Source organism: Dermochelys coriacea, chromosome 6 (genome assembly GCF_009764565.3).
Source record: "Dermochelys coriacea isolate rDerCor1 chromosome 6, rDerCor1.pri.v4, whole genome shotgun sequence".
NCBI classification, from domain to species: domain Eukaryota; kingdom Metazoa; phylum Chordata; order Testudines; family Dermochelyidae; genus Dermochelys; species Dermochelys coriacea.
In genome coordinates this window covers 93,975,376-94,047,464 of record NC_050073.1, presented here as the reverse complement: position 1 = coordinate 94,047,464, position 72,089 = coordinate 93,975,376, and the positions used below count along the sequence as shown (strand labels likewise).

Below are 72,089 nucleotides of genomic sequence, written 5' to 3'. Positions count from 1 at the left end.
ATATCTCATCTATAATACATGACTGGGAGCTAATCTTTTTAGGTTTATCAGCACACCATTCACTACATTTTCAGATACATTCATTGTACCTGATCCATTTCAAAATGAAATTTTCTTTTTAAGAAAAAGATATTGCACAACTCAGCATTTCATAAAATATTTCACGTACATTTCACATACATTAAAATATGAAAAGGATTAGACAGTTTAACTGTGTTTGATAAAATGTCTAAAAGTTTTGGGACAAGATTTTCAAGATTGGGGCTATAAAATAAGGCACCCGCAGTAAGACATTTAAAGCACTGTAGGAAATTTAGCCAAACATTTTCCATGTATTTAGTTTTCAATTTAATATACATAGTCTAATTGTTTTGCAAACCCTTACTCCATGCTGTCCTTAAAGCCTTATACCGTACTTCATTTGGAACTTAATTATTTTTACTCATTATTAGCTTTCCAGCACCAAAAAGAACAATACCACTTTACAGTTAAAAATAGAGAAACATGGTTTGTGCCCAGAAGATCTTACAATCCAATGATAATGAAAGATGTGATTGAATCCCTCCATTGCCTTTCCAAATCTCAAACCGTAACTCCTAGCTTCAAGTACCCTAACCCTAGGAACTGTAACCCTAACTACAAGTATCCTACTGAGAGAATCCAAACCGTACCTTCAAGTACCCTAACCATAGGAAGGTTACCCTCAGCTCCAAGTACCATACCCATAGGAACACTAGATCCAGAAACCTAGGCACAGAAATCCTAAAAGCCCTGCCTATAGGAACCCTAAACCTAGCTCCAAGTACCCTACCTATAGAAACCCTAACACAAGGGTGGGGAGTCCTATCCATAGAAACCCTAACCCTAGATTGGAGAGCCCTTCCCATAGGAACCCTAACCATAACTCCAAGTACCCTTCCTATAGCAACCTAACACTAGGATGGAGAGCCCTTCCCATAGGAACCCTAACCCTAACTCCATACTGTGACATACTGTACCTTAAAATAGTTGTATTACTCATCTGTATCATACAACAGTTGTATATGATTAGGATATTTTGTACAAAGGGTGCCTTGTAAGATACCATATAAGAGTGACAGTGGCATCATAAGACCCGCCCCCCCACCTAGCCTGAAGGCAACAAGAATGCTAGGAAGACGAAGACTTTTACCAGACCTGAAGAGATTGGTCCCAGTCTGAGAAGGAAATTCACCCTGTCTATTAATAACTATGAGTTGTCTGTAACATTTATTAGGGTGAAAAAAAACCTGCTTGATTGAAATCTTGCTTAGTCTGATAAAGTTTAGAATTTAGACTGTGATTTTACTTTTATTTTTTTGTAACCATCTTTGTTCTATATGCATACCACTTATAATCACTTAAAAATCTATCTTTTTTCAGTTAATAAACTTATCTTAATGTTTTATTCTTATCAATGAGTTTGTCTAAAGCATGTGGGGAATCTGCTCAGATTACAAAGACTGGTGCATTTCCACTATCATTTGACAAAGTGGCGAACTAATTAATAAGCTTGCATTGTTCTGGAGAAGGTCTTGAGCAGTGTAAGACAGTACGTTTCTGGGGTGCAAGACTTTGGGGAGATTTGCTGGTGTTTCCCACTGTATAGCTCATGGGTGGTTTGGAGAGTATTCATGCAATTTAGCTGAGTGTGTCTCTGCATACTGGTGGTTGAGTGATAACAGCGCCTGGAAGGATTTGTTGATTGTCACTAGCAAAGCATTGTGAGACACAGCCCAGGCTGGAGATTTAAGAGGACACAGTAGTCCCACAGTTCCAAGTTGTACATCAGGTATCCCATCACACACTACTCATACCTAGGTCAGAGCAGTTGCAGAATCTTCTTTTTATGGGCTCTGATTTGGAAAGAGATACAATGAGCAAGATTTGTTTCAACATTATCATTTGTTCTGGAAACTATATTATTTTATTTTGGTTTTTGTACTGTTGTTTTCCATTTAGTTTTGTTGTACTTCATTCTGCCTTGTCAAAATTCATTATTCTTTATAATTTTTTCTGCCCTAACAAGAGGACTTGACTTTTTCATGTGTCTATGAAAACATTTTGTGGCCTGGATAGAAAATTACTGTCCATTCCTAGTGGAATTCCCCCCCCCATAGTTCAAACAAGGACAGTTCTTGTGGCCACTGTGTCCTCTTCTTGACAGCTAATGATAAAAGACAGTCTTGAACCTTAATTCCCTCTCCAGACTCTGGAGAGGTGATGGTCTGGGTTAGAGGGTTGACACTGAACACAAGGTAAGTGGCACTGACTGGCAACAGCAGAAATATGTCGTCATGACTCCCGTTAATCTAGCTAAAACACAAAATATAAAGAATGGGGCATCTTTCTAAAATAATTACAACACTACACTCATTTGGAAAGACAATTTAACCAATGTGACAAAGTTTCTCCTCTACCTTGGTGGGTCTTGCGCTTATTGGCGGATTTGCTTGTCTTGGAGCTTCACAACAGCCCTCAACTTGGCTGTTTTTCTGAACCCACAGTCCAGATCGACTCCTCCTGTGTCTGACCAGGAGTTGGGAGGTTTGGGGGGAACCCGGGCCCGCCCTCTACTCCGGGTTCCAGCCCAGGGCCCTGTGGAATGCAGCTGTCTAGAGTGCCTCCTGGAACAGCTGTGCAACAGCTACAACTCCCTGGGCTACTTCCCCATATCCTCCTCCCAACACCTTCTTTATTCTCATCATAGGACCTTCCTCCTGGTGTCTGATAATGCTTGTACTCCTCAGTCCTCCAACCGTCTGTATTCTCACTCTCAGCTCCGAGTGCCTCTTTCTCCCAGCTCCTCATACGCTCACCACAAACTGAAGTGAGCTCCTTTTTAAACCCAGGTGCCCTGATTAGCTTGCCTTAATTGATTCTAACAGCTTCTTGATTGCCTGCAGGTGTTCTAATCAGCCTGTCTGTCTTAATTGTCTCCAGAAGGTTACTGATTTTTCTGGAACCTTCCCTGTTACCTTACCCAGGGAAAAGGGACCTACTTAGCCTGGGACTAATGTATCTGCCTTCTATTACTTTCCTATAGCCATCTGGCCTGACCCTGTCACACCAACTATCCTGAACTGAGAGGTTTGCTGCTCAGCTCTTCACATTTGTACATCCCTCTGAATTGAGGGGAAAGCCTTTAGAGTCATTTGAGATCACATTGTGATTGTAGTCCTACCACCAGTTCCATCAGTATAGAAACTATACTATACATAAAAGTGTAAGTTACAACTCAGAGTTTGGATTCAATTAAACACCCAGAAATTTGGATATTTATATAAATTATCCAAAGGGGTGTGGAGTGGCTGGGATATGGGAAACCCAGGTACAAATATTAGCTTTGCCTGATAGAGACCAGAGTTTTCATCCCAGATCACTCCAAATCAGGTTCTCTCTCTCTCTTTTTCAACCAAAACCTTCCCAATGATAGTTATGTGGGAACTAATATGTCTCCACAAATTGTTTCAGCTTCAATGAAAGAGTCTTTTGTGAAAATGTTCCAAACTGGTCTATAGTTCAGGGCTTATATACAGCTATGATAAGTGCTACAGAAAGCCTTAAGATAGATGTGTTGGATGAGATTATACACAATTCTAATGCAATTATAATTCTACTTCTAATTCTAATACAATTCTACTTCTACTAAAGTCAATAGTAAAATTCCCATTTATTTCAATAGGAGGAATAGTTAAGTTTTGTAAATCTCACTTTTTAAATATTATTAGGGGCATAGGGTCAGAATTATAAAGATATTTAGGTGCCTAAACATGCAGATACGCACCTAGTGGGATTTTCAAAAGCGCTTACATGAGCTAGGCACCTAACTCTTATTGCCTTTAAATCTGTCTACTGATTTAGAAATTAGTTGCTTCAGTAGTTTATCATTCAGTTTGACCCAGTACATGTTAACTAACCAATATTATTTACTCCAGGATTTCAGTTAGTTAAACTGTTTCTGAAGCCAAAACAAGAGCTTAAAATCAGTCTTTATGCAAATTCATTGTTACTTCTTTTAACTAAAAACAATGAAGAACTATTTGTTATTCCATAGTTGTGACTGCATTGAAAAGTTGAGGACATACTAGGAATTTTTTTCTTATCTCCAGATATTTTATTTTATTTAACAGAACAATGCAAGACAAATTATTTTGAAATTCCAATGAAGCTGCTGGGACTGGTTACTCTCTATGAATACAAAATGTAATTGGAGAACTGTAGATAGGAAATAAAATTTAAAAATTTTACCAAATCCCTATTGTACTAAAATCCATTGGTTAAGAGAGTATGCAAAAGAAGTCAATTTAAAGGACAGATTCTGGCTCAAGATTAATCAAGTGAGAAATATTTCATTTCCAGAATAGCCTTTTGGGATCCAGCCTTTTTTGATTCACTTTAACTACTGTGAATCAAAGGGAAAGGTGCATTACAAAACATTATCTGATCTGTGAATTATAGTGGGTGAAAAGTATGATTTTTTTAATGGGAATCAAGAAAGGAGACAAAGGTTGGAATGTTCTAAGAATGGATATCTGAATGGTGCCGAAGTGGTGAGAATGGAATGGTATGTTGGCACAAAGAAAAAATGGTGCAAAACCTACATAGTTAATACAAACAGCTTGATATGGGCAATGTCATAAACTGTGACTATTGAGTCCCTTGTCCTTTGTTAGACGATTTCTGAACAGAAGACAGGATCTGTACAATATGCTAGTTGCAATATGCTAGCTGTACTGTAACTCTTCCACTAAAGAACAGTATTAGATGTAGTAGAGGTATATAGTCTAGCTCTCATGATATTTTAAAATGAATTTAGTACTCACAAATAATGCCAATCTGACAACCCAGTGACTTAGAAGCCTCTGTTTATTCACAGAGCAGGTACAATATGGGCAGCATACTGCTGGCCTTCCACATTCAATGATGAAAGTACTCCCCTTGGGTTCTGGACAACATATACAAATCAGGGGTTGTGTGGGTCTGGGGCGGGGGAGGCAAGTGAAGGGAGAGACATGCAAGAGAGAGGATATGGTAGAAAAATGTATCTAACTGGCTCCAATAAACAGATTATACTAAAATAAATCTCTATAAATCTTGGAAAAATTGATGCTAAGTTAGATTCTCAGCTAGTGTAAAACAGACTGGCCACATGAAGAAGCTGCCATACTGCTGAGCTGTTGATACCGATTGAACGGTTGATGCAAATATGCACCTCAAAGATCACTCTCAACACTGTCAAACCATAGTCTGACACGCCATATTGATACTCCGCCCTAAGACATTTTTAATGTGCCTGTCTCAGCAATATATTACTCTAGGTGCAACCACTGTATCTAATGATAGCTATTATAAACAGTAATGAATTGAACCACAGAGAAGTACAAAACAGCACAACAATCTTCAGTAGTAGATCATTTATCATACTGACCTCAGCAGCATTGCAGGTGGTCTTATTTCCACAAGAACACACTGCTCTTAAGGAGTGTTTCTGTTTCATTAGCCTTATGCAGGCTTCCTCTCCTGTTAGATATTCAAGCAGATTATATTTCCTTTCATCTCTCTTTCACAAAACAGAATTATTACCATATGGGCCAAACTAGGGGGAAAATCTTCCCATTACCCATTCTTATTTGTGTTTTCTTTCATTTTCTTAAGATAAGTACCTGGCAATGGGTCCTGTTCTGTGCTCATCTCACTTTCTTTTATGGTGGGAGAGAGGACTAGAGAAACAAATGGTAGAGCAATCAGTAGTACTTAGTGCTTTTCTCTACCACAGAACACCATCTAAGAGCCTGGGGCTACTACAAGACATTCTTAGCATTCCCCTCTAACTTTCCAGGAACACAAGGAATGGCAGAACATGTCTAATGTTCCTTGGGTCCCTACACAGAACCCAATTTGCATGGCCACTGGCAGATTTGGGTACAATCTACCCAATGCACTAGCCTCATTGTTTAAAAAAAAATCTATGTGCTCCTGGAGAGAAGAAAAACAGCTTTCTAGAATAGGGCTGAAAGAGGTCAGATAAGACCAGAACAAAGGAGCAAACATTGTTTCATAGGGCAGGGGGATTCAGTCTAATTTGAATTTAAACAAAGAAAAGAAAGCTGTGAGCTGAGCTTTTCCCCCAACAGTTTACAACCACTTTCCTGCTTTCTAGCAGCAACTAGGTTAAGTAATGAATATTCTCTTGGCCTTGGCCTTTCTATTCTATTCCTGTCAACAATCTCTCACCCACAGCATACTGCTAGATCAAAAGAAAAGTTTCCTCTATGTTTCCCACTATCTCCTTTTATGTGGTCAGGACACCTGGTGGCCAGTTGCTAAAAAAAAACATATTCAGCCTTCAATTGTTACTCTTTACATTTTCACCTGTCCTGCTTGCAAATATTGGGAATGTCCATTTAATCATCTATCTGTAGCAGAGTAGGGAAACCGACCTTATACTGTGGGTTTAGGGCCAGATCCACAAGGGTACTTAGGTGTTGCAATGCTGAGGATCTCAGTAACTAACTTTTAGATGCCTTGAAAATTACAGGAATGCCACCATGATCCACAAAGCCTGAATTAGGTGCCTAGACTCCCTATACAATGAATGGGGTGTTGTCTAAACTAGCAAATGGGAGATGCAGATTACAGCTGTGTGTGCTAAGCCCCACCCCTCTCATGGAGATAGGACCTAAGTATGGGTTGCAAGGAAATGCTTTCCTCTGCTTTGTGATTTGTGAATGGGAACCCATTGCCTAGAGTTGGACAGCTTAGGCACCTAAAGTATTTCTTGTGGGAAGGAATTAGGCACATGCCTCACTCCACACAAAACCAGAGGAGGGGTAGAAAGAGAAGATGCCCACTGATAACTTTCAGCAGTTAGAGCACTTGCCTGGGATTTGGGAAACCCACATTTAAACTCTCCCTACCAGAAAGGGAGAAGAGATTGGAACAGGGAGATTGGAATTATTAATAGTGTGGTCTAATCACTGAGTACATGTGATGTTTGGGTCCCCTCAGTCTCTGCCTGTTCAAGTCCTCCCCCACCTCTGACCAGACTTTAAAAGGGACCCGATCCAGTAGGCAGCCTTTGAGCATGTCCACTGGATTGGGTCCTGCACGTGACTTAAGTGGCCAAATACCTATCTTTCCCAGGCAGTGCACATATTCAGAAGCAGAAACATAGGCCCTGCCAGAACTTTTACCTTGAAAATTTAGGCACCAAGTTGGTTTAGGCACCTACAATGTTTGGCAGGAGTTTTGTGCATCGCACTGGAACCTAAAACTGGGATTTAGGCACCTATACCTGAGATTCAGGTGCCTAAATCTAGGGTTAGGTGCTTAAGTACAGTTGTGGCTCTGGGACTTACCAATTTATCTACCATCATTTCACTGTCTCATAATACCATTGAACTAATCACTCTCACTGTAATTGCAATGTCACAGGATTAATGTATTTCATTAATGAGGCTGTTAGATGTTGGCACCGGTTACTTACATACACTGTTAAAGTGATGTTACCATATTTTTTATCTCATTATTTTTGTTTCCCAACTGCAGAATAAGTGTGACAATTAGGCCTACCCCAAATTTATCCAAATTTTGAGCTCAACTGTAGACAATATGTGCATGTTCATAAGGTGTTACAATAAATGACAACAAACGTTGATGGGGAAAGATGTGAAGGGAAGACAGAATAATAGAATTAGTCCAAATAGCAATGCAAGTTGATATGATTCAGACTGTTGAAATTATGCTTGTTAATGGAAGTTAATGAGCCAAAATTGATATGCTGGATATTAGGCCTAATTGGTGGACCAAATAATGAGGGGATGGGCTATTCCCTTTCTGGGTCATTTAAAGAAAGATTTTTATGAGGAAAGTAGGGAACAAAAAGAAGAACAGAAGGAAAGAACAGAGAGAGGCTACTAGAGTGACAGTCACCATCATGGCTGCCATCCCCACCATCTCCTGGGACCTCCAGCTTTTCTTATCCTGATCCTGAGAGGTGTCCTGATCAGACAAGGCTAAAGAAAGGGAGCGAGATAACATGCCACCCCTAACGGCTCCAGCTGAATCCCAAACACCATTTGGAATGAAATGGGATCAGACATTAACAACAGTAACGGCAGCAACATCTCCAGCTCATCTCAATAACTGCTTTACTTTTCCCCAAAAGCACAGTTATTGTCATCTTTGCTACCATCTAAGAAACTGTCAAACAACAGGGATTTTTTTCTTCTAAAACCTCTCTACAGTTAAAGGAAAAGGGAACAAAGGATGTTATTAAAATAAAAGCCTTATTTAATACGTTACATTTCAAATGCTTTAACTGTTTTCTCTTCTTTTCTGTATCTTTAATAAAAGGATTTGTAATGGTGTGTTTTTCATGGTACTAAGAAGGCTGAGATCTCTGTATGCCAAGCCTCAAACCTTGTTTAACACTGTTTAATGTTGGATAGTGACTATATTAGCTCATATATTCCATATAACTTAATACAACACCCCTACACTTTGTCACCCATCCACATCTTCCTGAAAACCTTCCTGCATCCTGATCACATGGCTGCATTTGTATACAGGTCTAGCTTTACCCGTGGCAAAAACAGAAAACTGCAACAGTGACATTACTCTCCCCACTTTCCTCTGTGAGAACTTCTTGCTCCTGATCTGTTACTGCCAGAGTGCTGTCCTGGGAACACTACTTTCTTTCAAAGCTGCTGTGGAAGCAATCTGACTTCCTATCTGACCCAAGGCAAACCACCAGTGTTCTCATTGTCTGGACCAGATCTTGGCCTCCATTTCACCTGCTTTGAGCCAGTGCAAACCTGGCAGAAAGTTAGCTTAACTGGCTGGTACAGGAGTCCTCCAACAGAGAAATCCCCGGTTGGTGCAGAGCCAATCTATCTGGATCTACAGCGTGGCTGCAGCGCTGGTGTATTTGGGAGGGAGACATATTGTTGGGATATATATATATATATATATATAAATATATATATATATTGGGATATATACATCCATGTAATATGTTCTAGGCTATTAAGCCCTACTGTGAATAAAGTATGCTTGACATAAGTTACAGGTATTGCATGTTGGCAACTGAAGCCAAAAAAACCTACTTAAGGTTTCAAGTGGTCAAGGACTATTGTACAAAACAAATCTGTTATGTCCATGGAAAATATATGAAGAATCACCATTTAAAAAAACAACGGCTGGGAAATGGTATGCCTTGGATCATGGCAGCTTGCCTGGAACAGAGTTGTGAGTAAAAGGCCCAAACAACAAAAACAAAAAGACTGATAATGTCACATAACATCACAAAGTGAATTATAAATGAAGGCTTCACACATTTGCAATCTGAAGTCATTTATTAATCCAAAACCCTGTTTGAATATGGTGTGGTATTTGTGGCTCCCTGCACCTTGTAATTAAAATAAACCTCAACTGATCATCGGGACGTCTAACTACGAACTCTGGTGTAGTATGCTTGGGGTATAAATGTGGAGTAGGTAAGGTTTAATTTGTAATCTTAAAGTATTATATACCGACACTGTGTCCGGTATATGCCTGCTCCGCCATCCCATAGGGAGGATCCTGCTGTGGGTTGAACAATATGGCATGACTGGAATACTACTGCAGCTCCTTGGAGACTGTTGCAGGTGACTCAACTAAAGGCAGCACTGAGTCTGCTCTAAGTGCAGACCACTGTGGATGGCTTTAATGCGCTGGCATTTCTCTTAAAGTTACCCGCCCCCTATATATATATGAAAGGAAATAAAGTCACAATTGTTTAAAAAACTTTCTTTATTATTTGTTGCACAAAACACTGAGAGACATCAGAAGCTAGATGGGGGTGGGGGGTTAGGTGGGTGGAGGAGGAAGGAAGGACAAGTCCAGAAACCAAATAGAAATTTAGGATATGCTTTCTGCCGCTTGTGTAATCCTTTGGGGTTGACTGTGTGGGTCCCGTAGCCTCTCCCCGCCCTCCCCCCCGTGTTCTTGGGCATCTGGGTGAGGAGGCTATGGAACTTGGGGAGGAAGGGGGGCGATTATTCAGGGGCTGCAGCGGCAGTCTGTGGTCTTGCTGCCTTTCCCACATTAGATCCACCATACAGTAGAGCATGTCAGTTTGCTCCCCCAAGAGCTTGACCATAGCATCCTGCCTGCTCTGATCGCGCACGTCCCTCCTTTCTTTGTATTCATGTAACGCTTTACGCGACTCTGCAATTGTTTGCTTCCACGCATTTAACTGGGCCCTATCAGTGCAGGAAGACTGCATGAGCTTGGCAAACATGTCGTCCCGGTTCTTTTTTTCCGCCTTCTAATCTGGACCAGCCTCTGGGACAGAATAGATAGGGGCTGTGCTGAAACATTTGCACCTGCTGCAGGAGGAGAAAAAGGGAGGGTAGTATTTTAAAAGTTACATTTTAGAGAACAAAGGGGACACTGTTTCTCATTGAAACAGGTAATTCATAGTACACAGCACATGTTCTTTCTGTACATGGTCTCATTTTGCCTCTTATACTGAAGTGACTGCCACTTTGGTGTGAGTAAGCCGTCACATGTGGCCAGGCAACAGAATTCAGCTTGCAGGCAGCCTGCGGGCTCTCTGGGATGATTGCTTCACACAACATCCTCCCCCCCGCCATGCACACATACACCCACCGCAGGGCTCCGATGAGGCTCTGAGCAGGGATGAGCCCTTTAAACTAAACGCGAACAGCCCAGTGTGGCTCTGATGAGGCTCAGAGCAGGGATGAGCCCTTTAAACTGAATGCGAACAGCCCAGCACGGCTGGGTTTCCCCCCACCGCATGGCTCCGATCAAGCTCTCACTCATCAGAAGTGCCTTCTCCAGGGTCATGGTCCGGGAGCCGGCTTTGGGAGTAGGGGGAGGCTATTGGCTCCAGCATTAAGAATAGTTCTCGGCTGGTGGGAAAACAGATTCCCCACTTGCCGCCTGTGCACTGTCCTCCTCCTCCTCCTCTTCATCCTCCAAAAATTCATCCTCCTCGCTCCATGCTACTCCCCCATGGCAGATGTCCACAGACAGTGGGGGGTAGTGGTGGCGTCAACCCCCCCCCAGTTGCATGCAGCTCATGGTAGAAGTGGCATGTATGGGGCAGTGACTCAGAGCATCCATTCGCCTCCCTGGCTTTTTGGTACACTTGCCTGAGCTCCTTGATTTTTGTATGACACTGTTCTGTGTCCGTGGAGTAGCCTCTTTCCGTCATGGCCCTGGAGACTTTAGCATACGTATTTGTGTTCCTTTTTTTGGAACGTAGTTCTGCATAAAACATTCGACTCCCCAGCATGCAATGAGATCCAGTACCTCCCATTCGGACCATGCTGGAGCATCTGTGAATCTGGGACTGCGTGGTCTCTTGAGATCGTGAACTCTGCATGGTCACCTGTGATGGTGGACTGTGCTGATGGTGACCAAACAGGAAATTCAAAAGTTCCCGGGGCTTTTACTTCCTACCTGGCTAGTGCATCGGAGTTCAGAACATTGTCCAGAGCAGTCACAAGGGAGCATTCTGGGATAGTTCCTGCAGGCCAATATCGTTGAATTGCATCCACAGTACCTGTAACCTGGAACTGCAATCTCGATTTTAGTGCTAGTCCATTTGCAGAGGTGGAGTACAGAAATCAGGGTAAAGAGCCCTTTAAATAAAAAAAACTGGTTTGGTTGTGTGGACAGAACCAGTTTTATTTCGAGGTAACTCGGCTAATTCCAAAATAACTGCATACTGTAGACCAGGACTCAGAAACTACTGGGAGGGGATTGAGAGGAGGGTAGAGAGAAAAGGAATAGAGGTGTAGCAAGATATGTCCTCACAAGGTAGAATGGAGAAAGTTTGTATAAAGTTTTCAAAGCCAGGAGGGTTCCAAACTTCACAAAAAGAAGTAAATTACACTTCTGCATTGCAATTATACCAGTTATATGCGTGATAGGATTTTATTTTTTACCAAACAGTATTTTTATAATGCCAACCTAGCTATAGCTACATAGGTGTGAAGACTGCAAGCAGAGGGGTGTAACATCAACACAGATGTGCAGTAATAAATTAGTCATGTTTGAAACCACCTATGGATAAATGAAATTACTGACCAGCAGTGGTTGCCTGACCTGTATCCATCAAAATGTCAAATCAGATATTGGTAGACAGCAGGTAAGCACTCTAGAAAGAATGGGGCACATATTAATCTCTGACACTGCTCCATGCTGTTTCAGGTAATTGCGACATAGAATGACTTACAGATCTATAAATGTAACCAGGAAAAAGGAGCCATAGATTAAAAAAAGCACCCTCTCTTTGTTTTTAGAGCTAATATTCTATTTGCTGCCAAATGAACCATCCTGATCTTGTATTGAATGAGTTTGGGCTAGTTCAATACATTTTTATAAAAGACTTCTTACTATGAGATGTTACTAAATATCCCTTATGAAAAAGTCCTATAGAATTTAATTGACAACAGTTAGGTTTTGCATAGAATTTTTTGTCCGCCTATAGAATTAAAGAGGGAATTATATCCCTTCTATAAAATTATAAAGGAGTGTTCGGAAATCTACTGAAATTATCTTATTCTGTAAATACATTCTATAGGATTTTTCAGTAATTTCTATAGTACACTATTACATTTTAGAGTATTATATTGGTTTAATCCCTATAATATTATGAAGGATTTTTCCTATATGATTATTATTAATAGGAAATATTAATATCTCTGTGCAAGCAGATGTAACTCTCCCCCTACTCTGAAAGGAATATTCACACACCTTATACAGTCCAATTTAACCACTTTCTAGAGTTTCTTTTTTTTTTTTTTGGTAACTCAGATATCAACCACCAGACATGACATTTAGCTTCAGCTTTCTCCCCAAGTATAACAATAATAATACCAGGTTTTAGAGTAGCAGCCGTGTTAGTCTGTATTCTCAAAAAGAAAAGGAGTACTTGTGGCACCTTAGAGACTAACAAATTTATTAGAGCATCGGATGCATCCGATGAAGTGAGCTGTAGCTCACGAAAGCTTATGCTCTAATAAATTTGTTAGTCTCTAATGTGCCACAAGTACTCCTTTTCTTTTTGCGAATAATAATACCAGTTGTTATATAGCTCTTTTCATCAGTAGATCTCAAAGTGCTTTTTTTACAAAAGAGGTTAATATTACTATTCCCAGTTTACAGTTAGGGAAACTAAAACACAGAGAGGTGAAGTGACTTGCCCAAATTAACTCAACAGGTTAATAGCAGAAGTGGGCATAGAACCTAGGGGTTCTGAAGCCCAACACAGTACTCTATCTACTAGACCACACTGTCTTCCTGTTGGAATGGTTTTTCCTGAAAGATCTCTTCATTCCACATCCTTGTTCCATTTCTCCTTTGAAATAACATAACATTCACAAGGTTCTTTCCCTAGTTTTAACATCTGGATTCTTAAACCAGCTGTATTTCATTATTAGTGCTGAAGTTCTAGTTTCCAAGTTACCAATTTAGAATCAGTGAGTCAATGCTCATGGAAATCGTCAAGAATCTTTCTATCTACTTCAGTGGGCACTGTAGCAGTGCCCCAGGCCCTTATCCTCTTAGGTCCAATTCTGAGAACACCCATCTACATGAATAACTATGTGAGAAGGACAAAGGATTATTCACATATTTAAAAGTTATTAATTGGTTAAGGGTTTGCAGAAACAGGGACTTAAATTGGAGAACACATGGTATTTTGGAACATGGAGTTTATAGAGGTGAGAGAATAACATTCATACCTTTGTATGAATATCTGCATATCTTTATTTATGAGACAAGGTGGCTGAAGTTATATCTTTTATTGGACCAACTTCTGCTGGTGAGAGAGACAAGTATGAAATGCATAAAATTTTAATAGATTGCTATAGAAATAATTGAAAAATCCTATAGAATGTATTTACAGAATAAAATCCTTTCAACAGATTTTTGAACCATCCTATATAATTTTATAGCAGGGATATAATTCCTTCCTTAATTCTATAGGATGGCTAAAACATTATATATAAAGCCTTACTGTGACCAATTAAATTCTTTAGGACTTTTCCAGAAGGATAGTATGAAGCCTATTTAAAAAAAAACAACCCTGGACTAGTCCAAATTAAATTCTAGTTCAATAGAAATTTGGAATAGTTCATTTGGCAGCAAGCTTGGAAGTTTGTCTCTCTCACCAACAGAAGTTGTTCCAATAAAAGATATTACCTCTTCCACATTGACTTTCTAATATCCTGGGACCAACATAGCTATAACACCGCATATATCTTTATTTATGACATGTCCATCTTCTTTATCTTAGAAGGTCTTCAAATTTAGCTCCCTTTAAAGTGGATTGTAAAAGCTTTCCACTTCTGAAAGCTTTCTGCATGGCACATTGGTTTGATTTTATGTTTTATTGTGTTTTATGTAACAGAGCCAAGAACATGGCTGATGAATAGGCACCTAAGAAATAAAATTAATATTAGTTCAACCAAGTCTTTTATGATTAATTCTTGTTTAAAAATACATCCTCCATAAAAATAAATCTTTACTAAATGTAGCTGAATAAAGGTATCATATACTAGACAAACTATTTTACTAATGTTACTTTACAACATTTTTTAAACATAGTTCATTCTGTGTCAGCAATTTTCAGATACAAATAGCCATGGATATAATTTAGATCATTTAAAAGCTGATCAAATAGTAAATATAAAAAAGTTACTTGCAAATATTTTTGTGAGTACAATTTGCTGTAATTTGGAGTGGAGAATTATTTCATTTTTTTACCTGATATTCTTGAATAAGTTTGTGAATCCCGAAAGTTTCATGAATTTTAGCATGACTCATGCTTCATCTGAAAGTTTGTATCTGATGTTCATTAGTCACTATTGATTATTCTCCTTTGCTTAAAAAGTTTAGTCATCTATTCAGAGAGCAGAAGCAATACCATCAGACTTAGATGATTTACTATATGCTGTGAATAACAAATAGCAAACAATGCACAGATGAAGCAGGCAGTTTACAGAATAAGCCATAGTGAAAAGTATTCTTTCATATTACTGGGTGAATCCCTATGAATGTCAAAAATTTTAGAAAAAAAGTCAAAACCAGTCCACGAAAGATTCACTAATCAGAGATTCACTAACTAAATTAATAATGGATAGTATACATAATAAACAGTTCCAGCACTTCTAGTTGTTTTTGACTCCAAGTACCTGATCTGTAGGTATAGTTAGGTATATAGATATCATAGTTCAAGGCTACCTGTGCCTCTGACTGGACACTCACAGAAGTTACTAAGTTTACCAGTTCCAAAGAGACAGAGCGCATGTCAGCCTGTAAGGATAGTTGAAGACCCATGCTTCATTTCAACCTAACAGCACTGAGAATGTATTATAATAAAACAAGAATAAGTTTATTAACAAGGAACATAGGTTTAAGAGATTTCTAGCAAGAGTGAAAGAGCTATAAAGGTTACAAACAAAACAAAGAAAGCATATTTTCTATGACTAAAACTTAACTTCAGCAAGTTACAATCTTTGTCTAAGCAGGTTTCTCACCTATAGTCAGTTCCCAGAGATTTCATCCCCATCTTAGATTCAAGAAGTCTAGCCTTTTGTGGCCCTCAGATGATGGGTGCCAAATGGCTTTCTGTTTCTGCTTATATTTCCCAAAGTCTATTGTCTGTTTCAAGAGCCAGGAAGGTTTCCTGAGGGTACAGACTCCATCCCCAGTCATGATTGTTAAAAGATCATCTACTCCCTTTGCAAGTTTGGTTGCTTGTTTACCTTTTATGGAAATATACATCCATTGTTTCTGGTCTCGCCTTGCTTAATTTACACTGGAGACAAAGTCAAGCAGACAAAACAACATTCTGTTGTCTAGGACAGGATGGGCTTATGCACTGCTTGTCAAACATTTCTTAAGAACATTTTTCCAGAATAGATCTATAATTCTTTATATAGTTCCCACACATAGATTACACAATAACTATATAGATGCACGTTCTAGCGAGGGTTCGGTGTATTGATGACCAGCATGTTATCAGTTTGCATATGATACCTTACATGACACCTTTTAAGTACAGATTATGACAACAGTTTATTGGAGTGTATCAGTCCTGAAGCGAATTATAGTATAGTGTGCCCCCCGCAAGTGGGCATTGAGGGGCTCCCTGGGTCATAATTACATGGGAGAAAGACCACAGAAATCCTAGCACCTCTTGATGGTTTATTTGGATAAGCTTTTATTACTCTTCCCAAAGACACTGGATAGTGCTATCTCCTCCTTGCTCAGGGCTGATAAATTATTCTAGAGCAGCCTTAAACTACCTATCACACATTAAAAACAAACTTATCATCTGGCATTCTTTTAATGAAATGAGCCTGTCAAAGTTACATTTTGTCTCCAGCAAGGTTATACATCTAACAAGTCTCTGCTGCATTCACTTCTGTTGAGAATAAATACTTTTCATAGATCAATATTTCTGCCCATTTGCCTTGTTGAACAGATACCAGTGCATGTGTAAAATCGACCCAGCAGATGTGACTTTCCAGCTACCAAACCATTACATGAGCTGAGAAACGTCTAATTGGGCCAACCATCCATATAGCTCCAAGGCGTTCCATTAAATTCTGAACTTCAGCTTGCTCACAAGGGATTTATGATACCCCAGGCTGCAGAGTGGTAATATGTGTTGTGGTTTTTCCAATTTATGCTGATACTGTGAAAGATGGGGATACTTTAGCTCCCCCCCCCCTTGTCCATTATGGTGTTTTCAGAGTAGCAGCTGTGTTAGTCTGTATCCGCAAAAAAGAACAGGAGTACTTGTGGCACCTTAGAGACTTACACATTTATTAGAGCATAAGCTTTCATGGGCTACAGCCCACTTCATTGTATGCATAGAAGGGAACATATAGTAAGAAGATATATATATACACACACACGTTATGGTGTATTAATCTAGCTGAGAATCTAGCTGAGAATGACTGAGTTATGCCCTGCTCATTAAATTCTATTGGTAGTTCCCAGCCATCCTGCAGAGAGACCCCTAATGCACGCTAAACCTTTGCTGCTGTTTGGCACCTTTGTATCCTTGTATGGCCTGCTTCCTTATGTAAATGTTGTTGTCAGCTTTCCTGATGGAGTCAGAGATGCTATTTAATTTCCCTGTGTAAGGGAGAGAGGATTCCTTTAGTGTTCCCAGCCTGCCTGTGAAGATTGTGTTACTATCTAGTGTGAACTACAAATGTGCCAGATTGCTGAGCAGAACCTGAGGCAATCAAGAGATTGCAGTAGATAGAGTTATGTGTCTCTTATAGACCTCATTGCTTGCAGAAAGCTTCCTTCTTTCAGGAAAAAAAAAACCCAAAACCTGATAATTCTTCAGGGAAATCCTCAGAGTTCTAGGAAAAGTTTATGGTGAGATATAGCACAAATAGAGACCTACTGTTTTAAAATTCCTCCTGTCCAGTAGGGAGATTTTGTATTCTGCAGGATTAATTCTATCGAGTTACTGTATAAATCAGACTCTTTTCTTCCACATGTGGAATTTCACACTTCAGAACAATACCTAGTTGTGGGACATATTCTGAGAGCTGTATTCATATTGAGAATGTCTTACTCCATTAGTTTCAGAGTAGCAGCAGTATTAGTCTGTATCTGCAAAAAGAACGGGAGTACTTGTGGCACCCTAGAGACTAACAAATTTATTAGAGCATAAGCTTTCATGGGCTACAGCCTACTTCATCGGATGCATGGAACAGAATATATAGTAAGAAGATATGTATATATATATACATATAGAGAAGTTGAAAGTTGCCATACAAGCTGTAAGAGGCTAATTAATTAAGATGAGCTATTATTAGCTGGAGAAAGAAACTTTTGTAGTGATAATCAAGGTGGTCAGTGGGAGCTGTGATCGGCCAAACCTGTGGACGCAGCAGGTAAACAAAACGGCCCGGCCCGCCAGGGACCTTACCCTGGCGGGTCGGAGGCCACAGGTTGCTGATACTTGTTATAGGTTATTGTGACATTTCATGAACTTCCAGTCACTTCTTACAGTCATGTTTAAAATTAGGGTAAATTTGTATGCTGAATTATCACAACATATAAGATAGATGCAACAACGGTATTTCTATATTGATCCAGTTTTTCAAAGTGTGTATGTTTATGGAGGGAGATGCTGATGTCTAATGCAAAAAGGGCTTTCACAAAAATGCACATGCACTCACTGTACCTAAAACACCTACATTTGTATATGCAAACTGGTATTTGGGAATATAAAATTGATAGCTGCCCCTGCCAGTGGACCCTTAGTCTTTGTTTAACTAAGACTTGAAGGTATTAGCTAATACATGATAACTAATGTGTTAATAGCCTAGTGTACACAAGACCGTATGTCTTTAATATGCTAAAGTAGAGTTAAAGCTTGGGGCCCCCAGGACACACTGGTTTGTTTACACCAAACAGTTAACTCATTAGCTAACACTTTCCAAATCCTAATCAAGACATGGCTTTACACAAACAATTACGTATTTTACACATACACCCACAGAAAGTTTTGCAGCCAGACTAGATGCAAGCATATTTCTACATTATGGATGACATTTGATTGATTCAGCTGAGCAACTCCATGATATATCTTACTGAAAAAACAAGGCTATGGCACAATGTGCACTGCTTTTGATAGTTCCTTCTTGAGTAAATTCTCATGATAGAATCTATCTGGCTAAAATCTATTTTCAGAAACTATTCAACAGAACTCTTTTGTTCAACAAAAGAACCTCCTTTATGATGATCCAAATTTGCCTAACAACAGGTGTTTCAATTTACAGTGTCAATACATAACTTAATGCACATGATTCCTTTTCAATGTTTTTCTTTACTCACATTTCTCGTTTGGCTATTCATTTTCTTATTGTTCAGACGAATTCTTCATCTTCTCCCACATCCAAGTCATAGGTTTACTAAGATTAATTGCTTCAGTCTTCTCCATGATTTCAGAAATGTTCAGTTCAGTCACAATAAAGTATATCTTTTCCAACAAAACAAGACTAGCCTCTACAGCCTCTCTTTGAATCTAAACCTTAATTATCTCCTTGCTTCTACTCCTCAAAGGGAGATTACATTCTTACGTTATAGTCATTCCTACTTAAAACACTGTATGGAGATTGACAATCAGTATGCTATAGAGTAAGGGCATGTCTACACTAGAAACATTACAGTGGCGCAGCTGCAGATTTAGTGCTATACTGTAGACATCTACCTCAGTGATGAAAGGGGTTTTTCCATTACTGTAATAAATCCACTTCTCTGAGAGGCAGTAACTAGGTTGATGGAAGAATTCTTCCATTGACCTAGCAGTGTCTATAGTGGGTTTTAGATTGGCTTAATTACATCACAGAGAGCATGAAATTTTTCACAGCTCTGAACAATATAGTTAAGCCAACCTAACTTTCTAGTGTAGACCAGCCCAATGTGAGGTGAAGTCTAATCACTGATATGCTGGTTAATCACCTAGGCCTTGTAATTTTGTGGAGTCCTGTTCTAGCAATACGTCACCAAAACACTGCTACCTCAGACAACTCTCCTTGTTCTCCAGTCATTTCAGCATCCAGTTCAAAATTGCTCTTATTTTCAAAGAGTTATCCAGACAACCTCATGGACCTTTACTTTTTCTACTACTTTTCCAGCTTCTTCTGCTCACCTAATGTTAGCATCTTCTCTGTCTCTTCCCACAGTTTCACCACTACTACTATGACAGCCTTCTGCTTTGCCACCTGAAGCAGTCATTCTGTTTCTCTCCATTTCAGTGATTCTCTCATTATTTAAGATGACATACTAATATGTTTTAAGTTTCCATATACAAAGTTACCATCCACATAATGCTTTCAATCATCTAATGATAATGATTATGTTAGTGTAAGGAAAACAAAATTAAGAAACCAAGAACAAAAATAAAGCCTCCATGAGAGAGCATAGTGTGTGGCTCTCTTCCATTAAATTCTGCTGCAATGTTGAGAACAAAGATGGCTTCTGCACTCTGTGCACAGGAAGAGATTTTAGAAATTTAAAGAGACAGCACGTAGAAAGCACAAGACATCACAATTACATTCACCAAAATATTCACAGTAAAAACAATGGTCATTTTATAGGAGTGTAATATAGTGGTCTAGATGCATTTATCTATACATAGTTAGTTATAGTGGCAAGTTTGGAGTCTTCTATGCTAAAGAAGAAAAGAAACAGGATATGTGTTTTGATAGATTTCACCCCACTTATATTGGAGGCTGAGAAATTAAAAAGGAATGAACAGAAATAAGACTCCCAGTATACTGAATATATTAGAAAGAGCAGCACTGATACTATCTTTTCTGTCAGACAAATTACGGTCTACTCCTGCAGACCATTTAGTTCTTCTTTTCTTTTTTTTTGTTATTGGGGAGGGTAAAAGTGCAGTCGACTCTTAGCCTTCAATCTTTCTGAATAACTTGCTTTTCACTCTTGGCTGCTCAACATCAGTGCAGTACAATTATGAAAATGTAAACATCACAAGAAAACACAGCACACAGGCTGTCACAACGTGTTAAACTTGAGTGCCCGATTCCCTGAGCAACCACAGAGAGAGAGAGAGAGAGAGATTTCATCAGGAATTCCAGCTGTGTCAATTTAGTGTGTGGAGTGAGCAAGGATCAGAGGGGTGGGAGATGTGGATCCATCAAGTTCAGATGCGACCCTGGCCAACCTTCCACTTTCAGTCAGGAGATAGAATCAAATCATAAATTGGCCTGTCAAGCTCATAATCAAATGCCCTCACCTAAGAGGTAACCCAGAACATACTTCAATTGGTCCCTATAGTTTGTTAAAATTTAATCCTAAGACTTCTTCCTCTCCCCACAGTGGAAATGGTATAATTTACTTTTCTAAAAGGCTATCAAGCAAAGGAGGAGCAAGTCATCTGGAGCATGGAACAGTTAATTATTTTGTTTTCAGACCATTAGCAAATTTGAGGCAAGGCACACTGCCAGATTGCTGTAGCATCAGACTATGTTCATTCCTACTCCTTCATTGGTACATTTATCTGCTTATCCTTCCTTCCTTTTAGCACCAGGAAAGACCACCTTCCTAACTAATAGAGCCTTTTAAAACCTGGGAGGGGGATTATGGGCTGCTGTCTAGTCAAAGGGACTGGGATTTAGTACACAGGAATATGCTGAGCCCTTCACAGTACAAACAGAAATACACTGTCCCCACACAAAAGGCTTAATGCTAGATCCACAAATGGGACATTGGACTTATCTATAGGAACACTTAGTTCACAGCAAGCTGAGATGTAAATCTACCCTGCACTAGCCTGCTACACACAAAGTATCTGTGAGGACTGTGCTATCGTCCATTCAAAGATCAGCAGTGTGCTTTGATTTACCCTGCATTGAAAGAGGAGTAGAGTAAAGCACATTAGGGAACTTCTAGTGCATGGCAGCAGGTTCCACATAGGAAGTTAGTGCGCAGTAGGCTAGTCCAAGATTTACACCCTAGCTGGCCATAAAATAAGTGTAGACAAGCCCTTAGCTCAGTGTTGCAATGCCCAATTTTGGGGCAGTCTGCTGCTTAGTGGAATCCATAGCCCTGAGTTAGGTGCCCCAGGCTTCTTATACAATGCATGGGGAAAGTTAGGGATTCACAAAAGCCAGCAAGTTGAATGGGAAGCTGCCTAGAAATAGAAATAGAAAATGCCAAGGAGAGGGACCTAAGCCCTGACCTTCAAAGAGACATAGTTGCTTCACTCCATTCCAGAGGGAAGTGCCTATCCCCACTCAGGATTCACAGCTAGAACCTTCTCCTGGAGTTAGCAACCTACACCTTCTTTCTAGTAGACATATGAGAAGGAGCAGTCTCTTCCCCTTATAATTTATAGTGCAATGGGTAGCCCACTCACCCCTGCTGGGGCTGACCCAGGTTCAACTCCCCACTCTGCCTGAGAGAAGCATGGACTTGAATCCAGGTTTCCTATGTGAGAGCCCCAACTGCTGTGCTGTGGGATATTCTAAAGGATGGATTTTTTTTCAATCACTCCTGTTGAAAGTGTTTCACTTTGCTTGAAATATTTAAATATTCTTGGTCCAGAAAGAGTGTCAGAATGACTTTATCGACTATTGGTTGATGCATTCCCCTAAGATGTAGTCATGTTTAAGTCTCTTATTTAATGAATATTTAAGTATTTAATATTACACCAGAGTAATTTCATTGACTTCAGGGGAGGCCATAAGTGACTAGCAGGCTAACAAAAGAATGCGGTCTATTGGCAGCACTTTCTTCACTTTGCCTTTTCTTTTGTTTGCAAACTGTCTTCATATAGTTCACAATTTCCCTGAATGTATCCATTATTCAAAATTATGGGACAAACATTTTGTGCAAATAAATTCCTGAAAATCAATATCTGATCACAGAAATTAAAAAGGGTCCTAATCTAATCTAATCTAATCAATGGTTCACTGCAAATAGTTTGCCAAGTCCTGGTTATTTCAGCATAGACCATATTTACACTGGCAACCTATAGGTTAAAGGATCCATATTCCCTTATGAATTCTATGAGCCATCCAGCCACCAAAACAAAAATAAATCTTTTATAAACATGCCATTAAAATATGTAGTCATATGGTAAGCATCTTAGTGAAGCAAGCTGAAATTTTATGTAGTGTCTACTGTTACAATTGCTCTTACAATATATATCTTGACCTATACTGTAAAGAAACTTTATTTTAACTATAACAATTAAAATTCAGCCATAATTTTTGAATAAAGGGTTACTAACTTCCTTAGTTTAATAATTCTCAGAATATCCCACTGTTACTTGAAGATATTTAAGAGGTGACAAAATGTCACATCAAAGCTTCTCAAAATAACAAGTAATCATGTTTAAGAAAGCCACCTTTCCCCATAAATTAACAGGGTTGGGTTTATTGAATTTTGCATTACCTTCTGAAACTGAAGTTTGCATCTGTTCCAAGACTGCAAAAGCAAATGGCACAAGTAAGGGTGAAAATGTAATGCAATAAAATGTGAAAAGGGGTGGGGGGGGAGGGAAGGAAAAGAAAAAAACACATTTCTCAACAAGTAAGCACATTATTATAAGAAAATAATGAGCTGTCAATGAATAGAAATGAACTGATCCAATAATTCTGCTTAGATTCCAACCTACTGACCTGGTATTTAGTTATTTTGTAGAGAATGTGCCACTATGGTGGTTCATGAAAATGCCTGGTAACTCACCAGCAAAGTTACAAGCATTTATTTTGTTTGGTTGCAGTTTGTTTATTTTCCCCTATTAAAATCCTATCAAGACAAGCAGATGGAAAGGAACTGAAAAAATCTTCAGTTATTTTCCAGCCAGTTACCACTGTTCAGAGAGATGCACAAACAATTTGGGTGCATTGGCTAGAGAAGTTGAGTGTGAAATATGCTTTCATGGAAAAATGAGAAGTTACAAGTATGTATTAATTATCATTATATGTTGAGTACTAGTTTGGTGCATTTGTTGCAGCAGAGAGAGTGATAATTAAATAGAGAACAAAACTAACCTTTAATCTCTGCATTTCCTGATTGTTTGCCAAATGTAACTTCTACCGGATATGGTGTACTAACACTACCCATGTTTTGAATTGCTACTTTCATGTTATTCTTCTAAAACCTCTCTTTCAGGATGGATCTTGTCCAATACAGACATACACGGGTGATGAATAGAGGAGCCCTGTAGGGTGTTCCAAATAAGACAAACACAAACAGTTGCTACTTTACCATTTTACTTGGCTCATTGGACTTATATTCTTCTGAAGTTCAGATACATTACACACATACAACCAGAACTAACTGCATTTGTAAGTGGTCTCTCGTGGATTTAGAAAGCTACAGGTTTTAAAGAAAAGAAACTCATGCAGAGGTCTTCTCAGAATGGCTGCCAGTTCTATACTCTTCACTGTCCCAGAATTTACTATTTGAAAGAAACAGCATGAATACATCTACACTTGAGTTTTTAGATTTGTTTTAACGTGTGCTAATTAACCACATTAACTATGATGATTATAAATGCTGGTGGGCACCACACAAATATTTGTTTCTAGTTATGTTTAACTGTGCTGCAATGACACTAGGGACAGCATCCTGTCTACATCAGACTTTACAATCATGTTAGTTAACATATACTAAATAACACATGTTAAAACATAACTGGAAAATGATACCGTATTTGACAACCTGTGATCACTGTAAGTTTTAAAACGAAGAAGTGAACACTAATGCTTGCAAGAGGGAATGTTTCAGATATCATGGTGATAGACACAACATACATCCAAAGTAAAAAAAGATAAAATATAAACCTCCATTTCCACACTTATTCAGTCACAGGGGAAGAAGTTAACATCTGTAGCGACAACAGATAAATCAGCCAGGTCAGCGCAACACATTTTGTAAATGTAAATCAGCTATAATCTGATTACCTCTACAATCAATTAACTGACTACATGGAAAATGAAGTTCACATATTTTATACTGGGTAAGATAGCTGGTGATATATAGGGATTTAAAAGTGATTTGTCATTAAATCTTGTGATGTATCATTGAGTAACATAAATGGAATTTTGTACAAAATTTTCATTTCACACATTTTACATAAAACAAGCTAACAATTTAATCTTCCAGTGTTCTTATTACTATGAAAGTAAATGCAAATTTGACTGGTTTACACAGTCTTGCACACTGAGGATGAAATACAGCTGTAGTATAAGATGGTGCGGATGGACTGAAATAAACAGAACTCTGTCAGGCTTAGTTTTTCCTTCAGAAAGCCACAGTTAACATTGTTGTGAGAATCACATGAAGCCTTAAACTGTGATTTAGAACACATTCTACATCCTTTTTTAATAAAACAACATTTTGGGTTTTTAATTTATGGAACAGGGGAAAAGAGAAGTGGTGAGGTCATCTTTTATGCTATATTTAAGTCCAAATAAATGTCAGTTTAAGTGGTTCATAGTTGCATAGTTGTAGAGGACCAGACACAAGGCATGTGCCCTTTATGTGTGGAACTCTTTGATGCTATCCTCACTATATTTTAACTGTTAACATTTGTTTAAACTTTTTTTTTTGCACCAGAAGAGGGCAAAAACACCCGCAGGGCATAAAAGCTGCACAAAACCCACAGTCAGTCTAAAAAAATCTCTCCTGACTCCCAAAAGGGCAGTTCCTAAGCCAAAAACTAATAATACATTTAACATACTTAATGCAGAATACTGTAGTCATCCCAATTTTTGCTTAAATAATGTACCTGTTCAATTCCACTGCATCTCTTGGAAATCTATTATACTTGCCACTCTGTGAAATAGTGCCTGCTTAAATTCTTATGTATATGCCTTCTAAACTTAAGCTTTTATCTCCTAGTTCTTCTCTGTCCAACAAGCTCAAATAAATCATCCAGTTAAAATTTTATAATAATCGTCAGCTAATTTAAATATTTCAATCATGCCATCTCTTAATCATGTAGGGCTTTGCACCTGGCTAAATTATATAGTTAATGGTCAAAACCCCAATACCAACTAGCACAAAAACTGTCATCACCGGAAAGCTATATTTCATGAGAGGTGCCAAACCCTCACTGATGATCTGTTCTGATATATAGCTTACTCCAACTGTGAATAGATCAAAACCCAGACCGTTTATTTTCAGTAGGTTAGATAGTGACTTGGACTATATAATTTCACAAGGGATTGGAGTGGAGGGGGGGATAGCTCAGTGGTTTGAGCATTGGCCTGCTTAAGCCCAGGGTTGTGAGTTCAATCCTTGAGGGGGCCATCTGGGATCTGGGGCAAAAATTGGGGATTGGTCCTGCTTTGAGCAGGGGGTTGGACTAGATGACCTCCTGAGGTCCCTTCCAATCCTAATATTCTATGATTGAGAAGGAGTAACAACTCCCCTCACACTGCTGCATGGGCTACATGCACCATAGTGTCAGACCATGCCTGCTTATCCTCCATCCGGGGTTGTTGGGTGGGTAGTGAGCAGGAACAGGTGGAAACTGATCTACCTTGCCCAGAACAGGGGAACCAGTTTGTGGGTTATTGTAATTTTCTGCTAGTATTAGAGCAAGGGAGAAGCAGGGAAAGTACATTTCTGAAGCACAATTAATTAATTAGTATTATTGTGGTGGTATCTAGGAAGCTGAATCATAGACCAGGAGCCCATTGTGCAAGGTTCTGTACAAACACAGAGCAAAAGAATAGTCCCACCCCCAAATTTCTTACCACTACTATTCCTGGAGTTATTTAGCTTATGCATCACTTCTTACTCGGGGCTGTCCCTGAAGTTGTCATCTATAATTAATGTTCCATTTTTCTAAAAGAAATGCCGAGTTTTGTGCATATATAGATTACCAGAGTCCTAGGCCAGATGGGACCATTGTGATCATTTATAGGTTGATCTCCTGTATAACACAGGCCATAGAACTTCCCAAAAACAATTTCTAGAGCATATATTTTAGAAATAACTTTCATATGTATACATACCTGCAGTTGCATGTGCAGACTGAACAAATGTATGTGCAAATGAGTGATTGGATATGTAACTTCCCATTTATGTACTCAATGAATTGTTTATCCAATTTGTATATTTTCATAGTTATTGTACACACAAAGCATAGGCACATATAATTGTTTTTGCATATGGAAATAGGCTTCTTCCATTTAAAAAAGAAATATCTTTTATAGCGTTGCACCTTTAAATATAATGTTCATTCAGCTGTTTTAATGTCAATTATTTTGTGTATGGTTCTCAGAATGAATGTGTCCCCAAGATCATTAACTGAGCCTTAAGCCATTAATTGATTCTAGAAAATGACAAGAACATGTTGCACAGAGGAGAAGGAGAGAGAGAGAGAGATTTTCAGTGAATTCACTTTTAAAAAATGGTCTGTAGTTAAACTATTAGTCACATTTGTTGTCTTCATCATGCATATATACCAGGTTACTTTTATTTCCCTTGTATATTAACCCATAACACTGCTGTCTGGAGTAATGGCAAGACACATAGAAAACCCTGGTGAAATCAATATATCATCTGTGTCTCCTGGGAATCAAACTCCTCGCATTGCACTTCTTAGAACTGTTTCCCATGTTGCTCCTTATTCATGAACTCCTTCCCCAAATTAGACTGAAAAAGGCACTACCCTCTCCTCCTTCAAATCTCACTTTTACTGAGTTACCTATAGGAAATTGCCAACAGATAGTGGCTAGACTTGTGGCTAGTGGTCAATAGGGACTTTTGATATTTATTCATCCCACGTAAACACAAGTTCTTATTGCTTTTCTGCACACCCTCCCTTAGCTGTTTCTTTCCCTTGTTTGCCGCACTCATTGTTGCATCTTGTCTTGATTAGATCATAAACTCTCCAGGCTGGTGCTACCTCTTACTCTGTTTATACAGTGCCTAGCACTATGGGGCTGTAATTCTGAGTCACCTTTAATCTTCTTTTTAAAGGACAAATCAAAGGGAGAAGAGATTGGAGCATTTGGTGTTAAATTAAAATAAGTCTAATGGCCCTGGGCCCAACCCAGCAAAGTATTTGAAACATGTTTAACTTTAAGAATGTGGGTAACCCTACTGATGGCAACAGGACTGCTAATGTGCTTACAGTTAAGCATGTACTTGAGTGTTTTGCTGGATCAGGGCCATTATGCATCTATATTCACTAACCAAACTGCTCTATTGATTAAAGACAATTAAATATATGTGTGGCTGATGAGTTTGGGTTTGCAGCAGTTTGTGGGAATGTTATTTCCACTTTGCTTTGCCTTCATTTACTCCCCTTCTTTGTCAATGGTGGATCACAAAACTCAAAACAAAGGTAGGCTAAAATCACTGAGCTTCGCCTGATTTCTGATTGAAGCAATATGAAACAGCCAAGTGTAGTTTGGTGTCCCCAGAAACAATATACATTAATGGTTCAAGTGTTCTCAGTGCAGTCTCTCAAAAAACTTCTCTCTGATTAGCTGAAAAGTTTATGAAGTTCAGTTTAATTCAGGGTCAGTAATGGTACTCAAAACTCTGGGTTTGTGGTTGTTTTATTAAAATATAGCCTAACTCAAGATACATAGAAAGAAACTGGCATAGTTTTAGGGGTGACCTATCATTGCATAACTTTTCCTTAGTATTTGCAGAATTCTTTCTATTCCCTATAATAAGTACCGAAACATTTAGATCATACTGAAAACATACAAATACATTTATTTACTAAATGAAAAATTGGCAATTATTTTAAGGATGACCATTGCATACGCATCTTCTCACTTTACAAAAGAATCAAATATTTAGCCTGAAATCCAATTAATAACTTAATTTTCAGATTCTAGTATTGTACTTAATCATATTACACTTTTAATTAGAAGGGTATAACCTTAACAGATAACTTGAAATATAATTCTTTAAGGTGTAACCAGGTTCTGTCTAGACTTCCACAGTACTTGGGCAAAGTCTCCAAATCACATAGACATTTTAACATAAGGGCTATCAGTTTAACATGTTTTTTTTTTCAGATGGGGTTCTGCTGTTCGTTATTTTCTTCAATATTTTGTTTAGGATTAAAAAGCTAAGGCCAAACTCAGCCATGGCATATATTGGAGCAATTTAATTGATTTCATGCCACAAACTAATTTTGCCTATTAGTTGTTTCATCAGTAACTAAATCAAGCCTAACAGTTCGGTCACTATTCTCAGAAATCAGTAACAGTTTAGACATACCCATGTTTTCTTTCATGTTTAAAAATATACCTTTCTCTTTTAATTCCTTAATGATCATAGGCTTGTAACACTCCTAGTATTCTTTTTATGCATGAAATGTTTCATTCGTACAATTTCCCCTTCTTTAATGGAAGGCAGATTTGCTCCATCTTTTGTATCCATATATTCTTTATTTCCTGTTTGTTTTAATTTGACACTAGAAAGAATTTGTGCTTTTCTTAACCTTGAATGTTGTAAAGAGTGTGCATGTGTTGCCCTTTTAATACCTCAAAAATGGTTGATATCCATATTGTGCATGGACTTAGTAGTCAAGCAGTCTGATTTCTTTCCAGTTTTTTATTTTTTCAACTCATAGGCTTTGCTAGATCTCTTTGTTTATATATTCTTCTTGGCTATTTGACTTTATTGTAATAAAGAATAGTTCTCTTACAGGTTTTACTTTTCAGCAACAAGTGCTTTTCTATTTCTTTGGTGGTAAGTTGCACTCCATTATCTGCGGCAAGTTCTTTAGTCAGCCTGGCTTTAATATTATTTCGCAAAAGCTTTTATCACAATGTAGGTGTTGACAGAAGATGAGTACATCACTTCAGTCCATTTACAATAATAGTTCACCAAAACAAATTCATACCTCTGACTTACTGGCAGATGATCAAATGTCCTCATTAAGTCAAATGCTATAGTATCCTTTCCCATGAACATATGAGTTTCGGGAGACTCCTGGGGGAGCACAGAGCTGTTGTTTGGGTAACACAGAATTGCAACAGAAAAGGGTACTTGCAGGTCAGGACTAAGAGCTTTGAAGGAACTAGAACTAAAATAAGAGAAGGTGTGGATGGCAGAACTGCACAGGAATAAGGGGCATTGCCACTCTAGGTTAAGGTGTAATGGTAGAGATGTGTGAGGAGGGCAGCTTTAGCATAGAGGAATTCTCACTTTCCCAGGCATGAAAATTAATCACCCCACCAAGGAAAAAAAGATCCCTTTGCAAATGGTTATATATTCTCTGATATTCTTTTTATCCAGATGTGTGCTTAAAGACTTTGATGTCCTGCTTCTGATCATTTCCAGATTCAGATGATTTCTGCTTTTCAGAAGGATAGAAACCAAAGAAAGACATCATTTTTTATGTTCTTGTTCTTTCCTCTATACTCATGTCACCCATACTGCCTCTCAGCAGTTCATCCGAATGTATTCAACAATCTTTCGTTGACAAACAACTTGTATCTGCTCTCCCCGACCCTTGAAGGCTTAGGACAATATTTTGTTTTGTTTTGTTTTCTGTAAAATACGTTATTCATTGTGGAACTTTTTTTTCCTCCTTTTTCATTTGGAAATGTCTCAATGTGGATGAAACACAGATGGTAAAATAATATCAAATCCAAACCATCCAGAAATAGGAAGGAAGAAAATCATTTCTGCTCACATTCTCTTATAAAAACGAGTCCTTCTACTCCATCCAATTATTTTCTTATTATAAAGCAAATGGCTTTTGTTTAGGAAAGCTCATCTGTTTGTTTTATGTCTCTAAGCCAGGAAATGCCTATTTGAGATGGAACATCAGGTTTCTAGAAGCAGCCCAGTAGCTGCAGGACAATGAACAATGGAAATCCAGACAACCTTTTTTCAAATGCTGAATTATAGAAATGCAAATGATAGATTAGACTTTCAAATCAGATAGTAAGATAACAACACAATCACTCACAGTGCTCTGAGGTGTGCCAAAATTATCTCTTCTTTCCAGTTTCTACACCATGGCATTATTTGCACACTGAACATTTCAAAGGTTGCATTTCTGAAGCATGTTATGAGTTAGAAACGGAAAAGACCTTTAGGTCATCCAGTACATCCTCCTGCCAATGGAGGATTGTTATCTACAGCATATATCCCTTATGATATTTTTAGACATTTATCTTGGCACCTTGTAATATTATTTAATCATGCCATAAATTGTCCTCATAAATTAGTCCCTTCAGACTCTTAATTATTTGTGTTGCTGTTTTCTGAATATCCTCTAATTTATCAACATTTTTTTGGTATTTAAATATCCAAAATTCAACATAATATTCTCAGGGCAGCTTCACCAAAGCCAAAAGGAGAGGGGCATTTCATTTTCTGCTATGCAATGTGATGCCTTTGATACACAGTTCAAAATCACATTGACTTTTAGTGTCACCATATCATGAAGGCTTATCAACCTTTTCCATAGTAGAATTTACATCTTAACAGAGAAACCAAACTTGTAGATGACCTCTGTTCCTATTCAGGATTGTGTAGCCCATTTGCTCTCACAGTTATGATTGCATAGCATCCCTGTGACAACTACAGCAATTGCTTGCAATGGAATTAATAATAAGAAAAATGTTTTATATTTTAGATGTCTTATATCAGCTAGACACCAATTTATCAGCTAGACGCAAGAGAAGGAGCCAGCACCACATGATCATTCAGCTTTTGGTGGACCAAGGAGGGTTATGTGGATCACAATTTGGAAAACACTGCCATATTGCATGGCTAGTTCATAACTATTTTGTTGCTTAGTATCATTCAAGTTCTCTTTTGACATGACAGCTCTTCAAGTTTCCTACTTTCCACTAAGTAGTTGCATAGCAGATATATCTGGATGCTTATGCCTTTCACAGGAGAATCACAAAGTGTTTTTTATGTTATTTTAAGTATATTCTTTCCACAAATTCATCCCTATTGAAAAGCATATTAATTTTGGAGACAAAAGTCCACATTTTTAAAGCTATTTAGGCACCTAAAGGTACAGACAGGTTCCTAGTGGGAAGTTCAAAAGCTCCTAGGGGGTTAATGTCCCTGGACATTAATGGGAGTCAAGTGCATAGGCGCTTTTGAAAATCCCAGTAGCTGCCTATCTACAACTTTAGGTGCCTATCTTTTAAAATGAGGCCCTAAGTGCTTTGAACTCTTACATATTTGTAACTGGCAGACTTTTCTAAAGGCTTTTTGCTGAAAATGCATTGTAGGAATTAATTATGCCGTCTGTGTCCCAATCAATCATTCTTGTTCACAGCAAAATGAAATGCCTTTAAAATAAAATTTAAAAGCGTTTAAGATCCCAGATCATTAACTGGATATATGATTGCAGACTAAGAACTTAGAAATAATTACACTGAAAACAAAATAATTGAAAATCATTTCCTCCTTCACTTGCCTGCCTAGGCTCTGTTCTTAACAGGTAAAAGGTGTTTTAGTTCACATTTAAGCCTATACCATATCTTGATGTTGAAGTTGTACTATACTTTTTCTGTACATTGAACAAAAGCAGGTCATGTCACTGGGGCCATCACATGCACACAGGAAAGACAAGTGGATTCAAATGACAGAAGGCTTCCAAAACTCTTCAAGAAGCACCTGCTAGATGTAGCACAATAGATAATGAGCTTGGGACGGGGGAGGGAGTAGGCATAGGACTCACATTCATCCTCTTCTGTAAGTAACTCTCCAGTTCCATCATTGCAGCACCACAAATGTCACTTTTTGGAAGGAGACTCCATCATTTTGGATTTGTTTTAAGCAGAAATGGACTTGAACCAACATTGTGTGTCCAAACACCTCAAATTTTGGGAAAGCTTAGATCAGGCATCCAGAACTGCATTTAAAATTCATAGCATTGGCCTATCTCTGAGATATGCCCAAACCTTAACCAAAATCCAAACTCTCTGAATTTTGGGAGCATTTGGATACTGATATATCCCACAATTTATTAAATAACATGAACATGTGTTTAAGTCCTGTGTAGTCAATGTGACCTAACTACATGCTTAAAATTAAGCAGATGCTTAAGGGCTTTGATGGATAAAGATGGTTTTAAACCTGTGTCCAAGGGTTTTTGAATCAGGGCACTGAGCTGAATTTTGCAGTTCAAGACTTCCTCTAATTTAGGGCAGTATTACTAGTAACTGCCTCTTGCTGTGAAGGACTTTCTCAACAAGACATTAAAATATCACTCATATTTTGAAACCACCATTAATCAAGACGGTATAACCTTGAAACCCTTTTTGTGGGTTTTCTTCTTGTCAGCAAGAACAGCTCTAATAAGCATTTACATTTCCATGTGCTGTCACCTGTTCACGTGGCCAGTTTGCATTCCTTTATGGCATAAAAGTACAGACTAACCTGGTGCTTCTTGCTGGCTCCTAGTCTACATTTTTAAAAAAAGATGCTACATAGACAAGGAATCAGATAAATACTGCCAACAGCAGCAAGAACAAGTTTGATGGATAAAGGGGGTCTAGTGGCAGAACCAGCAGTTTGGCTGTGGTTAGGGTGCTGTGGCAGTCAGATGTGCAGTATTTGAGCAGTGGCCATATGCTAAATCAGAAAAAGCTGAAGGTGCCCACTGAAAGGGATTAGGAGCTGAGCAGAAAAGGTGCTAATCAGATACAGGGCTGAATAGGAGATATGACCTAGAGAGGGAAGTACAAAGAGACCCTTCCTCACCCAAGTAGGTAGCAATAAAGACATTGTGTCCCCTGTCTCTGCTGAACCATTTAAGAAGGAGACCTACATATCACATCCAACTCCCTGAGAATGAATTGGATTGAGTTTGGACTGGAGAGTCCTCCTAGTAATGGCTAGAGCTTTGAGTTACATAGTCTTTGTGTTTCAGAGTAGCAGCCGTGTTAGTCTGTATTCGCAAAAAGAAAAGGAGTACTTGTGGCACCTTAGAGACTAACAAATTTATTAGAGCATAAGCTTTCGTGAGCTACAGCTCACTTCATCGGATGCATTTGGTGGAAAAAACAGAGGAGAGATTTATATACACACACACAGAGAACATGAAACAATGGGTTTATCATACACACTGTAAGGAGAGTGATCACTTAAGATAAGCCATCACCAACAGCAGGGGGGGGAAGGAGGAAAACCTTTCATGGTGACAAGCAGGTAGGCTAATTCCAGCAGTTAACAAGAATATCAGAGGAACAGTGGGGGGTGGGGTGGGAGGGAGAAATACCATGGGGAAATAGTTTTACTTTGTGTAATGACTCATCCATTCCCAGTCTCTATTCAAGCCTAAGTTAATTGTATCCAGTTTGCAAATTAATTCCTTATTAGAGCATAAGCTTTCGTGAGCTACAGCTCACTTCATCGGATGCATTTTATTAGAGCATAAGCTTTCGTGAGCTACAGCTCACTTCATCGGATGCGGTGTTACATTATTTGCATATATTTCCTCTCAACTATTAGGAGGATTTGAGCCAGTTGAAGTTGCCTGGGTGGCCCAATCTGATGTGTTGGGTTACTAGGCAAAGAAGAGTTGTACTGGAAGTGCCCAGCTTCCAGCTCAGCACAGCTTCCCAGTGGACAGAGCAGAATAGGCTGCATTGGGTATCTAGGTTATTAGGTGAAAGCATGTTTATGTTAAATGGTGGCACATGGTTCAGCATTAAAGGCCACAGAGAAGCAGCTGCAAAGTACTGACTCCATCATAAAACAGAGGGCAGGATCTGCTTCTGTGCTAATGAGTCACCAGGAGGGACAAGTGCTGGCAGCCAGAGAGAAGGGGCTGCAGAGTCGATGAGGGAGAAAGATAGTTGAGCAATTCAGGAGCATTCCAAAGACCTTAAAATGAGGGTGCAAGGGAATTTTGCCTGCTCCATGTGTAGCCCTTTGGTTGGGTCTTAGAACCAGCTTTGTAAAGGGAACAATTGGTTGGCTGTATATGTGGCTGGAAATAGTTTTCCACTATCTTCTCAATGACCAGGACTAGAACAGGAAGATTTGAGACTGGATTCCTCCCTGTTGAAGGAAAATTTGAATTGTGGAAGTAAATATGTGGCTACATAGGTGGTGTCAGCAAGAGGGCTTTGGTTTCTTCTCCAACATGCTGATGTTCCAGGAAAGAGAATTATTGTGTTGGGATGGGCTCCATCTATCAAATACTGTGTTAGGGTTACCAGTTTTGGTTGGATGTATATCAGGTGGTTTCATCACATGATATAATCTTTAAATAAAGGTTAATCTTTAATTCCTGGAGCCTCCAGGACAACCTTGGAGAGCTGGCAACCCTAACTAGGAAGAGCATATTTGAACATTATCTAGCTAACCCGATAAAGAGATTTAAACTAGTTCCCGTGGGGGATGGTGACAAAAATCCGGCCAATGCACATCTAGATGCAAGTAATGAAGACAAAGGGAAATGGGCTAATTTCTGGAGAAGGCACCTGAAATCATAACTGCATTAACAAGGCAAGAAGAAAAGCAAGAGGTCTGTCTGCAAAATATCTTTGATGCCTGTATACAAACGAAAGGTGTATGGGGAACAAGCAGGATGAACAGGAACTCATGGTGTATGAAGAAAATTATGATTGAATAGGCATTACAGAGACTAGGTGGGACAACTCCATGATTGGAGTACCAACATTGAGGGATATAGCTTATTCTGAAAGGATAGTTATGGGAAAAAAGGAGAAGGTGTTGTGCTGAACATCAAGAACATATATACTTGCTCCAAGGTCCAAGCGGAAGTAAGTGACAGATCTACTGAGAATCTCTGGGTGAGGATAAAAAGGGAAAAGAACAGTAGTGATGTTATGTTGCGGGTCTATTATAGACAACCAAATGAGGATGAGTCATTCTATAAGCAAGTAAAAAGATTAGCTAACACACATGAGCTAGTATTAATGGGGGATTTTAACTTTCCTGATATCTGTTAGAAGATTATTACAGCAAAATATAATATGCCCTGCAAATTCTTAGCCTGTGTAGGGGACCGCTTGCTGAATCAGAAAGTTGAGGAAACAACTAGAGGTTATTTTGGATCTGGTTTTGGCCAACGGGGTAAATTAGTTGCAAACTTGAAGTTGGTCGGGAACTTGGGAGGAAGTGATTGTGATCTGATAGAATTCAAGATCCTATGAAAAGAAAGACATGAGAACAGCCAAACAGGGACACTGGACTTCAGAAAGGCAGATTTTAACGGACTCAGAGAAATAGTAGGCATGGTCCAATGGAAAGACAAATTACGAAGAAAAGGAGTCGAAGGGGGCTGGTAGTTCCTAAAAGATGTAATACTAGAGCAGGGATCGGCAACCTTTGGCATGCGGCCCGCCAAGGTAAACACCCTGGCAGGCTGAGCCGGTTTGTTTATCTGCTGCATCTGCAGGTTCGGCCAATCGCAGCTCCATCCCAGGACAATGGAGGGTGGAGGGGAAAGAAGCAGCCAGCATATCCCTCGGGCTGCGCTGCTTCCTGCAGCCCGCATTGTCCTGGAGCGGCAAACCGTGGCCAGTGGGAGCTGCAATCAGCCGAACCTGCAAACGCGGCAGGTAAACAAACCAGCCCAGCCTGCCAAGCGGCTTACTCTGGTGGGCTGCATGCCAAAGGTTGCTGATCCCTGTACTAGAAGCTCAACATCAAGCTACTCTAATGCAGAGGAAAAATAAGAAGAGCTACAGGAGGATGCTCTGGCTTTTTAGTTAACTAAAAGCGATACATACAGGAAATAGAAGGAAGGACATGTCAACAAATATACATGGGAATAGCACAAGCATGTAGGGACAAAATCAGGAAAGCCAAGACAAAGAATGAGTTACAGCTGGCAAGGAATGTTAGAAACAAAAAGAAGCGGCTCTTCAAATATGTCAGACAAAAAAGAAAGATCAAGGACAGTGTGGGTCCACTGCTCCATGGAGAAGGGGAGCTGGTAACAGAATATGATAAGAAGGCAGAGCTTTACTTTGCTTCAGTCTTCTTGAAAAAAATAAAGTGTCTGGATGACTAGCAAAGTTATCATAGACTTCCATAAAAAGCAAAGGATGCAGACCGGGATAAATAAAGAACATATCAAAGATCCTCTGACCAATCTGAATGAATTCAAATCAGTGGGGCCTGATGCTATTCACCCCAGGGCACTGAAGGAATTAGCTGAAGAAATCTCGGAGCCACTGGCAATAATTCTTACAAGCTCATGGATGACAGGAGAGGTCCCAGAAGACTAGAGAAGGGCTAACATAATGCCCATCTTTAAAAGGGGGGGGGAGGAGGAGCCAAAGGACTATAAACCAGTCAGCCTGACTTCAATACCTGGGAAGTTACTAGAGCAACGTATCAAACATTCAATTTGTGATTTAGTTGGGGATTGGTCCTGCTTTGAGCAGGGGGTTGGACTAGATGACCTCCTGAGGTCCCTTCCAGCCCTGATATTCTATGATTCTATGATTACTTAGAGGATGAAGGAGTGATCACTAGCACCCAGCATGGATTTGCAAAGAACAAGTCATGCCAAACCAGCTTGACTCCTTCTTTGGATTGGTGGCTAGCGGGAATGTGGTGGACATAGTATACCTGGACTTCAGTAAGGCTTTTGACACAGTCCCACATGACATTCTGATAATTAAGCTGCAGAAATGTGGGCTCAGTGGAACTACTGGATACACAATTGGTTAAACAACCACAAACAAAGAGTAGCTATTAATGGAATTATGTCAGATTGGAAGGAGGTCTCAAGTGTGGTTCCACAGGGATCTGTTCTGGGCCCGATATTGTATAACATCTTTATTTAATGACCTGAATGTTGGAATAGAGAGCATCCTGATCAGACTTGCAGATAATACAAAGCTGGGTGAGGGGTTGCCAACACTTTGGAGGATAGAGCTAAAATTTAAAGGGATCTTAATAAATTGGAGAACTGAGCTATAGTCAACAAAATGAAATTCTTCAAAGACAAAAGTAAGGTGCTACACTTAGGGAAGAAAAACCAAATGCACTCATAAAAAATGGGGGATAACTGGGTTGGCAGCAGCATTGCTGAGAAAGATCTGGGAGTTGTGGTGGATCACAACCTCAATATGAGTCAGCAATGTGATCCTGTTGCAAATAAAAGGAAATGCAATTTTAGGTTGCGTTAACAGAGGCATAGCATGCAAGTCATGGGACGTGATAGTACCTCTCTATTCGGCACTAGTTAGGCCTCAGCTGGAGTATTGTGTCCAATTTTGGTCACCAATGTACAGAAAGGATGTGGAGAAACTGGAAAGGATCCAGAGGTGAGCTACAAAGATGATCAAAGGAATGGAATGCAAGTCATATGAGCAAAGCCTGAAGGAACTGGGTCCGTTTAGTTTGGTAATTTGGAAAAAAAGGAGATTAAAGGAGGACATGATAGCAGTCTTCAAATATTTGAAAGTCTTCCATAAAAAAAGATGGGGAAAAGTTGTTCTCTTTTATCACAGAGGGCAGGACAAGAGGCAATGGATTCAAACTACAGTATAGCAGCTTTAGATTAAATTCCAGGAAAAAAATTTCCTAACTGTAAGAACAGTAGGACAATGGAATAGACTGCCTTTGGAGGTTGTGGAAGCGCCTTCATTGGAGGTTTTCAAAAGGAGACTGGATAGCCATCTGTCTTGGATTGTTTAGACATAACAAATCCTGCATCTTGGCAGGGGATAGACTGTGTGACCCTTGCAGTCCCTTCTAACCCTATAATTCTAAGATGATCGGGGCCCATTGCTGTTTTTTGAGAATTGGCCAGACAATACCAGGTCTCAAGGCTGCCGGTATATTGGCAAGACAAGATGGGTGAGGGAATACCTTTTTGGGACCAACTTCTGTTGGTTAAAGAGACAACAGACTAGTTTTCAAGATACACAGAGCTCTTCTCCAGATCTGGGAAAGGTATGCAATACCTTAAATACAAGATGGAACAGATTGTTTAGCATAAGTAGATAACACATGCTGTATGAGATGAGACCATTCAAAGTAAAGTGGCCTGTTAACATCTCTGCAGCCATAGGACAAAAAATGGAGTTTAATAGGTTACAGGTTGTTGTTGAGCCATAAATCTTTATTAAGACCACGATTTTAAGTGTCCAGCAATGTTACAAATTTAAGCTCCCAGGCTCATCTTTTGATATGATATTTTTGTCTTTTATAATTTTTCTGTGTGAGTTCATTCAAAAGCATGTCTGGCTTCACCCACATAGTTGTTAATGGGATATATTGGCAAGCACTTTCTTAAGAATTTCCCAAGGCCGAAGCAGAGATTATTTCAAATCCAGTTATCAGATTGCTGGATATTGTGCTCATTAAATCTCAGTGTTTGAAATCTCATGAACAAGGAATATAACCAAAGTGCAGGTTCTTGTAAATGAAAATAACTTCCTAAAGGTTCCAGTAAAGAACAATCCACTGATGCACTTGTGAATATTTTTATTTTGATCTGTGGTCCATATGGAGGACAGTTTTCCTTATCAATTTAAATCTGGGTAAAATCAGACGTTAACATAGCTCAGTTGTACTGTTTGTTAGCAGATTCTCTGTTTCAAAGAAATGTCAGCATCTGCTTTTGGCTATGGTGCTAGTTAGGGCTGACATGATTTCCCCTCTCCCCTCCTCCAGTCTGAAAGATTTTTCTTATGAGAGAGATTTTTGTTTGAAGAAAATCCAAGATTGTGAAGACACACACACTTCTTATTTCTTCTTATTTCTCCTCAAGAAAAGGTAGGTTTTGATTATACCTACTGACTAATCTTTGACCAAATGAGTTCACTTCCCTGCTTTCAACCAAAGCTATCTTTGCTGGATGTTCATATTGGAGCCATTGCAAAATCTAGTAGACTTGGTTCAAGTTTTTATGTTCTCTTTTTTTAGCTCACCACAGTTTGAGTTTTACATTGAAGTTGTTGATTTGAGTGAAGCCACTAACTCCATTAGTCACTCCATAGAAATTGGGAAGTTTTGCCTGGGTTTGTGTTGAAAATGGACAAAACCCAATGTGACATTCTGTACTTCAAAGTAACACCCTGGTACCCCCATATTCATTAGTGTTATATAATTGCAACAAATGTTGTACAAATATGTCATGTAAGATGTCAAAGTTATGGTTTGCTGAATATGATTATCCTATTTGCATTCATGTCTCATTTTTGTATCTAAAGTTATGAATATTGACTATATACCAGTATTTCAATAAAAAAAGGAGTACTTGTGGCACCTTAGAGACTAACAAATTTATTAGAGCATAAGCTTTCGTGAGCTACAGCTCACTTCATCGGATGTATTTCAATGTGTTTGCTCTTGGGTAACACCCACAACATTGTTTACATCCAGTCTAGCCAGCACATTGTAGATGAACCATTCAAGGTAATGGCCCATTAAAAAACACAATAGACCAGGGATCGGCAACCTTTGGCATGTGGCCCTCCAGGGTAAGCCCCCTGGTGGGCCGGGCCAGTTTGTTTACCTGCTACATCTGCAGGTTCGGCCGATCGCAGCTCCCACTGGCCACAGTTCACCATCCCAAGCCAATGGGGACTGTGGGAAGTGGCGGCCAGCACATCCCTCAGCTCGTGCCACTTCCTGTAGCCCCCATTGGCCTGGAGTGGCAAATCGTGGCCAGTGGGAGCTGTGATCAGCCAAACTTGCAGACGCGGCAGGTAAACAAACCACCCCAGCCCACCAGGGGCTTGCCCTGGTGGGCCACATGCCAAAGGTTGCCGATCCCTGCAAGACCTTAGAAGTAGCTTATCCCCACCTGATGAAATTTCCTGTGGATGCTTCAGCCAGTATATGGGTAATGGCTGCTATGACTCATCAAAGTATGTAAAGGCATGTGACTAGATCATGTGATACTGGACTCCATTTTGTGCCTGTACTTTTCCACAAATTGTGCTGTGGGCTTTGTTTGGAACAATGAAATTCCCTCCACATGGAAGAAGCTATAAAGGGGGAAGTGACATCATCACCAGTCCTCACTCACCCCACAACACAACATCTTGAAAAACCTCAGAAACAAATACTGGACTGGGAAGAGGGTCCCAGGTGGGGAAGAAGGAAGCCCTGTCTCCATATGGAAGATTGGTGGACTGTTTGTACCATCAGGGTGAGACACTGCTTAATTCAAATCCTGTCTATTTTATAGAATTTAGGTTGTGTTTTATTTTATTTCTTAGATAATCTACTTTGATCTGTATGCTCACAACTTATAATCACTTCAAATCTATCTTTCTGTAGTTAATAAATCTTGTTTTATATTTTACCTAAAAACAGTGTGGCTTGAATGAAGTGTATGAAAAATCTTATCTCAGTAACAAAAATCCTGTGCATATTCTCTTCAAATTGAGGGAGGAGCAGACAGGGTAATAAACTTACACTTTTGACCAGGGCAGGACGATTCAGTCCTGGGACCCTAGGCTGGGGAGATGGACAGAACTGGCTGGAGCCACTCTATTGTTGGTGCATGAGGGGCTAATCATAGAATATCAGGGCTGGAAGGAACCTCAGGAGGTCATCTAGTCCAACCCTCTGCTCAAAGCAGGACCAATCCCCAATTTTTGCCCCAGATCCCTAAATGGCCCCCTCAAGGATTGAACTCACAACCCTGGGTTTAGCAGGCCAATGCTCAAACCACTGAGCTATCCCTCCCCCTCTACCCTTTGCTACATAGAGATACATGACAGTGCAGCTCATCAGCTAAGCATGCTGGCTTCCTTCCCCTCCCTCAGCACTCACGCTTGCAATCCAGCATAGCAGGCAGCATCCTCCAAGCTGGGCTAGGGACACTGGTTGGGAAGCAGAGAGCCAGGCTGCAGCTAGCAGGGGCCTGCAGCATAGATGCTAAGCAACCATAAGCAGGAGGCATGGGGCACCCACTATGCATGACTCCATCCAGGATGAAAGCAATAATGTAACTGCATCTGGGTGTGTCCCTGTCTGTGTTAGTCCAAGATCTGGAGGGGTCTGCAGCTTTTCACAGCATCACAGTGTGAGAGAGGGCCCAGGCTGGTGAGACAGAGGGCTCATAGGTACCCCAGTTCCAGGTTGCACCCCCAGGTTGCACCCCCAGGAAGTCCATCACACCCACAAGATACTGCTTGATTTCTACTGCAAATCAATAGTGTGTCCACTTCTCACTTCTCACAGCTTTAGACTTGCTGAAATTCGACCAGGTTAACTTGAGAATCAGCATAGTTTAGTTGAAAGGTTCATACATAAGAGGCCTTTTTATTGGTCTAGATTTCTGGTATGGGGATGATATTTGAGCAAACATGCTAGAAAGGGAATAGTTTAGAAGGAGGATATGCTTATATGACTTTTCTAGTTGTGGTATTGATTAAGATAATCACACATTGATTAAGATGTTTGAAAAAGACCACTTTATTCTGTTACCCGTTCCAAATGACTGTGCATAATATGAGCTTCTGTATCACTCACCCAGACTCCTAGCTCAGCCCTTAAAGGCACAGTTCTTACTAGTGACTATTTATGTGCTAACTACTTGAAGGACAGTCTGTTGCAAGCATACAGCATGATGTGTTCGACATTTCTTCAGATTCTTCCTGAATTTTGTGATGTATTACCAGTTTAAGGATAATTCTGGATTTTCTCCTTACTGTCTTACCTTATCTTGAGCTGTATTACTACACAATAAATTCAATATATGAAAGCAGAAAATAATCTCAGATAACTTATAGAAAAAAGGCTACTTTATCTTGATTCTGGTTGTGTAAAAGAGTTAGATTTAATTAAGATAGCCTTCTTTTAAAAAATGCCAAAAGATTCAGCACCAACCCCTGAACACCCTTGCACTACTGTTCTAACAAGTTTCTTGTGGCTTCTTAGTTTGAAGAAATGTGAGTATTTTCAAAAGATGACTACATTTGTTCCATCTATTAGCAGTGATATTGCCTCATAGAGTAACAAGGATAATTAACCCAGTGGGAAAAGTAAAGCCAAAAGAAAAAGTGACTGTTTATTTGCCTATATGTTATTCTCTGAGGATGGAGTTCTGTTACACGTACATCAATATATCCATCTGCATACAGTAGAATAATCAGAAATACTTAGCCAAGAAAAATAATGTTCCAAGCAGGAAGGAAACATGAAATTCCAGAAGAAATACTTTTTCCCTGTCTCTATATCCTTCTTGGCACTGAACAGACTTATTTATAGCCCTTTGGGCCATACTATTCCTGTATTAGGACCATATGAAAGCCTTGTACTCTGTGTTGTTTCATATCAGTATTTGATGTGGCTAATATGATGTAAAAGCCTCTGTAATGATTTAGCACTTTGAGAGATATTATCGGGACAAATTATGGACAACAGATAGCCTGACAGACAGGAAGCGAATATGAATTAACTCCCACTTTATGCCTTCCTCCCTCCCCCCACGCCCAAATGTCCTTCTGTAACTTTTCCTGCATTTGAAGAAGATCATTTTAAACTCCATTTACATATTAAATAAGGCAAACGTACCCTGTGAGGAACAACAGTCTTTCTTGGTGGAAACTCTTATTGCATTAAAGCCAGGTGGGGCTCATTTCTTTGAAATAAATGTTTTGTGTTGGATTTTCAAAAGCACCTAAATGACTTAGAAGCACAAGTAATCAATGGGACTTGTACTCCTAAAGATGCTTTGGAAATCACACTCCATATCTTATTTTGTACTGGCCCAACACTATGTCTTAATCAGGGAACTGGTTACATCCATGGTATTAACATGATTATGAAGACATTATGAGGTCCCATCAGTGTGATGAACTGGACAATGAGGCCCCAATCTGAACACCTTGCACCACTCAGGTGACACAGAGTTGTTAGATTCTGCCCATAAATGGCCAGCACAGGATTAACTTTCTGGAATGGAACTTTCCCCTGGTGCAGACAGCTCTTGCACCAGTCACCAAACCTGTCCCTGCTGAAGGAGGGATAGGGTATGTGGGGGGTTGACAGTGGTTGAGTCAGAGGTGGGGCAGGAGAGAGGGCATGGTAGAGAACTGCTGTGATGATCCTCCACTGACAAAAATTAGAACTGCCAAGTGACTAACTTTTAAAGGGGTGGCGCAAGCATAGGATTGGGCAGCCATAACCCGCTCCCAGACAACACTCTTGCCTTGCGCTGAATAAAGCTTGGATGCAGAAGAAAACTGAGCACTAACTGGGTCTTTTGGCTCAATTATAGTTGTAGTGTACACCTTTTCCAAGTCCCTTTGCTGTTTCAGTTTCTGTCTGTATGTCATATTTATGTGGCCAAACCATAGCACCCATATACAGAATTACCATATGAAACAAGTTGGCATTACCATTGTTGAAATGAACAGTTTTGAATGCGAAAGGGCAGAGAATACATACTGACTAAGGTTTTAAGATTAACTCAAAGTGAACTGTATTAAACCTAACCAAAATATATGGCCTGCATTTGTATCATTTTAAGCTAAGTAGGCAGAAAGCTGCAATCAATCTCTGTCTTCAACTACTTTGCTCTGTGTTGCACTCAGACATTTTGCAAAGCAGATACTGAAGGGTTGGGGATAACTGACATTTTGTCATTTTGCTTCACATACTTACCATTAAAAAAAAAGAAAAGAAAGAAAGAAGGAAATCAGCACTGAATCCTTTTGAAAGTAAATTTTTCTGCCCTAGAAAAAGGATGAGTAGAATCAGCTGTCAAGAAGAGGCTTTAAAATCTTCCTGGTGTTTTTAAAATATGTTCAATGTTCATTTCTAAACATTGTAGACAATTTCGTAACTGAAAAAGTTAGGAAAACTTAACAGATAAAGAGGGACTGATCAAAGAACAAAAAAATTAATGATAGCTTAGATATAAATGATCATGACTTGACCACATTTATAATGTGCAAACAGAAAAAAAAGTCCAGACCAATAACATTTATATTTGGTGCTTTAACATTTATATTTGGCCCATTTCACAAAACTGAAAACAATTATGAGCCAAATAATCTGGGAGGAAGAATTTAATCAGAAAAATGTGAACAATAATTGGGAATCATTTAAGAACACCTCACTAGATGCCTCAAAAGCCACAATCAAGGAAGAAGGCCATACTGGTTAAAAAAAGAAATTGGTTTGGAGGAGAAATGAAATTAAGATAGCTATAAAAAAAATTAAAAAAATATAAAAATACAAGAAAGGGGAAGTTGATGGTAATAATATAAAATCAAAAGTTAAGAATTGTAAAAAATTGATAAGCAAAGCAAAGGGACACAAGGGGAAATCTATGGCCTGCAGAATTAAGGACAATATGGAACAGGGTTTTTTTAAAAAAACAATTATTAGGATTAGTATTATCCATTACTAGATGAAAATGGTAGAATTAATAATAATAATGCAGAAAAGGAAGAAAAAACCAACCCCAGAGGATATAGTCTTTTCATATGGTAACAATACTCTTTCTGTATTCTGTACTCTTTTCTGTTGCCCTAGTGTGTTTGGAGGATGTTATACAGAAGCTACTAAAGTCAGACATTTTAAAATCAGCAGATCAAGTTAATTTTCATTCAAGAATTTTTGAAAGAGCTGGCTGAGGACTTCACAGGACCATTAGCACTGATTTTCAATAAGTCTTGGAGCACTGGGAGAATACCAGACTAGTGGAAGGAAGCTAATGTGTCATTTTCCCTTTTTTAAAAGGGAAATGGATGACCCAGGTAATTACAGGCCTGTAAGCCTGACATTGATCCTGAGCAAGATAATGATGCATCTGATACAGGATTTGACTAATAAAGAATAAAAGGAGGATAATGTAATTAATGCAAATAAACAGGGTTTATGGAAAATAGATCCTCTGAAACTAACTTCATTTGTTTACTGAGATTATAAATTTGGTTGATTAAAATAATAATGTTGAAGTGACATACTTAGATTTCTGTAAAGTGTTTGACTTGGTACCACACATTTTGATTAAAAAACTAGAATATAAAATTAACATGAAACCCACTAAATGGATTAAAAACTAGTTAATTGATAGGTCTCAAAATGTAATTGTAAATGGGGAATTGTCATCACCCAGGTGTGTTTCTAATGAGATCCCAAAGGGATTGTTTCTTGGCCCTACGCTATTTTACATTTTTATCAATGATGTGGAAGAAAACAAAATCATCACTGATAAAGTTTGCAGATGACACAAAAACTGCAAGAGTGGTAAATCATGGTGAGGACCAGTCACTAATGCAGAGTGATCTGGATCGCTTGGTAAACTGGCACAAGCAAATTATAAGTGTTTTTTTTAATGCAGCTAACTTTAAAATATGCATTTAGGAGCAAAGAATATAGGCCCTATGCACAAGATGGGGGACTTTATCCTGGGAAGCAGTGACTCTGAAAAAGATTTGGGGGTGATGGTGGATAATCTGAATATGAGCTTCCAATGTGACACTATGGCCAAAAGAACTAATGCAATCCTTGGAATATCAAGTAGGAATACATAGTTTATTTTATCTCTGTATTTGGAACCGGTGCGACCACTGCTGGAAAACTGTGTTCATTTTTGGTGCCCACAATTGAAACAGGATGTTGACGAATTGGAGAGGGTTCAGAGAAGAGCCAAAAGAATCATTTAAGGATCAGAAATCATGCCTTATAGTGACAGAGCTCTTTGAGTCTATCTATTTAATGTAACTTGATTATAATCCACAAATATCTACTTGAGAAACAAATATTTAATAATGGGCTCTTCAATCTATCAGATAAAGATATTAAACGATTCAATGACTGGAAGTTGAAACTACAGAAATTCAGAATGGAAATACAGCATATATTTGACAGTGAGAGTAATTAATCATTGGAACAATTTACCAAGAATCATGGTGGACTCTCCATCATTGACAATTTTTAAATCAAGGTTGGATATTTTTCTAAAAAAATATGCTCTAGGAATAATTTTGGGGAAAGTTTTATAGCTTGTGTTATATAGGAGGTCAGACCAGATGATCACAATGTTTTCTTCTGTCTTAGTAATCTATGAAAACTGATAAGCAGGCAGGCTGAAGATGTGTTTGATAGTCTGACCCCTACAGAGCCAGGGAAAACCAGAGGATCCTGTGTCTGGCAACTTCTTATTACTTAGAGAAGAGACAGGACTCAGTTGTTCTTTACTGCAGTATTGCCATCTTCTGGCTGACACATGGAGTATCCTTAAAGGGTTGTGGAGTGAGCAGCATTTCCAATCTTCCTCACCTGACAGGTAGGTTGCCACAGTGACCTTTGATGAAGATTACTAAATAAGAGGAATGTGAGGTCATCCTGAAGGACATTCTCCAACTCAGAAAATGTATTTGGTTGGTGTTCTCATCTAAGGCTACCTTTGCAGTTCTTGAAGTATTTATATATGTATCTCAGGATGACTTGTAGGTAGGGAATATAGGGTTTCCTGAACACAATATCAGTGAAAAACTGAATGCCTTTCTGAATAGTGATCTCTAGATTGCATAGCTTATTATATGAACTGGGTTCCATGTGAAAAAATTCTTGCATGTCTATATGCTGCCAGAGAGAGGGAGGGGTCCTCTGTCTCTTACTATCTACCTCCCCTCCCCCCCACACACACAAAGCTTTCCATTTTGACATTTTTCCTGGAGGAGCATGACTTCCCACCACCACAAAAAGCAACCAGGAACTCACAAGCACTTGGCACCACTTGAATCACAGGGTTACTTTTCCTGATCTAACGCCCAATACAATTATTGGCAAGTTAACAAACATTTAAAGGTGAACTCACTTACAGGAGAATGCCAATGATAGTCAGCTGAAATAAATTATCTGAACTTACCAGGAAAAATATTCCAGGCATATTTTGTAACACACAGCCATAAAATGACCAGTAGGGAATCAATCAAGAATTCCTTTTGTACAATTAACCATTTAATAATGTAGCTACCTAATTTCTCAACTACTTAAATAAACATCTTGATTATTTATCAAGAATTCCTTTTGTACAATTAACCATTTAATAATGTAGCTATCTAATTTTTCAACTACTTAAATAAACATCTTGATTATTTATTTTTGTGTGTGTGTGATGTCAACTGGCACTGTCCTCATAAGTTATACTGGGCACATCTTTGGATCAATGTCAGCTCATGTTTTCTGCCCTGTGTTGTGACTGGTCCTGCATAAGAAACTTTGAAGATAGTAGACAACAAACAACAAACATCTAACAGTCAAGCCTCACTAGTGCTTATGTAACCCAGGCCTACTTGGTATGGCACTCTGCCCCCATAGTACTGGCTATAGATTGATGAGTCTGCTACAGTCTTGTTTTTAACTCATGCAGTAGAAGCTTATGTATTAAGCGCCAGAGGTCCCAGGTTTGATTCAGGTGCCTGACAACAGGGTCTGTTGGTGTTACACTTACATGGCAAATAATCATCACATTTTGCCTTTTATGACAGAGAGGCAATGTAGTTTAAGTAACATGGCTCTAGACTGGAGCTCAGGAACCCTATATTATATTCCTGGCTCTGCCACCAATCAGCTCTGTGATTTGGGGCAAGTCATTTTACATCTCTGTGCCTCCATTTCCCCTCCCACCCTGTTTAGACTGCAGGCTTTTCAGGACAGAGGCAGTCTCTTACTAAGGTTGTCTTTTCCACTATTGGTACAGTGCCTAGTAGCAAAGGGCCCTGATTCCAATTATGTCCTCTAGGTGTTAACTCTAATACAAATAACAAATGGATGGTAAGTACATGTTGTTTTAGAAAGAACCTGGTTGGTACATTTTTTACATTGAATCTTAGGGCTGTCTGCTCACAAAAGAGGTATCACTTTAACCACAAAGCATGAAATAATTGGAAGTAAAGCCAGACAGTCAAGGCTGCTACAGAACTCACTATTTCTTAAAGTGCTTGCCAGCAAATCCTTCCTTTATATGGATTCTCATTGTTCCTCTAGGTTATGCACTATCGTTCAGAGACAGTAGAGTACAAGTATCAACTTCCAACTTTGGGGATGATGAGGGAGAGGATAGGCCTTTTACTTGTAAATACACTTTTTTGGAGGTGAGCAGATAGAAGCGGCATTTGCAGTTTACAGTAGGAAGGAAACTCCTTGGGAAGCACAGCAGAGGGACTAGGACAGTAACTATGATACCAGCAGGAGGTCCAATAAGCAGCAGGAGGCTTCCTATGCACCAGAGCTCATACTGATAACTAGCTGTTTAATGAGGCACTTGAGGATCACAATGGCAACTTTTTATAAAATGTAGAGTTTTGTATTTCTTAATTCTATGCAGTGTAGCTCTAAGGTGAGGAAGGGTTCTCAATGGAGGAGGGTGAGAGCAGAAATGGAATCACAGAAAAATAAAGTTATCTTGATTGCAGGCAATATGTCAGTTTTGATAGTTGTGAGCTAGGTGCCTTGCCTCTTTCTCATTATCAGTAAAGGATTGTGTGTGTGCGCGCGCATTTGTGTATCAGTAAAACAACAACTGGCAAAATATTAGAGGCTAGACAGGACCTCTCCTACATTCACCAGATCCATGACCTTTGTTGTATAACAGTCTCCATAGATAACCAAAATTGTGGACTCTGCAGCAGAATGACAGAACTTGACACTTGTCTCCTTGACCCGCAATTCTTGCTGGGACATGATAGCAATATTCTTTGTTAATATAAACCTCTCTACCTCATGATAAATAAACAAAGATGCTACAAATCATTAAATATTTTTCAGTCATGCAGCTAGTGAAGGAAAAATGGAGCAGGAACAGGTTTTCTGAGTTGAGAAATGAGGAAGGGGTACAGCAGGCAGTAACAGAAAATGGGAGAGCAAGGAAGATGAGAAAAAGAGCAGCTAGTCCTACAAGAAGAGGGGAAGAGTCAATGGAGATTGCCTGAGCTCAAGCCCCAGGAGGACAGAGGATGATGCACAGAAGATTGCAAGGGACAACAAAAAGACAAGATGACTTTCAGCCAGAAAGAATGTAAGGAGGAAGGCTGGATAATCATTCCAACATGAGGAAGAGGCAGTTCTACATGACTGGGAACTCCCTACTTAGACGAACAGACAAACCTGGTACCAGAGCTGATTTTAAGAACAGAAGGGTGTGCTGTCTGCCAGGAGCTAAAATATGGGATGTGGACCTAAGGCTGAAGAGGATCCTAATGTATGCAGAAAAGAATCCACTGACTGTCCTTCACATGGGAACAAATGATAGTGCTAGATTCTCACTTGAATGCATCAAGGGGGACTACAGCAGGCTGGGGAAGATGCTTAAACAAATGAAAGTTCAGGTGAACTTCTGTCCCTAGAGGAGGAGAATGAAGGTGAGACAAGATTATGATGATCAACAGATGGCTACAGGACAGGCCGAACAAAGAAAATAACAGAACGCCACGAGCTATCACCTTCAGCCCCCAACTAAAACCTCTCCAGTGCATCATCAAGGATCTACAACCTATCCTGAAGGACGACCCATCACTCTCACAGATCTTGGAAGACAGACCAGTCCTTGCTTACAGACAGCCCCCCAACCTGAAGCAAATACTCACCAGCAACCACACACCACACAACAGAACCACTAACCCAGGAACCTATCCTTGCAACAAAGCCCATTGCCAACTCTCTCCACATATCTATTCAGGAGACACATCAGCCACACCATCAGAGGCTCATTCACCTGCGCATCTACCAATGTGATATATGCCATCATGAGCTAGCAATGCCCCTCTGCCATGTACATTGGTCAAACTGGACAGTCTCTACATAAAAGAATAAATGGACACGAATCAGATGTCAAGAATTATAACATTTAAAAACCAGTCGGAGAACACTTCAGTCTCTCCGGTCACTTGATTACAGACCTGAGAGTGGCTATTCTTCAACAAAAAAACTTCAAAAACAGACTCCAGAGAGAGACTGCTGAATTGGAATTAATTAGCAAACTGGATGCAATTAACTTAGGCTTGAATAGAGACTGGGAGTGGATGAGTCATTACACAAAATAAAACTACTTCCCCATGTTATTTCTCCCCCCACCCCACCCTCCACTGTTCCTCAGACGTTCTTGTTAACTGCTGGAAATGGCCCACCTTGCTTGTCACCATGAAAGGTTTTTCTCCTTCCATGCCCCCTCCTGCTGGTGATGGCTTATCTTAAGTGATCACTCTCCTTACAGTGTGTATAATAATTGTTTCATGTTCTCTGTGTGGGTATATAAATCTCCTCACTGTATTTTCACCAAATGCATCCAATGAAGTGAGCTGTAGCTCCCGAAAGCTTATACTGAAATACATTTTTTAATCACTAAGGTGCCACAAGTACTCCTTTTCTTTTTGATTACTGGGAAGCATTCATGGACAGTGGACTGTTCTCATGGGATGGACTCCACCTAAGCACAGAAGTAAATAGTCTTCTGGGATGGAGATTGTCACAACTGATTAAAAGAGCTTTAAACTAGGGGCTTTTTTGGAGGGTGGAATTTGGTAGATATTTATGCCATCTCCACACCTGATTCTAATTTTGAGCAGGAGGAAAATCAAGTAAAAGAGGTTACAACAATTGAGAAAGGAACAGAGGGTAGCAAAATAGACATCAAGAGGAAAGATAATGCCAGTAGCAATGACACTAACAGTCAGGTAGGTGGTACTAGCAATAGAATGTCTGTACCTAATCAGGTGAGGCATCTGGGTGAAGCCAAGCAGAAACAACTAAGATGTCTGTGCACCAATGCAAGTAGCCCAGTTAACAAAATGGAATAATTGCAACTACTGGTGCAGGAAGTGAAACCAGATATTATTGGGATAACAGAAATATGGTGGAAGAGTAGTCATGATGGGACTACAGGTATTGAAGGGCATGTGCTGTTCAGAAAAGACAGAAATAAAGGTAAAGGTGGTGAACTAGCATTGTATATTAATAACAAAGTAGATTGTTTAGAAATTAGAAGTGATGGAGTGGATAAAACAGAATGTTTGGGTCAAAAATCACTTTGGGGAGAAAGATATTAGAGGCTCCACTGGAACAGTGTTTGGGCTATGCTACAGATCGTCAGGATCCAATTTGAATATGGATAGAGACCTCTAATATTTTTAATGAAATAAATACTAATGGTAACTGTGTGATGATGGGAGACTTTAATTTCCCAGCTATAGATTGGAGGACAAGTGCTACTAATAATGGTAGGACCCAGATATTCCTGAATCTGATAACTGATATATTTCTTCACCAAAATAATCACCAAACCAACAAGGGTGATGCCATTTTAGACTTAGTATTGGTGGATAGTGAGGACCTCATAGAAAAACTGGTTGTATAGGACCACCTTGGTTTTAGTGACCGTGAGGTAATTCAGTTTAAACTAAATGGAAGGATAAACAAATACAGGTCTGCAACTTGATTTCAAAAGGGAAAACTTAAAAAACATTTAGGGAATAAGTGAGGGAAATGGACTGGACTGAAGAACTTAAGGCTCTCAATGTGGAGGAGGCTTGGAATTATTTGAAGTGAAAGCTGCAGAAGCTTTATCAAGCCTAGATCCCAAGCAAGGGGAAACATTTATAGGCAAGGGGATGAGCCAAACTGGACCAAACTGGATGAGCAAGCATCTCAAACAGGTTATTTAGAGAAAATGGAAAGTCTACAACAGGGATCGGAAAGTCTACGATAGGGATCGGCAAAGTTTGGCTCGTGGCCAGCCAGGGTAAGCCCCCTGGTGGGCCGTGCTGGTTTTGTTTACCTACCGCATCTGAAGGTTCAGCCGATCACAGCTCCCACTGGCCGCGGTTTGCTGTTCCAGGCCAATGGAGGCTGCGGGGGAAATGGTGGCCAGCACATCCCTCAGCCCGTGCCGCTTCTCACAGTCCCCATTGGCCTGGAACGGTGAACCGCAGCCAGTGGGAGTTGCGATTGGCTGAACTTGTGGACATGGCAGGTAAACAAACCGGCCCGGCCTGCCAGGGGGCTTACTCTGGCGGGCCACATGCCAAAGATTGCCGATCCCTGGTCTACAAGGAATGGAAGATGGGACTGATCAGCAAGGAAAGCTATCTATTGGAGGTCAGAAGGTATAAGGAAATATCTGAGCTGCAATAATAGAAGCAAAGATGGACCATTCAAATGAAATTAAAACTAATAGTAAAAAGTTCTATAGCCATATAAATAAAAAGAAAACAAGGAAAGAAGAAGGAGTGGGACCGCTAAGAACTGAAGATGGAGTGGAGATTAGAGATAATCTAGGTATGTCCAAACTTTTAAATTAATATTTTGCCTCAGTTTTTAGTAAGGATAATTAGGAGTTTATGTGTTGTGGCAGGGTGGCTAATAGAAATGAAGATATGGAAGTAGAAATTACCACATCTGAAGTGGAAGTGAAACTCAAAACTGTTTAATGAGACCAAATCAGGACAATCAAATAATCTCCACCTAAGAATATTAAAAAAGGAACTGGCACAAGAAATTGCAAGCCCACTAGCAGGGATTTTTAATAAATCCCTAAACTTGAGGGTTGTACCCTATGACTAGAGAATTGCTAATGTATTACCTATTTTTAAGAAAATGGAGGAAAAGGGATCCAGGAAACTACGGGCCTGTTAATTTGACCTTGATTGTATGCAAGGTTTTGGAACAAATTTTGAAAGAGAGAGTAGTTAAGAACATAGAGGTAAATGGTAATTGGAATAAAATACAACATGGTTTTTCAAAAGGCAGATTGTGTCAGACCAACCTGATCTTCTTTGAGAAGATGACCATGTTGTTGAGTTTTTTTGGACAAAAGAAATGCAGTAGATATAATCTACCTGGATTTCAGTGAGGCATTTGATACATTTCTACACTAGAAATTATTAGTTAAATTAGAGAAGATGGGGATTAATGTGAGAATAGAAAGGTGTATAGAGAATAGGTTAAAGGGAAGGCTACAATGGGTCATGCTGAAAGGTGAATTGTCAGGCTGGAAGGAGATTACTAGTGGAGTTACTCAGGGATCAATCCTGGGACCAATCATATTTAACATTTTCTTTAATGATCTTGGAACAAAAATGAGAGCATGCTTATAAAATTTTCAGATGACACAAAGCTGGGAGGTATTCCTAATATAGAGGTGGAACAGAATATCACACAAGAAGATCGGGATGACTTTGAAAACTGGAGTAATTGAAATGGGATGAAATTTAATAGTGCAAAGTGCAAGGTTATATACTTAGGAATTAACAACATGATTTTTTACTATAAACTGGGGATATATCATTTGGAAGCAACAGAGGAGAAAGGATGAATATAAGCTGCCCATGTGATGTGACTGTGAAAAAAGTCTAATGCAGTTCAAGGATAAATCAGTCAAGGTATTTCCAGTAGAGACAGGGAAGTGTTAGTACCGTTATACAAGACACTGGTGAGACCTCATCTGGAATACTGTGTTCAATTCTGGTATCCCATGTTTAAGAAAGATTAATTCAAACTGGAACTGGCACAGAGAAGGGCTACTAGGATGATCAGAGGAATGGAAAACCTACCATATGAGAGAAGACTCAAAGAGCTTGGTTTATTTAGCCTAACCAAACAAAGGCTGAAAGGAGATATGACTGCTCTCTATAAATACATCTGAAGGATACACAAGAGAGGGAGAGGAGTAAAAGTTAAGTGCCAATGATGGCGCAAGAACAAATGGATATAAACTGACCATCCACAAGTTTAGGCTTAAAATTAAATGAAGGTGTCTAATCATCAGAGGTATGAAGTTGTGGAACTGTCTTCAAAGGGGTGCAGTGGGGTCAAATAACCTTCCTGGATTCAAGACTGATCTTGATAAGATTATGGAGGGGATGATATGATGGAACTGCTTACAATAACGTGGCCAATCTGCAACTGCTAGTGGCAATTATCCCAATGGCCAGAGATGGGACACTAGAAGGAGAGAGCTCTGAGTTACTACAGAGAATTTTTCGCAAGTGTCTGGCTGCCTTGCTGACATGCTCAGGGTCCAAATGATCACCATATTTGTGATTGGGAAGAAACTTTCCCCCAGGTCAGATTGGCAGAGATTTTCTGCCTTCCTCTGCAGCATGGGACCTGGGTCACTTGCAAGTTTACACTAGAATAAATGGTGGATTCTCTGTAAGTTCACATCTCTAAATCATGATTTGATGACTTCAGTAACTCAGCCAGAGGTTATGGGTCAATTACAGGAGTGGATGGGTGAGATTCTGTGGCCTGAGATGTGCAGGATCATCATGCAGGATCATCAGACCAGATCATCGTGATCCCTTGTGGCCTTAAATTCTGAGTCTACTTTCCTGGAGCTCAATTGTCCCATCATAATGTATTGATTATTAAAGGGAGTTGCCCATATCCTGCAGTGCATCAGCTATGCTTTAGGAGATGTTTCCCTGGATTTACTTTCTCTCTTACTGCTTCTTAGAGAAAGAAAAATGGCATCACAGAAAAAGAATATGTTCAGTCTATAACTAACAGCATAAGTCTGACTGTAATAAACTAATGTGCTCTATTTTTAGTTTGCTGCTATTGTACTGAGAGAGAACAAGGCCCAGTGAAATTAAGATTCTTAGGAGCAGTTCTGGAGTTGGTATAAATCACTAGATCTCCACTGAAGTCAATGAAACTATGCTGATTTATACCTGCTGAGGATCTAACCCCTTATATTTAGCTAATTAGGTATGGATTACATTGTTAGAATATAGCAAGGTCCCAGGCAAATATAGTGAATATTGAATCATTCTATAATCATTAACATTTTTAATCTTCCATCTCTTTTCACTGCTTCCTGACTGTCTTCCTCTCATTTTAGTTTGTTTCCTTAACAATTTTTAGGTCTATTTATTATTAGCTTTTTCTTTCCCCAACACTACATGTTCTCCGCTGGAGCCAACATCTGACCAAGTCAGCCATTCTGAACATGAATGGAAAAAGGGAATGGTTTCCCTAGAAATAGGAACTACTGTAAACCTCAGAGGACACATGCTCACACATACACACATTGCCTGTCAATTTAGTGGTTGGCACGTACTGTAGTTTCCCACAAGGAATCAGAAATCTCTTTCTGTAGTGAATCGATCAGACAAAATAAAACAGAGAGAGTAACTTTCTCTACCGGGCTCATAAATATGTGGTCAGTTTCACCATTATTATTTTGAGCTCGCTCAGCATCTTGTTATTTCCCTGAAAGAGCTCATCTTGAGTTTTTGAGTCTATAAATTGAAACAGATTGTGCCTGGACCATGGTTTTGATTCAAAGCACTCTCTACTAGGTGCTCAGTTTATGATCACCAAGCCAATGCACCTGTACTTTATTACAAACCTGAAGGAGTGGGGATTGAATGAAAGGATGTCTTCAGTAAGAAAGGATGACTTCACCATTACTGTAGTGATAGGTGAGAGAGATGTGCCTTACCCCTCTGAGGTAATCTCACAGATTCCTTTAATCAACAAATGACTGTCCCTGGACAGGAAACAACACACAATTTAGTGGTGAGATGCAAGGGTAATGGGCCTCCACTGCCTTTTGCAAGTTTCTGAGGTGAAACATGTTATTTGCTTATGGAGATTAAATGTTAAGAGTTGAATTACAGGTAAGGGTCAAAAGTTGTCAAGGCTCAAACTTTGCATGATATTTTCTCTGAAATGGTTAAAGATTATTTGGGGAGTGAGAGAAAAGCATTGTTTGAGTAACTTTGCATAAGTGTGGCTTTATTTGTGAGCACCTTCTAGCCTGGTAATCCAGCCCCCACAAAGCAACTTATGCTGAAACATACCTCCACTCCCTTGAATCCTGTACTGTTAGAGGTATTGAATTTCAGGACTCCAGTCTGCTGGCATAGTGAACAAAGCATCTCCACACCACTTGCGCAGGGTGTTAGGAGAACTTGATCCATGTAGATGGCCAGTTAATGGAGGCAGAATACTCTACATTTACAATTGAGTAACTGAGAATATTCTTGACTTGGATTTTCCAGAAAAATGTTAGTTTAACACAGACTTTTAGTGCAGTTTATGTAATAGTATTGTGATCTAACTGAAATTTCAATTCCTAGTGTTCTTTCAACATTAATGCAAGGTAAATTATCCAATTACTCCAAGGTAAATGATTTGTGGAATATTCATGAAAATAGTAGGGCTAGGTGAACATTTGTATATGAAATAGGAAGTCCTTCCCTTTCCCAGAATAAAGCCAAAAATCCCTCCCCCTTTATTTCATTCCCAGCTGAAACTTTTTGGAGACACTGTAAAACTTCTGTTAATGTTGCTCCTCCATTTGTTGCTCAGCTTTACACACCTCTGCACTTTGATTTCCAGCTAAGACCGCAATATTGAAATATCTCCAGAAAGCTTCCTCTCATGCTAATTCTGCCTCCCCCCCTCTTCATCTACATAAATCCTGGAAAACTTGTAAAATAGCTTGGGTTTTTTTTAGATTTACACACTACTTTGGTAGACAGATAAGGTTCAAATCCGTCTGATAATCTTTGGGTAAGCATCCAAACTTGTGCTCTTCTCCTTCAAATTGCTCCAGACAGGTGGAGCCACATGGAGCAGTTTCAAGGATCAGGGACTTGGTTGCTTTTCTGAATTGCACCTCCAAACTTAATGTTCACCCATAATTATTAAATATGTAGTTAACATTAGAAGAAAACAAAACCTCCCTAAACTAATAAAATACCTAGTATGTAAATCACTAAAAAGCATCAACTTGGCTCAATATATGTTTTGGAATGTATAATATATGAACTTTGTTTCTTATATGTATTATTTATCAGAGCTCTTAAAGTATCTTTGAAGGAGCTGTTATAGTCATTTATCTAATGAGTGATTACATATTTTGTTATGTGCCTTAATTTGTGAAAAAAATGCATTATAATTTATTTGACCAGAGGGCAAAATAATAACAATATCTACTATAAAGCTGACACTTGAGAAATGATTCCCTCAGTAGGATTCAAACAGGGATGGGGGTCAGAAGCTAAGATTACACTAGAAAGAGTTCTCTCTGGTTATTTTATGTTGAGCCTTCAGAATACTGTATACCAGAGATGGGTTGCTTTAAAGGGCATGGAAATTCCTTACTTCCATAAACCATATTATACTTAAACAGTGTAACAGAATTTTGGATATAGTTTTGTAAAATATTTTGTAAAAATAAGAAAATAGAGACAGGCCACATGATCTGAACTCTCAGACTCACCTGCCAAAAAAGACAGTTGATTACACAATATTGTCTTTTGATTTTTCTTTGCCTATGCTTGAATCAAGACTTCAGTCCTAGACTGTTATAGGCATCATGAACTCCATGATTTTAATTAAAAAAACATCCATGGCTTTTGATCTTTTGGCATGTTTGCATTCAGGAGTGGATGTGAGAGGAAGGTGATATAAAATATTAGTTAGAACGGGGGCCGCGAGTCAGGAGTTCTCTCTCAGGCTTCTGTTCAGAAACAAATTCCTAATATACTAAGGAACATAATATTATTCCCAAGAGCTGATAAATAAGATGCAAGCTGCTCAAAAGAAGAAATTTATGCTTTGATTGCAAATAAAAAAATGTGGGATTTCAGTATCACGCCTAAAAGAGACTTATTTTGAATAATTCATTTATACCCCACCAACACCAGAAATAAATAAATATAAATAATCTCCTTGCCTTAATGTCCTAAAAATATTACTTTGGGGAGGAAAAATAAATAAAAACAAATAATCTGTTTTTCATAGCTTTCAAAGACCGGTTTGCATTGTTTTGGGCTCAATAGTGACTTTACCACAAGCCCAGGAGCCATTCAGGAGCCAGACTGTAACTCTTGTTAGTCTGCCAGTTTCCTGTTGCTCCAGGGGCAGTAGCTACTCTGCACAAGGTCTGTGCCTGGTTGAGGTGAAGCCAAGGCCCCGACCATTCTCCCCGCCTCCCACTTACTCTTATAGACATGAGCAGGGAAGGGGGCAGGATGTACGGATGATATGAAGGCAACGTTTTTTCATAGATTGCATAAACGTACATAGATGCAACGTACATAGATTCCATAAACATCAATAGCCAGTGTATGGGGATAAGGAAATACCAGATGCCTCCTTATTGTCCTCCATGGCCATAAAGCAGGCCACAGTTTGGCCTTTTATAAGCTGTGAAAATGTGACACAGAGACCCATTGCTGCCAGCTAGCAAAGGGTTCACTACTCTGTGTCAACAAATGCTCTCAGGCCTGACAAACTCACAACACCCAATACACTGCTTTCATACTATTTGTCCAAATGGTGTCTTCTAAGGTATTGAATAAAAGCTTATGTCATACAGATCTTCTTAAATTGTTGTGAGATATATGCACCACTACTATGGAAAGAAGTATGTATATACTCTGGAAATATGTTCCCAATACGTCTGTATGAAGGAGAGATGGCAAACAGGTTTCTTCCAGTCAAGAGATAAGATGTGTGTGTCTCTCTCAATCAAATGTAAACTAATCCTTGTAAGCCAAATCTGCACATTGAATAAAAGGTAGTTGGGAAGTCATCGGAGAATAAACTACAAAGGGTTGTCCTGTCTCTGGGGTGCAAAGACAGTGAACTTTGGAGGTGTAAGAGGAAGACAAGACAGACATTTTGTTATCCATTTATCGAGGAAATCCCTTATAGGGCAGAAAATATTAATGAAAACCTGGAAGCAGGTTAGGATTGAAAATCTGCAACACTGGCAAAGATTGAAACTTTGGGAGGAATTCTACTCTATCAAATAGAAAAAGTTAAACCTTGATAACTGTAGATCTAGGATTGCATTTTATATTTTGTTTTATTTGTAACTTGTTGTTCCTATTATTTCTGCTCTGCTGCTCACTCTCTCTTAAAATATTAACTTTATTAATAAACCTCTTTGTTTTCACTATAAGTGGAGTCCAGTGTTGTGGTGTTATAAAAGACCTGATCTTGAGCTGTGCCAGTCAAACTGTGTGTACACTGTCTCTTTGAAGACAATTCACCTAGCTCAAATAAATTTGTTAGTCTCTAAGGTGCCACATGTACTCCTTTTCTTTTTGCGAATACAGACTAACACGGCTGCTACTCTGAAACCTAGTTATTTCTGTGAGGGTTCAGTGACAGGGGCTTGATACTATAGAGTGGGATGCTGGCAGAGAGGTCAGCAGTTGGTGTGTGATTGTCATTAGCCTGCACAAGAGAGGGCGAGGTCTGTGGAAGCCTGGAAGTCAGTACTTGTGGTGACAGATGCTGTAGGTTTCAGGGAGACTAATCACAGCAGGCATAGGAAAGACTGCTTCATGCTAAGGGCAGGTAGCAGTAAAGTATCTCACAATTCTGAATTTACCTAGGGAGCATCATAGTGACATAGCTGGAAGGATTTACACATTCTTTGCTGGTTAGGTAAGTATCATACTCCAAGCACTCATAAAATGGATTCTGAGAGTGTCACAAGTAAGAAAGTTGGGAATAGACAAAGGTAAGTTGCTTATTTTGGGTAAAGGAAACAGAACAAAGGAAAGTATAAGATGAATAAAGCAGTGGAAAAGGCAAGTTGTGCAAAGAAACATATGCTAAGCTGATGAAGAAACTATGAGAAGAGCTGTAGGCACAGCAAAGTCTCTCAGCAGCTGGTCAGAAGAAATTGGAGCTAGTGGCCCTGCTGCATTCACATGCTGAGGCAGGATGGGGCATTTGTTCTAAACTTGGGACAGAGAGGGTCTCTCTCTCCTACAGGGTCTGCAGAAGACCAAGCAGATGATTCCCTGGACAATCCAGCAGAGGCAGGAGCAGTAGCAAGAGGTCCAGAGCTGTAGAGGCTGGAGTGAAACAAGCTGCTCATGAAGGAGAGATGGATGGAGCTGGAGGCCAGGGGCTGAAGAGACAGACAAAAACTCACTGACCAAGATAAACACAGGCAGCTCAAATAGAAAAGTCACACCCATGGGATCCAGGAGGAAAGACATAAAGATGTGCCTGATCAGGGACCAGCAAACAGACAAGTGTGGGTATGATGGAGTCCATCACTCTGCCTGTAGCCTGAGTCATTATGGTCACTAAACACTGTTCTGGGATTCTGACTGTGGGAATATGGAAAGTTATTTTTCTTGATGTATTATTTTCTGTAATGATCTCATAGAGTTAAACCCCAAGAGCTCAGGTACAAGCCCATCATGGTCAGAATCCATTGGTGAGGGACGAACTCACCTGTCCACCCTCACCAGGGAAAATGAGTCAGTCAGTGCTGAGTATGTATGTGGCATAGCTAGAAGCTGCTGTGAAAAAAGCTAATGCGGTCTTGGGATGCATCAGGAGAGGTATTTCCAGTATAGATAAGGAGGAGTTAGTACCGTTATACAAGGCACTGGTGAGACCTCATCTGGAATATTGTGTGCAGTTCTGGTCTCCCATGTTTAAGAAGGATGAATTCAAACTGGAACAGGTACAGAGAAGGGCTACTTGTATGATCTGAAGAATGGAAAACCTGTCTTATGAAAGGAGACTCAAAGCGCTTGGTTTGTTTAGCCTAACCAAAAGAAGGCTGAGAGGAGATATGATTGCTATCTATAAATATATCAGAGAGATAAATACCACAGAGGGAGAAGAATTATTTAAGCTCAGTACCAATGTGGACACAAGAACAAATGGATATAAACTGGCCATCAGGAAGTTTAGACTTGAAATTAGATGAAGATTTCTAACCATCAGAGGAATGAAGTTCTGGAACAACCTTCCAAGGGAAGCAGTGGGGACAAAAGACATATCTGGCTTCAAGACTAAGCTTGATAAGTTTATGGAGGAGATGATATGATGGAATAGCCTAATTTTGGCAATTAATTGATCTTCGACTATTAGCGGTAGATATGCCCAATGGCCTGTGATGGGATGTTAGATGGGGTGGGATCTGAGTTACTACAGAGAATTCTTTCCTGGGTGTCTGGCTGGTGAGTCTTGCCCACATGCTCAGGGTTTAGCTGATCACCATATGTTGGGGCGGGAAGGAATTTTCTTCCAGGACAGATTGGCTATAGCTATAGCTATAATAGTTTTCTCATCACAGACTGGTAGACGTTCCATAATACATTAGCAATGGGCAGACCTTAAAGAGTGTAAATTTCACATGCTGCTTTTTATCTGAACTGTCAAATTTTCTTGCTTCTACAATATTTCAATATTTGATTCAAATAGATCTCATGTAGATCTCATGCAGACAGGTTTGCTTGTAGGAGGTACAACACATCCTGTTCCTGCTCTGGAACAGCCTGTTTTAAAGCACTTTTGCCTGGAGGTATGCATAAACTAATACATAAAATAATGGAGGGAAAAGAGAAACCAAACTTTTCAGTTTTCAAAAAAGATTCAGTTAGGTTCAGTTCTCAAAATGGACAGAAGCTTGAGGAAGTCTTTTTTTGTTTTCTCCCGAATGCCTTTGTTAATCCCTAATATGAATGACAACAACATTGAATGGGCATAAAAAAATCTTTAGGTAAACCATGCAAACAATTTGAATATTTTTTGTAAAGACACCAGTGTCTATGTTTCTCTCAGCTCAGAGAATGTTTCAAATAACAACAGACTTGAGTGTTGGAGGAATGCTGGGCCACAAGATGCTATTTTGTTTTTTGAAGTTTTTTGCAAGTTGTGACCAAAGAGACTGTAAAGCTGTTTTGCAGTGACATGATCAATCCCTATTGATTACAAGAAAGAGTGATTTTCTAAAACAATCTGAATGTAGTTCACAAGTCCCCTTATTGACTTGTCTTTGCTAGACCTCCTAAATCGACCCCTGGTGCATTGATTGCAGCAGCGTTGATCTCCCCATAGTGAAGACCAGTCCCTAGAGTGAGCATTTCTAAATGTGCCTCACCTTTTATTACACATGGACATTACCTGGGTTTGATGCCAATTGTCAGCCTCTGCTGAGTAATTTATCAGCATTATTGTAATTCCTTGAATAATGATTATCAACAGGTGGGGTGCTGAAACAATTTTTATGGGGTGGGTGGGCAGTGCTGAGAGCCATTGAACCAAACTATAAGCCCTGCAGCACCCCTACTTACAGCACCTATGTCAGCAGGTATAGTTTCTGTGATAGGAAACAAAATGAGGTTGTAAGGGGCTTAATGCAGGTGACTCCAATTGAAGACCAAGAGAGAGAGGCTAGGCTACATTGGTATGGGTATATCCAGCAGGGACTGAAGAGCTATATCAGTGGGATGGCTCTCGCCCTGGTTATTACTGGAAGGAGACCAATGATTCAATGTGTAGACCAGACATCAGCAGACCTCAGGGAGACAATCTGCATAGCAGCCTGGCATATAATCATGAATTTTGGAAGAAGGTAATAAAAGTTGCCAACCCCTAAAAGGGAAGTGGCAAGAAGAAGAACAGGTATAATTTCATTGTAATTTGTGGAATTTAGCTTTATGGCACCTATAATGGCTTGTTGATTAATTCCAACATACCATATTGAAGAAGTAATGAAATCCGCACACACCGCAGCAAAAAAACTTACTCCATAAAGTCTGAGAATTTAAATGGTTTCTTTAAAAGAAATATCACATATAGCTCTTTCGCTCTGTCAGTTAAGCTCAGTGCAGCGCAGTGGCTGGCCAGTTTTAAACAAAAGATACTAATTAAAACAAACTGGTATTTAGTCAGTGTGACAGATATGGCAATTTCCTGTGGTATCCTTGGAAAACCTCATTGAAACAAGTTTAAGTACCATTGTATTAAATGCAAAGGTTATGCATTATTGTGGGCCTGAATGATCAAAGGACTATATCGAACCATGTGGCAGACTTGGAGCAATGTATATGAAGACGATTTCTTTGGAAATATCTAGGGGGAGGTGAACGCAAATTCCTTCTGCTCCCCAGTTATGCAAAAACTTAGCCTTTTGAAGCTATGTCCTGAAGTACGTGATTGACTGGGCAGGTAAGCCTGTTTCTTTATACAACTTGTGCCTTTAATCTCCAACCTTCAGGAACAGATAATCAGCAGACAGTGTGCTTGTTCTGAACTAAAGCTGTTATGAACTTATAACCACAGAAAAACTCTTGAAGGACTGACTCCTTCCAGAACCCCTGCTGGAATTGGGGGGGGAGGGAAGAAAGGTGATCAGTGATAAGATCTTTTTAGCATGCATATAGGTTTTTTAATTATTTTTAATGTTTCCTTGTAATGCTCTCACCTTAAAAATAAGTGCTTGCTTAGAAAGGATTATGGGCTAATTTACAACTGTGGGTGAATCAATTACACTGTATATAATCTCTGGAGAGGGGAGAGAGAGAGAGCACAACGCATAGATGTGGGCCTATTTAGGAAGTCTGGGTTGCTGGGAATAACAGTGTAGGCAGGGAATTGGAAAAGCCCACATCAGGAGGGAGAGATGTGGGTCTCCACTCAAGAGAGAGTTGACATCTGGGAACTGGAAACCTAAAAATAGGTGCCCTTGCTAGACCACAGAGGGGGAAGACAGGTGCAGTGGCCCTGTACTGTGACAGTCATCTTAAAAAGATATTCAGTGAATTTGGGGGGCCTGTCTTTTAACTGATGCAAAACAGAGAGTGGGATGCAGAAACAAAGAAAAATGACCACACAACCATAGTAAGCATCATCATTTCTCAAATAAGACATATGCCTTATTTACAAAAGAAAGTACTATGGACACATCAGGATGTTTGAAGCAGCATAACAATGGTTGAGCAAGAGGAATTCAACAACCTTTGCCCTTTTCTAGAGCATGACGTGAACTCATGCTCTGTGAAGGTTCTGAGATGGTGAGCACTTGATCCTCAAAGGTTTTTAGGCTTCTAATTTGCACTGATTTCCTAATACCTTTAAAATAACATTGCTTCTAAATAACTGATGATCTGGACTGCTCTCATTTTCATGCCTCTACACTATGTGTTCTGTTTCTACTTCTGGGTTGTGACAGGAAGCACCAGCAATATTGTAAGAGTGATTTCATCAAAGAGCCTTTCAGATTGTAAGGACCAAAGAGATTCAGACAGAATCTTATTCTAACCACGCCTGAACTCAGAACCTTCTAGCATTATTTCACTGGGATCTTCCATCTTAGTATAAGATCCAAATATAGTATTTTTCTTAATACATAAAAATAGGACCCCCCCTAAAAAATACAAACCTTTTCAACCAGATACTGGACATCACAGCTCTGAGAAGAGAGTGCTTTTCATTTCTACAACTCTAATACTTTGAGTTTAACATGGCTGTAAACCAGCAGGCACACATAAACACAAATAGAAAGAGTTTAAATCAATATAAAAAGGACAAGGCTTCCAACTGCAAAATTTGTAAGCTTTAAAAAATATTGCTAATGGGGAGAAGAAACCTATTGTGCTCTCCACACAATTTTATGGAGAAATTAAGAGTGTCACAGAAGTTAAGAGTCTCCTGGACACTCCAGTGGGTAAATCCTCTTATGTTTGTGCCAAAGCGTGCAGTGCCACAGAAGTAACATACAATAACTTACAATGAGCGATTTAGGCAGGATCATCCACTTTTCATCGTCAGAAATCATGTCCATTGTTTGGACTCTGCATCTGCAGTACATTTCCCCTCTTTTCCATTTAAATGGCAGAATTGACTATGTGAATGTTTATGATGTGCATACCAGGAGCTAGGCTTAGGCTGCTCAGATTTATTTCTCAGATAACATTTCCAAACCAGGCTTTCTTAAGCACTCCCTGCCCTCCTCCTCTCCCCACACTTAGCCACTTCAAAATATGAACCCTGGGCCTCAGAAGGTAAAATCATGTTATCTAACTTCCAGTGAACCTGTGATCTTGCAGCCGTCTGGCAAATAGGCTGCAGCTAACCTCGCTAACCTCACAATAATCATGTCTGGGGAGCTCAGGCTGTATTCTCATTCTTCCCACCTTAAATCTTCCAAGATTTCTGACCACAAATAAATCAGTTGAGTTGCATTATTCTAGGAAAAATATGTTCTCATTCAAGGGACAGTGGGCGTTGTTCTGCAGTCAGTGAATATTTTTGATGGGGGGGGGAAAGGAGGGTTTACGACCTCAATTCTGACCATTCCATGCAATTTGTCTATGCCTTTAAAAATAAATAAATACATACATATTTCAGGTTTCAGAGTACCAGCCATGTTAGTCTGTATTCGCAAAAAGAAAAGGAGTACTTGTGGCACCTTAGAGACTAACAAATTTATTTGAGCATAAGCTTTCGTGAGCTACAGCTCACTTCATCAGATGCATTCCATATTTCAGTGCCTGTGTCATAAATAAAAAGGGAAGGGTAACTACCTTTCTGTATACAGAACTATAAAACTATAAAATTCCTCCTGGCCAGAGGCAAAACCCTTTCACCTGTAAAGGATTAAGAAGCTAAGATAACCTCGCTGCCACCATGTCAAGGTTCCTTCCCCACTCTGAATTCTAGGGTACAGATGTGGAGACCTGCATGAAAGACCCCATAAGCATATTCTTACCAGCTTAGGTTAAAAACTTCCTCCTTCAAGTCCAACTCTTTCAATTTGCCTACAGTCAAGTTGCCTGTCCAGTACAAGGGCTGGTCAGGAACTTGGACTTTTGCAGTCTATGATGATTATCACATCCCCATGCTGTTGGGGGAAGACTTGGCCAATCATGTGAAGCTAGCCAAGAGGGTGGGAATAGTCACCCATGCCAGGCTAAGCAAGTTGTCACACCTAGCTCTATTCCGGAAACTTCTACCAGGACCCAGTCAGAGGTGATGGAACCGGACCCCATGCCAACGTCAGCAACAGCAGTAGTGGATCCAGTCCCAGAGACCCAGACAGAGCCAGTCCCAGAACCAGCACTGGTGGAACAACCAGCACCAGAACCAGTGCCAGCACTGAATCCAGTGCTTGCAACCCCAACACCAGAGGGCCCCACCGAACCTGCACTAGCAGCAGCAGATAACCCTACACAAGAGGCTCGGCCGGAGCCTGAACCCCAACATAGTGCACCAGCAGAGAGCGGTTCAGGGTCAATGGAAACAGCCCTATTACCTGCATCGCTTCCAGGGGCACCAAGCCTAGGTCCACAATCCAATGAGGAACTGATGTCTCCAGCATCAAGGGAACAGTTCCAGACCGAACAGGAAGTAGATGAAAGTCTCCAAAGAGCTTGGACGGCGGCACGGAGCAACCCAGCGCCTCTCAGCTCTTCTAATCGATCTAGGTTTGTTGCAGAAAGAGGACTTTTATACAAGGAAACTCTTTCTGGTGGACACCAGGAAGACTGGCATCCTCAGAGACGGTAGTTCCAACTAAGTATCGGGTAAAGCTATTAAGCTTAGCTCACGATCATCCTAGTGGCCATGCCGGGGTGAACAGAACCAAGACCATTTGGGAAAGTCGTTCCACTGGGAGGGAATGGGCAAGGATGTTTCTACCTATGTCCGGTCTTGTGAGGTGTGCCAAAGAGTGGGAAAACCCCAAGACCAGGTCAAAACCCCTCTCCAGCCACTCCCATCATTGAAGTTCTATTTCAGAAAATAGCTGTGGATATTCTTTCTTTTATGAAAAAGACACCCAGAGGAAAGCAGTACATATTGACTTTCATGGATTTTGCCACCTCATGGCTGGAAGCAGTAGCTGTAAGCAACACCAGGGCTAAAAGTGTGTGCCAGGCACTAACAGACATTTTTGCCAGGGTAAGTTGGCCCTCCGACATCCTCACAGATGCAGGAACTAATTTCCTGGCAGGAACTATGGAAAGCTTTTGGGAAGCTCATGGGGTGAATCACTTGGTTGCCACTCCTTACCACCATCAAATAAATGGCATGGTAGAGAAGTTTAATGGAACTTTGGGGGCCATGATATGAAAATTCGTAAATGAGCACTCCAATGACTGGGACCTAGTGTTGCAGCAGTTGCTTTTTGCCTACAGAGCTGTACCACATCCCAGTTTAGGGTTTTCACCATTTGAACTTGTATATGGCCGTGAGGGTAAGGGGCCATTACAGTTGGTGAAGCAGCAATGGGAGGGGTTTCTCCCAGGAACTAACATTCTGTACTTTGTAACCAACCTACAAAACACCCTCCGAACCTCTTTGGTCCTTGCTAAAGAAAACCTACAGGATGCTCAAAAAGAGCAAAAAGCCTGGTATGATAAACATTCAGAGAGCATTTCTTCAAAGTAGGGGACCAGGTCATGGTCTTAATGGTGCTCCAGGCCCATAAAATGGAAGCATCATGGGAAGGGCCATTCATGGTCCAAGAGCACCTGGGAGCTGTTAATTATCTCATAGCATTCCCCACTTCCAACCAAAAGCCTAAGGTGTACCATATTAATTCTGTAAAGCCCTTTTATTCCAGAGAATTAAAGGTTTGTCAGTTTACAGCCCAGGGAGGAGATGATGCTGAGTGGCCTGAAGGAGTCTACTATGAAGGGAAAAGTGATGGTGGCGTGGAAGAGGTGAATCTCTCCATGACCCTACGGCGTATGCAGTGACAGCAGATCAAGGAGCTGTGCACTAACTACACACCAACGTTCTCAGCCACCCTAGGACTGACTGAACGGGCATACCACTCCATTGACATAAATAATGCTCACCCAATTAAAGCCCAACCTTACCAGGTGTCTCCTCAAGCTAAAACTGCTATAGAATGGGAGATCAAGGATATGCTACAGATGAGGGTAATCCTCCCCTCTGGCAGTGCATGGGCATTTTCAGTGGTTTTAGTTCCCAAACCAGATGAGGAGATATGTTTTTGTGTGGACTACCGTAAGCTAAATGCTGTAACTCACCCACACAACTATCCAATGCCACACACACATGAACTATTGGAGAAACTGGGATGGGCCCAGTTCATCTCTACCTTGGACTTAACCAAGGGGTACTGGCAGGTACCGCTAGATGAATCCACCAAGGAAAGGTCAGCTTTCACCACACGTCAGGCTGTATGAATTTAATGTACTCCCTTTCGGGCTGCTGAATGCACCCGCCACCTTCCAAAGACTTGTAGATGGTCTCCTAGCAGGATTGGGAGAATACGCAGTTGCCTACCTTGATGATGTGGCCATATTTTCGGATTCCTGGGCAGAACACCTGGAACATCTACAAAAAGTCTTCGAGCGCATAAGGGAGGCAGGACTAACTGTTAAGGCTAAGAAGTGTCAAATAGGCCTAAACAGAGTGACTTACATTGGACATCAGGTGAGTCAAGGAACTATCAATCCCCTACAGACCAAAGTGGATGCTATCCAAAAGTGGCCTGTCCCAAAGTCAAAGAAACAGGTCCAATCCTTCTTAGGCTTGGCTGGATATTACAGGCGATTTGTACCACAATACTGCCAAATCGCCGCCCCACTGACAGACCTAACCAAAAAGAAACAGCCAAATGCTGTTTAGTGGACTGTATAGTGTCAGAAGGCCTTTAACCAGCTTAAAGCGACACTCATGTCTGACCCTGTGCTAAGGGCCCCAGATTTTGACAAACCGTTCCTAGTAACTGCAGATGCATCCGAGCATGGTGTGGGAGCAGTTTTAATGCAGGAAGGATTGGATCAAGAATTCCATCCTGTAGTGTTTCTCAGCAAGAAGCTGTCTGAGAGGGAAAGCAACTGGTCAGTCAGTGAAAAAGAATGTTACGCCATTCTCTACGCTCTGGAAAAGCTACGCCCATATGTTTGGGGATGGTGTTTCCACCTGCAAACTGACCATGCTGTGCTACAGTGGCTTCATACCGCCATGAGAAATAACAAAAAACGTATTCGGTGGAGTTTAGCTCTCCAAGATTTTGATTTCGACATCCAACACATCTCAGGAGCTTCTAACAAAGTGGCTGATGCACTCTCCTGTGAAAGTTTTCCAGAATCAACTGGCTAAAATCGTCCTTGAGATGTGGAAAAGATTGTTAGTCTGTATACACTTGGTAGTATATTTAGAGGTGCATCTGTCTTAACTCTGTTTTCTCCTAGAGCTCCAGGAAGAAATCACAGCCAGTGTTTCACCCTATCCGTGATTTGGGGGGCATCATAAATTATAAAGGGAAGGGTAACCACCTTTCTGTGTACAAAACTATAAAATCCCTCCTGGCCAGAGGCAAAACCCTTTCACCTGTAATGGGTTAAGAAGCTAAGATAACCTCGCTGGCACCTGACCAAAATGACCAATGAAGAGACAAGATACTTACTTTCAAAGCTGGAGAGGGGTGCGGGGACACAAAGGGTCTGTCTGTCTGTGTGATGCTTTTGCTGGGACCAGGTCAGGAATGCTCTTCAGAACTTCTGTTAAGTTAGTAAGTTATCTAGCTAGAAAGTGTTAGATTTCCTTTTGTTTAAATGGCTGGTAAATAAGCTGTGCTGAATGGAATGTACATTTCTGTTTTTGTGTCTTTTTGTAACTTAAGGTTTTGCCTAGAGGGATTCTCTATGTTTTGAATCTAATTACCCTGTAAGGTATTTACCATCCTGATTTTACAGAGGTGATTCTTTTACTTTTTCTTTAATTAAAATTCTTCTTTTAAGAACCTGCTTTTTCATTGTTCTTAAGATCCAAGGGTTTGGGTCTGTGTTCAGCGATGCAAATTGGTGAGGATTTTTTCAAGCCTTCCCCAGGAAAGGGGGTGTAGGGCTTGGGGAGATATTTTGGGGGAAGACATCTCCAAGTGGGCTCTTTCTCTGTGCTTTGTTTAACATGCTTGCTAGTGGCAGCATAGGGTTCAAGGACAAGGCAAAGTTTGTACGTTGAGGAAGTTTTTAACCTAAGCTGGTAAGAATAAGCTGAGGGGGTCTTTCATGCAGGTCCCCACATCATTACCCTAGAGTTCAGAGTGGGGAAAGAACCTTGACAGCCTGTTTGTTTAATAAACAAAAATACTGTCTGCAAATCATTACCTTTCTACAACCCTGTAATAACAAATTAGTGAACGACTCATATCTCCAGGAAAAAAGTGATCCAACTTTCTCACTAGCAGTGCTTTGCATTTGGATCTCTCTTGTCCTTAGCAGTAAACCAGATGCTGATTTTGAAAAGATTTTGGGAAGGACAAGTTGGGTATTCGTTATGCTTTTAGTTAATTTTTCCCCATTACTTCACTCACTAGTGAAATCCTTCATCTCTGGGGTGAATCACAGCAGCTGTTTAAAACACACAGCTACAGTACCCAATAGTTTATTTAGCACAGGAAGTGAAGATGAATACCAAATTGCAACTACAAAAAGAATTTTATATTCAAAGTGAAACTTGAGTGCAGCACCCCTACTGTTGTAAAAAGTATTATGGAATATATGATTATTATGAACGGTCATGACCCAAGTTTTACATCTCATCCAAAAAGTGTCATGTCAGGCAGCACAGTGCCTCCCAAAACTGTATTGGGACTGTGGCTCATTATTGCCTCAGAAAGAAGATGTCACTTGCTGAGACACCACTTCCTTCAGCTCTCTGAGGTTTTCCTTTCGAGCCTCCCTTCCACGTATTGAGCGGTGACAGCCATGCTGTTGTTGAGATTTGAGAAGTGGTACCATGTGCCTGTATCTGGATTAGCAGTAACATTGAGCAAAGTTGGGTTTTTTTTGGGAAATAAACATTTTTCATCAACAAAAAAACATTGTCAGGTGCTGAAACCAATTTATTTAATTCAGGAAATAACTGGTAAAAGGTTTCAGTTAATTATTTTGGAACGAGTCAAAAAAGGTTTCGTTTTGAAAAAGTGAAAACTCGAAACAGAATATTTCCAATTAGAAATGGTGTTTTGAATGGACATTTGACATATTAAAAAGGGGTGGGGGGTTCCAAACACCCCAAATGGCTATTGAAATCAAATTTTTAAAAAAAATATTTTGAATCATCTCAAAACTAAACAAAAACCTGAAAAAAATTAAAGTCAACTCAAAATATTTCCCACCACCACCCAAGAAAGCATTTGTAATCTTTAAAAATATTGCTAATGAGGAGAAGAAACCTTTTGTGCTCTCCATACAATTTTATGGGTGTCACAGAAGTTAAGAATCTCCTGGCCACTCCAGTGGGTAAATCCTCAAGGGCGGGTGAGGGGGAGTTTTGGTTTGCTCTGAAGTGGATTTTTTTGGCTCATTCCCCCGGCCCATACAGAAAAATCCACTCTTCACTCAGTCCTAATGACCAGACTAGTGAGAATTTGCAAGGGATCTGGAGGATTACCATAAGTGTTGAGGTGCTTTCCGGCGGTTGGATAAAACTTGGATAACATGTGGGAGAAATGCTGGCATCAACAATGGGAAGAGCATGGAAAGAGGAGCATCAGAAAGAAGGAGAATGAAAACACTAGTGTGAGAGGGAGAGTAGCAAGAGTGTTATCTGTACTTGGAGGCAAAGAATCAGGTCAGAGTAGTTGGGTAAAGGATGAAATGGACTCAGAGAAGTGAAATGGTTTTGGCTGTACTGGAATGAGAGGAAAGACTGGTATGAAGAAAGATGGGGGGAGGGACAGAAGGATTAAGAAAATGTCAAAAAGCTTCATAAATATCCAAAGAGGAAGAAACGGTTCTAAGACTTTTAAACTGACTATAATCCACTGAAACAATTCTACAGGCCCCATAACTCTTTTTGAAGGCTGACAAGCAACTATTACATATTTTCATAGCAGCTATAATGTTGTACAATAA

The 72,089-nt window shown here is 39.8% G+C and overlaps 1 long non-coding RNA gene across 1 annotated transcript; it reads left to right on the top strand.

The window, feature by feature from the left end:
* The first annotated feature begins 37,260 nt into the window (after nucleotides 1-37,260).
* LOC122460646 lies at nucleotides 37,261-58,247 on the top strand. Its single transcript, XR_006282089.1, has 3 exons — nucleotides 37,261-37,400; nucleotides 40,584-40,586; nucleotides 58,237-58,247. It is a non-coding gene; the product is annotated as an uncharacterized LOC122460646 (long non-coding RNA).
* Nucleotides 58,248-72,089: the final 13,842 nt, after the last annotated feature.